General features: G+C 38.6%; 2 protein-coding genes across 2 annotated transcripts; both read left to right on the top strand.

Moving 5' to 3' along the window:
- Positions 1-21,087: 21,087 nt before the first annotated feature.
- On the top strand, positions 21,088-48,578 carry LOC127161159 (uncharacterized). The gene is made up of 33 exons (XM_051103807.1): positions 21,088-21,120; positions 21,168-21,328; positions 21,414-21,529; positions 23,638-23,694; positions 24,488-24,501; positions 25,081-25,219; positions 25,275-25,407; positions 25,516-25,624; positions 26,219-26,310; positions 26,467-26,564; positions 26,747-26,886; positions 28,408-28,479; positions 30,007-30,069; positions 30,379-30,432; positions 30,937-30,999; positions 31,317-31,421; positions 31,622-31,787; positions 32,140-32,198; positions 34,065-34,225; positions 40,320-40,528; positions 40,971-41,024; positions 41,404-41,451; positions 41,580-41,593; positions 43,206-43,328; positions 43,413-43,489; positions 44,203-44,311; positions 44,786-44,877; positions 44,989-45,161; positions 45,333-45,484; positions 46,497-46,577; positions 46,718-46,822; positions 48,010-48,129; positions 48,318-48,578. The coding sequence occupies exons 1-33, from the start codon at positions 21,088-21,090 to the stop codon at positions 48,576-48,578; spliced, it is 3,453 nt and encodes a 1,150-aa protein (XP_050959764.1).
- Positions 48,579-49,665: 1,087 nt separating this feature from the next.
- On the top strand, positions 49,666-51,203 carry LOC127161158 (uncharacterized; the record flags this gene model as incomplete). The annotated part of the gene is made up of 2 exons (XM_051103806.1): positions 49,666-49,839; positions 50,268-51,203. A coding segment is annotated over exon 2 (848 nt), but the record flags the coding sequence as incomplete, so codon positions are not given.
- Between the last annotated feature and the right edge of the window lie 12 nt (positions 51,204-51,215).

The raw sequence follows: 51,215 nt of genomic DNA, 5'->3' as shown, positions 1-51,215 counted from the left end.
TTGATAAATAAAAACATAAAACTAAACAATAATTATTGTTAATGATTATCAATATATTTTACAGAAAACTGCAGCATGACGTGTTAACATACTGGAGGCCTAACTATTTAGAGACTACTATAAAATAATGATTTTGCCTCATTCTGTGATGTGAAACCACATCAGATAAAAAAAGGAAGTTATTTCAAAAACTCGACTGATGTTATTAAATGAATTTGGAGCAAAATCATGTCATTAAAGCTTTTGTAAAGGTTTGTAAACAGATTCAGACTCATGCAAAATCCATGCATGCGTTCTACTGAGGTAAATTTGAACACACAAACTGATTTTTTTATACGTGTTCGACACTTTTGCTGCACTGTACAGCCCTGGTGCACATTAAGTTACCTTAGTTATGTAAGGTGTGTGCGGCTTAAAGGTGGCATCAGGTGGCATTATTTTAACCAATAAAACATCAACATCTGATCCACTGTAATTCTCAGTAATAGCAGATGTTTATCACTAAAGCACAATCATTATTTAATTAGTCACTTAATTAACTCATTAACTTTAACTCTTTAAGAACTTGAAATTTGACTTGAGACATGCTTGTGACTTGAAAGGAACTGCTTGGTACTACCTTCCAAGTTCACAATGGAAAGACAAACACAGATCAGCTGCTCATCTAGACAAGCAGCACCACCTGTTCTTCACACATGTAACAGAAATGGTTTCACACCTTTTTATTAATGCAAACCACAGAATGTTTTTGATTATGTGAGAATTTGCACACCTTTCAGTTTGAACCTGCTCAGCTGTGTATTTCACTGGGGTGTTTGTGTGCTTTATGTTTTTCAAAAAACTGGTCACATTTACTAACAAGACACACCTAAAAAAATAACAACATGCACTGTAAAAAAAATCCGGTAAAAAGACTGGCAGCAGGGATTCCAGAGATATTCCGTTAAATTACAGAAAATCACAATTTCTTAAAATTACAAGCAAAAACTGTAAAAATACAGAACAGACTTTATGGTCAAAACAAATTAAATTACAGTATATTATCGTTGATAATACACAAAAATTATGTTAAATTACATAGAACCAGGTTTCAGGTTAATTGCCATAGATTTAAGGTTTTAAGTAGTTATTTTATAGAACTGATCTGTCCATCTACAGTAATTTACTTTCAAACTACAGTTTTTCCATGTACAATAACTAAGAAATAATGCATAAAAATGCAGTTAGCACATATTTCTTAAAGGATTAATCCTTCTTTTTGCAGAAAAATTAAAAGGTATTTAGAAGTTATTTTATGTCTACCTGGAATCATTTTGTTAAAATACAGATATTATTAACTACAATAATCAAGAAATGTTGCATAAAAATGTTGTAAATTCGTAATACAAAGACGATGTCTGTAGATTTACATTTTAATCATTTATTTTCCAGAAATATTAGAGTTTAAAATGTTTGGACAGTAGAGAAAAGAGCACAGTACTTAGAAATACATAAAAACAACAGCAACATTTTCAGCCAATTTCTGTAAAATTAACAATGCATTCTACAGTCACAGTATTAGTCATTTTACAAAAGCATTGTATGCCAATTTAAATGAATAATAAAAATATAGGACACACGTTTAATACATAATTTAGAACATACAGAAATACCTACATGCAAGAGACAACTGCTGTATATCTGTATACAGTCGTGGCCAAAAGTTTTGAGAATTACATAAATATTGGAAACTGGAAAAGTTGCTGCTTAAGTTTTTGTAATAGCAAATTTGCATATACTCCAGAATGTTATGAAGACTGATCAGATGAATTGCATAGTCCTCCTTTGCCATGAAAATTAACTTAATCCAGAAAAAAAACTTTCCACTTAATTTCATTGCTGTCATTAAAGGACCTGCTGAGATCACTTCAGTAATCGTCTTGTTAACTCAGGAGAAAATGTTGACGAGCACAAGGCTGGAGATCATTATGTCAGGCTGATTGGGTTAGAATGGCAGACTTGACATGTTAAAAGGAGGGTGATGCTTGAAATCATTGTTCTTCCATTGTTAACCATGGTGACCTGCAAAGAAACGCGTGCAGCCATCATTGCGTTGCATAAAAATGGCTTCACAAGCAAGGATATTGTGGCTACTAAGATTGCACCTAAATCAACAATTTATAGGATCATCAAGAACTTCAAGGAAAGAGGTTCAATTCTTGTTAAGAAGGCTTCAGGGTGTCCAAGAAAGTCCAGCAAGCGCCAGGATCGTCTCCTAAAGAGGATTGAGCTGCAGGATCGGAGTGCCACCAGTGCAGAGCTTGCTCAGGAATGGCAGCAGGCAGGTGTGAGCGCATCTGCACGCGCAGTGAGGCGTCAAGAAGGTGTCAAGAAGGGCAGCAAAGAAGCCACTTCTCTCCAAAAAAAACATCAGGGACAGACTGATCTTCTGCAAAAAGTATGGCGAATGGACTGCTGACGACTGGGGCAAAGTCATATTCTTTGATGAAGCCTCTTTCCGATTGTTTGGGGCATCTGGAAAAAGGCTTGTCCGGAGAAGAAAAGGTGAGCGCTACCATCAGTCCTGTGTCATGCCAACAGTAAAGCATCCTGAGACCATTCATGTGTGGGGTTGCTTCTCATCCAAGGGAGTGGGCTCACTCACAATTTTGCCCAAAACACAGCCATGAATAAAGAATGGTACCAAAACACTCTCCAACAGAAACTTCTTCCAACAATCCAACAACAGTTTGGTGAAGAACAATGCATTTTCCAGCACGATGGAGCACCGTGCCATAAGGCAAAAGTGATAACTAAGTGGCTCGGGGACCAAAACGTTGAAATTTTGGGTCCATGGCCTGGAAACTCCCCAGATCTTAATCCCATTGAGAACTTGTGGTCAATCCTCAAGAGGTGGGTGGACAAACAAAAACCCACTAATTCTGACAAACTCCAAGAAGTGATTATGAAAGAATGGGTTGCTATCAGTCAGGATTTGGCCCAGAAGTTGATTGAGAGCATGCCCAGTCGAATTCCAGAGGTCCTGAAAAAGAAGGGCCAACACTGCAAATACTGACTTTTTGCATATATGTCATGTAATTGTCGATAAAAGCCTTTGAAACCTATGAAGTGCTTGTAATTATATTTCAGTACATCACAGAAACAACTGAAACAAAGATCTAAAAGCAGTTTAGCAGCAAACTTTGTGAAAACTAATATTTGTCATTCTCGAAAATTTTGGCCACGACTGTACATTTACAATGACATTTTATCCAAAGCAACATACAAAGTCCCACTTAGTCTAACACAGTAGACAAAGCAGTTTTTTTAATAAACAGAAAGTGTTAGTATTAAAGGGATAGTTTTTTCTGTTTATATGACTCTCTTCGTTCAGACAAACAGTTATATCATTAAACACCCTGGCTCTTCCAGGCTTTATAATGACAGTAAATGGCTGCCATGAGTTTGAAGCTCAAAAGTGCATCCATCTATCAAAAATATACTCTACATAGTTCCAGGGGGTTAATAAAGGCCTTCTGAAGCAAAGCATATTTTAAACTTTTTAAAGTTAAAAAAACAAATAAACAAAACTTGCTTCTGGCAAAATGCTATGACGTGACATGCTAAGCTACAATCCTACATCATGCAAGTTATGTTTATGTTGACTCTGTATGGCTGTTTGACCTGAACATTAGTTATTTTACTTTATAAGGTGTAAAATATACTTTGCTTCAGAAGGCCTTTATTAATCCACCGGAGCCATGTTGAGTGTGTTTATGATGGATGGATGCACTTTGAGCTTAAAACTCATAGCAGACATTCACTGCCAATTTAAAGCCTAAAAGAGTCAGGATTTTTATTGATATTTTTATTTTATTGATGATTGTGTTTGTCTGAAAGAAGAAAGTCATGCAGACATTCAATGGATTGAGGGTGAGTAAATCATAGGCTCATTTTGATTTTTGGGTGGACTATCCCTTTAATTTGTCAAGCGTTCATGAAAAACAAAAAAAAATATATATATTTTTTTAAATAAAAAAAAATAATAAAAAATTTTAGCCATTTCACAAAAGTGACAAACAGTCAAAGTAAAGGTCTGTGAAAGTGAATTTGTACCTCTTTGGGATGTGATGTGAATGGCTACTTGCAACCTGTGCAAAGTGACGATTTGTGTGACATCTTTAATCTCTTGAATTAAAGACTGCACTCAGTGGCTGGATTTGTTGCAGAGTCTTGGTAGGACATGCTGGAAGGTCTGCTAAGAGAGAAGTACAGTAGTCCCATCTAGAGACAATAAGAGCTTGGACAAGGAGTTCTGTCGCATGCCCCATAAGGGCAAATCTGCAGGATCGGGCCACTGCAATGTGGTCAGTGAAGTTCATATGTGTCCAAGGTTGGTCTGGCAGAAAACATGAGCAGTTCTTTGTAAAAAAAAAAAAAAAGATATATATATATATATATATATATATATATATATATATATATATATATATAAAATCTACATAATTAAAATGGAAAGAAAATGTTTTGGCTATAGGTAACATTATCAATTTAAAACATTTTGTCAGTTTTACTCCTTAACTAGTTAGGGTCCTGCAGAAGCTGATTTTACCAAGTACGACATGTTCCTGGATCAACATCTTTGTTGACCCTGGAACAACATTGTGATTAACCAATCAGATTTGAAAAATCAGTTTATAGTTTTTGTGAAGTTTAGGCTTACAATCAGTGTTTGGTGCTTGTACATTAGTGTCATTCATCTATTATGTCCTCTGATTTTAGGGATTACTCATTGGTAAGGTTAGCTTAAGGTGTAGGAATGTGGTCAAGATTAAATTTTTGGATTAAAATGTTGTTCCAGGGTCAACAAAATATGTTGACCCAGGAACACATCTAACTCCGCAAAATCAGGACGTGCTAGGGTCCTTTTGTTTGTTGTTTTGGCCTTTCCCCTCTCCCTTCAAAGTCCAGTTTGCTCGCTATTGTACTTTGTCATTTGTGCTTTTGTTAATAAAATACTTGAATTTGGAACTTAACGTGTCTGTTGTGCGGGGCAGGGGACTGGCATTCACTCACACCAACCAATTTTATTTTACACTTTTCTCTGTTACTGCCTTACCCTAGAACAGGGGTGCCCAACCCGGTTCCTGGAGATCTACCTTCCTGCAGAGTTTAGTTCCAACCCTGATTAAACACACCAGTCTGTAATTATCAAGTGCTCCTTCAGATCCTAATTATTTGATTCAGGTGTGTTTGATCAGCGTTGACAACATTGAGTCCATTGAGGAAACTGCATGCAAAATACTGATATTTAGGTTTAGATAAGGAACAGAGGTGAATATGTGAGGAAACTGCTCCAGGACAAGATTTGAATTTAGGCCCATCTGTTCTGATGTGTGGAAGTTTATTTCCATCTCTCTACTATGTCTTTGTTCTCTCTCTCACTTTCAGTTCTGAACAAAAAGTGGCTGTAATAAGGAATTACTACAAACTGAACCATAAAAGAAACAAAGCCTTGTGTTTAATTTGTCTGAAGTGTATATCTTGAGATGTTCAAAATAAAATATATTAAACATCACAAAACACATCAACACAGCTATTAATCCACATACAGACAGTTCTGATAGCTGCAGTTCATTTTGCTTGTTGCAAACAACTTTTAGTCCAAAACGTCCTCAAGTGTGTGGTGTCACTATGATTATTTTACTGCTCCCAATCACACAATCCCAAATCGTGCATGTCTAAGGCTGTCACGGAGGCTTGACGAGAAATGAAAGGTTCGAGATGTGTCCCCTTGTAGCGTGACGGAAAACTCAAACGCGGAAACACACGAGTGAGCAGGTAAATCACGCAGTTGATCTGAGAACGCTCCGATAAGGAGTAGAGATTTCCACCAAGAAATCCGCGTTCTCACACGCACACAGACAGGCAAAATAAGCGCTCCGAAGAGCAGAGAGTTTACTCACGTGAGTGACGAAGTTGACGGGACCTGACGATGAGGAGAGCATGAGCTCAATGTCTGGTGCCAAACAACACCTGCTTCCTGCTTAAATACCTGCGTGAAGTTACTTCCGGGTCCTCGTGACTTCACGTGATCCGGTGCGTGTGACAGTACCCCCCCCTCCAGGACCGGCGCCTGACGGTCCCGGGGCGGAGGATACCCGACGACGGTAGTCCTGGATGAGGGCTGGATCCAGGATGAACCGCCCGGGAACCCAAGACCGCTCCTCCGGACCGTAGCCCTCCCAATCAACGAGATATTGGGTGCCACGGCCCCGGGTTCGCGAGTCAAGGATCCGCCGGACGGTGTACGCAGGACCACCGTCAATGATCCGGACCGGGGGAGGTGCAGTGACCTGGGGAGACAGAGGGGAGAAGAAGACAGGTTTAAGTTGTGATTGATGAAATACAGGATGGATCCGGAGAGAGGCAGGCAGCTGGAGCCGGAAGGTGACAGGGTTTAGTCGGTGCGTGATCTTGTAGGGTCCGATGAATCGTGGAGTGAGTTTCTTGGTCTCTGTCTTTAGATTGATGTTGCGGGTGGAGAGGTAGACCCTGTCACCTACATGGAACAATCGTCCCGGAGGGTGCCGGCGGCGGTGTTGAATGGTGTACCGACGATTGGTCTTCTGGATGGCAGTCCGAGCGTGGTTCCAGAGCCGCCGGCACCGGCGGACCAACTGTTGGGCGGACGGGACATCAACCTCCGGCTCTTGATGTTCGAACACCGGAGGTTGGTACCCGTAGCATACCTCGAAAGGGCTTAGATTAGTGGCCGAGGAGGTGTGCAGGTTGTTAGATAGTTCAGCCCAGACGAGGTAGCGCGCCCAGGAGCGCTGATGTTCACCCGCAAAACATCGAAGGAAGCGCTCCAGTTGTTGGTTGGCCCGCTCCGTCTGGCCGTTCGTCTGAGGATGGTGACCGGACGATAGGCTGGAGGTGGTACCGACCAGACGGCAGAAGGCCTGCCAGAACTTGGCCGTGAACTGGGGCCCTCTGTCCGAGACGATGTCCTTGGGAAACCCATGCAAGCGGACTACGTGCTCGAGTATAAGTTCCGCGGTGGTTTTGGCAGAGGGGAGTCCGGTGAGAGCCACCAGGTGCACGGCCTTCGAGAACCGATCCACAATGGTCAGGATGGTGTTCTTGCCTTGCGAGTCAGGGAGTCCAGTTACGAAATCGACAGAGATGTGACTCCAGGGGCGTTTGGGGATGGGGAGGGGCTGCAGCTCGCCGGTCGATGGAGAGTTGGAGGTTTTGGAGCGAGCGCAGATGGTACATGCCTGGACGTACTCCTGTACGTCTCTCCTCAACGTCCTCCACCAAAACGCCCGGTCGATGAACGAGATGGTTCTCTGGACTCCCTGATGTCCTGCCAAAGTGGAATCGTGCCCCCACTGGAGAACCTCTCTGCGGAGGTGGTCGGGGACAAAGAGGCGCCCAGCGGGGGTCTCGGGCGGTGGAGCTTCCTGGCCGTGACTCTGGCGGACTCTCTCTTCTAACCCCCACTGGAGGGGAGCCAGGATGATGTGAGGTGGCAGGACAGGCGCGGGATCCGAGGGGGTAGTGTCCTTTTGATGTTGGCGAGAGATGGCATCTGCTTTCATATTCTTCGAGCCGGGCCGGTAGGAGAGATGGAAATTGAAGTGCTCGAAGAATAGAGCCCACCGCGCCTGCCTGGGGTTAAGCTGTTTGGTCTGGCGGATGACGGTGAGGTTCTGGTGATCGGTCCAGACGGTGAATGGGTCGCTGCCGCCCTGGAGCCAGTGACGCCATTCTTCTAGAGCCCACTTGATGGCCAACAGTTCACGGTCCCCTACCCCGTAACGCTGTTGTGTGGGATTGAATTTCCTCGAGAAAAAACTACAGGGATGTAGTTTCTCGTCTGGACCGCGTTGTGAGAGGACCGCCCCTACGCCCACATCGGAAGCGTCCACCTCACAACGAAAGGTTTCGTCGGATCAGGATGGATGAGAACTGGAGCGGTGGTGAATAGGTGACATAGTTTCTTGAAGGCTTGAATGGCTTCGGGTGTGAGTATGAAGTCTCCACGTGATGGTTTGGTGAGAGCAGTCAGAGGTGCCGCAGTTGCGCTGAAGCCCTGGATGAATCGCCGGTAGAAGTTGGCGAACCCCAGAAAACGTTGGAGCTGTTTGAGCGACGTAGGTAGGGGCCACGAGCGCACAGCCTCCAGCTTCTGGGGATCCATGGCCACACCCTGAGAGGATATCACAAAGCCGAGGAATGTGGTGGTGTGCTGGTGAAAGGCACATTTCTCCAACTTACAGTACAACTGGTGGGCCAGCAACCTTCTGAGTACTGCTCGGACATGCTGGGTGTGTTCCTCGAGCGTCTTGGAGTATACGAGGATGTCATCAAGGTAAGCGTAGCACCAACGACCCAGCATGTCCCGGAGAACGTCGTTGATGAACTGTTGAAAGACGGACGGACTGTTGCACAGACCAAACGGCATAACCAGGGTCTCGTAGTGACCAGTGGGGGTTATGAAGGCCGTCTTCCACTCATCACCCTCCCTGATGCGGACCAGGTTGTATGCGCTCCGTAGGTCCAGCTTCGTGAAGAAGCGGGCACCAGAGAGGGCGTCCAGGGCGGTGTTGGTGAGAGGTAGTGGGTGACGGTTCTTGATGGTGAGTTGATTAAGCCCCCGATAGTCAACGCATGGTCGAAGACCCCCGTCCTTCTTCTTCACGAAGAAGAAGCCCGCGGCCGCCGGTGAGCTGGAAGGACGGATAGTGCCGGCCCGGAGTCCTTCAGCCACGTACTCCTCCATCGCCTGATGTTCGGCGGCCGACAGGGAGTACAGATGACCGCGGGGAAGCACCGCGCCCGGCACGAGGTCAATAGCCAGGTCGTAGGGGCGGTGAGGTGGTAGACAAGCAGCGCGACCCTTACTAAAGACCTCGGCCAGGTCGCGGTACGGAGCGGGAATCTCCTCCAGCTTGACATCGGGGACCCCGGACTCCCCGGAACACGTCCCAGCCTCCGCCCGGAGACAGAGCTCCTGACAGGTCGCCCCCCAGTGGACGATGCGGTTGGTGGTCCAGGAAATGAAGGGATCGTGCTTGATGAGCCAGGGGTGCCCCAGGATGATCGGCGGTGACGTGAGGGAGGTGATGTAGAGGTGAATTTTCTCTGAGTGATTGTCGATTTGGAGGTGAAGTTCTTTAGTGCGTTGGGTGACGGGACTGGAGTTGAGGGGGCGACCGTCAAGGGCTGTGATATTGAGAGGCCGGGATAACACCTCAGTCTCAATCCCCAACTGGGCGGCATAAGCCTGATCGATAAAGTTCCCAGCCGCACCTGAGTCAACAAATGCGGTGGTCACGATCCGTTGGTGGCCCATGAGGATTGATACCTGAAGGAGCAACCGGGAAACGGCGGGACAGGATTTGATGGCAGCGGCACCAGATGAAGACCTCCCCCTCTTCACCTGGTCTGGCCGTTTCCCGGACGCAGAGGGCAGATAGCGCGGTGATGGTCTGGGGAGGCGCAATAGGCACAGAGACCTTCGCGGTAGCGTCGAGCCCTTTCTGCGGCCGTCAGGGAGGTGCGCCCTATCTGCATGGGTTCCCCGGCTCCGGATGAGTGGGCCTCTGGAGCGGCCGGTGGAGGTGCAGACGGCGCAGCGACAGCATGGGTGACGGGTGGATCCAGATGACGGTGACGGAGGGTGGAGCCTGTGGAAACATGGAAAGAATGTTTAGTGTGGGTCATGCGCTGATCCACCCGGAGGGCGAGCTGGATCATCCCCTCCAGGGTGGCCGGCAACTCACGCACAGCCAGTTCGTCTTTCAGACGGTTGGATAAGCCTTCGTAGAAGGCTGTGCGGAGTGCCGCGTCGCTCCATTTGGTTTGGACGGCGAGCGTGCGGAAGTCCATGGTGTATTTGCTGACGCTGCGCTCGCCCTGCCTTAGATGATATAGACGAGAATCCACCTCCACCTCGCTCTCAGGATGTTGGAAGGCGGCCTTGAGCTGGGTGGTGAACTCGGGATACGAGTGAGCCGCGATCCCGTCAGCTTTCAAGACCGCCGCAGCCCACTCAGCTGCCTGCCCGGTGAGGAGAGAGACGAGGAGAGCAATCCGGCTGCGATCTGATGGATAGCGTGTTGACTGGAACTCAAACAGAAGAGAGAGGTTAGTTAACAGAACATCGCACCGGGTTCCGGATCCATCCCATTTCTCCGGCAGTGCGATCTTAGGTTGATGGGCGGGGCGGCCTGGATCCGCGGGAGCGATCTGTGCAGCAGCCAGGTCGTCATAGTCCGCCTGCAGGGCGGTGAGGTCGGACTGGAGCGCCCCGCACTGCTGCCGAAAACCCGCGGTTTCGACGCGCAGCGCGTTGACTTCCGCCCGCAGCCCCACCAGCTCCTGCCGCAGACTAATGATTTCCCCCGACTGCTGCTGAATCACACCCCACAATTGTTCCAGGTCCGCCGGGACCATTTCGGGACCAGACATTCTGTCACGGAGGCTTGACGAGAAATGAAAGGTTCGAGATGTGTCCCCTTGTAGCGTGACGGAAAACTCAAACGCGGAAACACACGAGTGAGCAGGTAAATCACGCAGTTGATCTGAGAACGCTCCGATAAGGAGTAGAGATTTCCACCAAGAAATCCGCGTTCTCACACGCACACAGACAGGCAAAATAAGCGCTCCGAAGAGCAGAGAGTTTACTCACGTGAGTGACGAAGTTGACGGGACCTGACGATGAGGAGAGCATGAGCTCAATGTCTGGTGCCAAACAACACCTGCTTCCTGCTTAAATACCTGCGTGAAGTTACTTCCGGGTCCTCGTGACTTCACGTGATCCGGTGCGTGTGACAAAGGCCTGGGACACACTAGATGATTTTCAGATCTCAACAGATTTTAAAACTCACTCTCGAGTGGGTTTCACATCACAGGCAGCCCAATCACAAGTCGTATCAAATGTAATATATTCACAATTTGGGTTTGTGCAGGCTTTGATGTGATTCATGACTCCACAGACTTGAGGATTTTTTGGATATAAAGTTGTTTGCAACAAGACTTGACTATTTGTTAAATATGCTCATCTATCAAAGACACTTGTAACTATACAGAAAATACAGTTTGACTAGCAGCTCCCAAATTTCATAGCCTTTCCAGCAGTACGCCATCATTTCTTATGCAAATTAACACATTTTTATTTATTTATTTATTTATTTTATTTTATTTTATTTTATTTTATGTAATAATCCATACACCTGCGAGGAACAGACCCAAACTCAAGCTTTTATTAAGTGCCCTGGATCTCCATCGTCAGCAGCGACCGTAAGTAGCAAAACCTTAAATTAGCACTTCAACGAAGTTTTCGGCATGTTTTACAGCAGTGAAATCAAACACTCACTTGCTCTTGCCTGCTTTGTCACAGATTACAACATGCTGTGTTTTGAGATGTGTTTGTTGAATTAGAAATGAATGAGAACCTGCACAACTGTATAGTGTAACATTAATAAAGTGAATTGTTACATTTGTTTTAAAAACAAATACATAAATAAGGTACATTACAAAATCACAAGCTTGTTATGTAAGCTGGTTGGACAGAAGAAGGTATTACATTTACATTTACATTTATTAATTTAGCAGACGCTTTTATCCAAAGCGACTTACAGGTGGGTATTATGTTGCTCTATGTGTAAATTTGGCTCCTGATGGCTTACCCTCCCACTCTCTCTGCTTAAGCCACCTTAGTGAAGGGAAATAAGGTGAAAATGAAATGCTCATGCTGCATCAGATTTATTTACTTTTTAATAATTTTTACATTATAACCAGTCATACGATTTTGTTGAGTTTATAAATGCAATGGCCAATCAGAGGCATTCAGATGAAACACCAGAGTTTTGTTGACTGTGGCTTGTGACTTTTGTGACTTCTGAGAGCATATTTACATGCTTACAACTTTCTCATGTTGCTCTAAATCTGTAATACATAATTTCCTCTGAAGAATCCAAGAGAAAGGAATTTGGAGGATGTTTCTATTGTTTCTGTCCATACAATGAAAGTCAAGCAACTCCAGAATAACCCTTGACCCCTTTGACTTTCATTGTATGGACAAAACATGAACATTTATCAATGAACATTTATCAAAATAATAATAATAATAATAATAATAATAATAATAATAATAATAATAATAAAAGATATGATAAAGTGTTTTGTTTGTCTTTGAACATGCTTTGACAGCATTTTTGATACACATTATTATACATATATTGTACATGTACTTATACATATAATTGAACATATGTTCAACAACAGTTTGTTAGTGAAATTGAATATGTAAAGGTTAAGGATCTTAATAAATTAATTAAAGATATATATTCCATATTATCATATGCCAAGATAAACATATTCTTTGAGACTTGTGGTTATGTATTTCAGAATTAGGACATGCCACATATCAAATAATGAATCTTCTGTTCTTCTGTCAGATGACGTTTTTTGAGCAGATCTCGTCCTCCACTGCTGAAAACCTGAAGGAAGCTCGAGGCATCTTGACCAAGATCATCAGAAGAAAATTTCCAAAGTTGGTTGGAGAAGCTTGTCTGACTGAGAAAAATATTTGAAAGGTTTGAAAAGAAGTGGAAAAACCCACTGGTGTAATCTTTTATTAACTGACAAGCCATCTTAATTCTGAAATTTCAGTAGAGCTGAGAGAAATATGGAAGGCAGCAGTACAGAATTACAAACCTGCTACAGAGATTTACTAGTTTATGTAAGTTATATTCCAAATACTTCACATCTGTCTTCATATCTTCACAGACTAACTATTTCATGTCTTAGGTGGTTGATCTGGATCACGACATGAAGGACAAAAACCCCAATGAATGTGTCTATTTGTCAGCAAGTGGAAACCCAGTAAAGCATGATTAGGGATTATCAGGTATCCGTCAAACTCAAAACATTATATTCCAGGGCACTGCAGAATTTTTCCAAATGGGTGCCATTCATTCCTTACCAGTATACTTTTTGAAAACAAATTAGACGGAGACTCAAACTTCCCAATAAAACTTATATTGCTCCATGGTTAAGTATCATTAGAAAATATAGTTATAGGTATAGTTATGGAATAATTTACCATTTGAATTAAAAACAGTACTTGCAAAAACACTTTTCTTCTTCTTCTTCTTCTTCTTCTTCTTCTTATCTCTTTTTTCATTCATTTTCATTTAAAAGTCTAACCAGGCACATCAGCTACAGTTTTAATCAATGGTGATGAACGTCTCGGGTTACTTGACTGTAACCCTGTTCCCTTAAAAAGCGGGAACGAGATGCTGCGTATCAATACGCTAATGGGAACGAGAACATTCTTTGTTCGACCGGTTGTGAAGATTGTGTGTCAAACACGCCAAGAATTGGCTTAAATAACCTCGGTAGGTGACGTAACTGATTACGTGCACCTGCGGGTTATAAATAGATGTGAATCGAACACACCTGCAGGTTATGCCTTTGTCTGAAAGGACGTCCAGGCACGCCTGCAGTGCGGCATTGAGGCGCAGCATCTCGTTCCCGCTTTTTAAGGGAACAGGGTTACAGTCAAGTAACCCGAGACGTTCCCTACCAAAAGCTACACTCGATGCTGCGTATCAATACGCTAATGGGAACGAGAATACCAACGCCGCCGCACTGGAAGTGTCTGGACCCTTCAAGGTTGTGTAGTGTGTGCGCACAAACATAGTAGAGGTCTCAGACATGACTCTGGGATGTTGACTCAAGGACATGAGAGCCCGGAGTAGCATGGACATCCAAACTATAGAATCTGATAAACGTGTGCGGTGAGGACCAGCCTGCCGCATCACACACTTGTTGCAGGGGGGCACCTCTTGCAATAGCCGTGGAGGATGCAACCCCCCTGGTTGAATGAGCCCTAAGCTCTAGAGGCGAAGCTTGGCCGCGCGCCTCATAAGCTAGGGCAATAGCATCCCTCACCCAATGGGACATAATTCGTTTAGTGGCGGCCGCCCCCCGGTTGCGGCCCCCATAGCATATGAAAAGTTGCTCTGACTTACGCCACTGGCTTGTGCGGTGGACATAAATTTGAAGAGCACGTACTGGACACAGAAAGTGTAGCCTTTCCTGCTCCGGTGAAGTGAACGGCGGAGGGGAGAAAGCTTCAAGAACGACCGGATTTATGGTCGAGAATGGAACTTTTGGAAGATAATTAGGGTGAGGGTGCAAAATGGCTTTCACCAGCCCAGGGGCAAAGTCCAAGCAGGATGGAGAGGTTGCCAGAGCCTGCAAATCCCCGATTCTCTTGAGAGAAGTAATAGCCATTAGAAAAAACATCTTTAGAGTCAGAAACCTGACATGTGCTGACTCTAGTGGTTCAAAAGGGGTCCCAGACAGACCCTCGAGCACTATCGCTAAGTCCCATGAAGGGACTGTTGCTCTGGTGGGCGGCCTTAACCGCCTGGCTCCACGAATGAAGCGAGCGACTAGTGGGTGCTTCCCCACCGAGACCCCGTCAATCAGAGTGTGGCAAGCTGAAATGGCGGCCACATAGACTCTGAGAGTACCAGGAGATATTCCTGAGGACAATTTCTCTTGCAGGAATTCCAGCACTGAAACAACTTGGCAGTGAACTGGATCTGCATGGTGTGTCACACACCAACTTTCAAAGACACGCCATTTGAGGGCATAACTTCTTCTAGTGGAGGGAGCCCTAGCACTCAGAATAGTCTCTATAACATCAGCTGGAAGCCCAGCATCTCTTAGTTGGTCCCCCTCAGGGGCCAGACATGAAGGTTCCAGAGCTCGGGCCGGGGATGAAATATTGTCCCCTGCGCCTGAGATAGGAGATCTCTCCTGACCGGAATCGCCCACGGCGAGCCGTCGAGGAGGGATATTAGATCTGAGAACCATACTCTGGTCGGCCAACGGGGCGCTATCAATAAGAGGCGATACCCCTGTTGACGGACCTTGGCTAGGACTCCCGGGAGCAGAGCAAACGGGGGAAATGCCTACAGACGCAGTCTGGGCCACATATGGGCCATCGCGTCCAGACCCAGGGGAGCTGGAGGAGTCAGAGAGAAGTAGAGGGGACATTGTGCTGTCTTCTGTGAAGCAAAGAGGTCCACCTCTGCTTCCTTTCCCAGATTTGATTACAGTTTCCATTCCCCGTGTGTCACAGCTTGTCTGGAAGAAAGTATATTCATATGCCCCGCGCTCTGAGGGACAGGAACTTGTCCTGTGCCCAAAGCAGAATCTGCTGCGCTAACCTGTTCAGGCGGCGCGAACGCAGTCCGCCCTGGCGATTTATGTAAGAGACCACCGCTGTGCTGTCCACCCGCACTAGGACATGGAAGCCTCTTAACTGCTGGAGAAAGTATTTCAGGGCCTGAAATACAGCCATCATTTCGAGGCAATTGATGTGCCAATTGAGATGATGACCTCTCCAGATCCCTTGGGCTGGACGGCCATTCAAGACCGCACCCCAGCCCGTGAGGGAGGCGTCTGTCGTTAGCATCTTGCGACGACAACACGGACCTAGAGTGGGACCCAAGGTCAGAAACTGGGGTCTGAACCACATAGAAAGGGTACGAAGCCCCTGGCGCGTAACCCTTATTTGCCTCTGGGGATTGGCCCTTGGATGAAATCCCCGGGCTCTGAGCCACAACTGGAACGGTCTCATGTGCAGAAGACCCAAAGGTATCACCGTGGATGCAGCTGCCATGAGACCTAAAACCCTTTGAAAGTAATGTAGAGTAACTTTCTGACCTAGCTTGATATTCTTTAGGGTGTTTAGAATAGATTCGACCCGTGCAGGAGACAGTTGTGCCTGCATTGTAATCGAATCCCATACAACCCCCAAATACGTTGTTCTCTGGGCAGGAGAGAGAACGCTTTTCTTGGCGTTGAGTCTCAACCCCAGAGATCTGAGATGAGCTAGGACGACATCCCGATGTCGAAGCGCAAGCTCTTGAGACCGGGCCAGAATGAGCCAGTCGTCTATGTAATTCAAAATGCGGATGCCCTGGAGTCGCAGAGGAGCCAGTGCTGCATCCATGCATTTTGTATACGTGTGGGGTGACAGAGCTAGGCCGAATGGAAGAACCCGATACTGGTAAGCTTCGCCCCCGAAAGCGAACCTCAGGAACCTCCTGTGTTGTGGCAAAATTTCTACATGGAAATATGCATCCTTGAGATCGATTGTCACGAACCAATCCCTTGACTGGATCTGAGAAACAATCATCTTGATTGTTAGCATCTTGAACTTGTAAGTTCTGAGGTAGCGGTTTAACCCGCGAAGATCCAAAATTGGACGCAGCCCCCCATCTTTCTTGGGAACCAGAAAGTATCGGCTGTAATAGCCTGAGTCTCTGTCTGGCAGGGGAACATGTTCTATGGCCCCTTTGTCCAGCAGAGTCTGCAATTCCTGTGTCAACAAATGCACTCGTTCCGGTTTCACGGAAGTGGAGACCACGCCGTTGAAACGCGGAGGACAATATGCAAACTGAATCCTGTAGCCCTTTTCTACAGTCCTTACGACCCAAGGAGAGATATCTGGCAGTAGCTTCCACGCTGCCAGTTTCTCTGATAGGGGCACTAGTTTTGACACTTCGCTTATCTGGGGGGATGTTAGATGTACGGTGTCCTGAAACATGGCAGGAGGCAACCGACCATGTAACACTTCGTCGGAGACCGCTGCCCCCCGAAACACCAGTGGTGGCGGAGGTAATACAGTGGTCTCCTGAGGGTGCCGGGAAGGAGCCCCTATTCTCTGCTGGATTTTACACGCCCCTCCCCGAGGGGACACACCCCCACGGTCCTGGGCGCACCACCCTCAGGACCTTTTTTTAGTGAGGATGCTCCTCAGGTCTGGCCTCTTAGAGGCGGACTGTGGAGTGCGACGAGCCGCTCCCAGTCTTTGCGAGGAGGCGCACGACTCGCCACACTCTCTTTCTGGACATCCCGCCTCAGGGAGACCAGACCTGGTCGGGACTGGGTGGCCGACGGTCCCGACGCTTGAGCACGGCGGGGAAGAAACCTCACAAACGCTTCTTCATGGCGCCTCGCCTCCCGGAACCTGGTGACGACCGAGTTAACGGTGTCACCAAACAGGCCGGAAGGCGAGACTGGGGCATCAAGGAGGAATGATCGGTCCCTCTCCTTGATGCCTGTGAGGTTGAGCCACAGATGTCTCTCCGTGGAGACCATAGCAGCCATAGAGCGGCCAATGGCACGGGCCGTCTGCTTTGTTGCATGGAGAGACAGATCTGTGGCCCGGCGAAGTTCTAAAAACGCCTCTTCATCGATGGTCCCGCCTGTGCTCAAGTCCTTGAGCAGGTCAGCCTGGTACGCCTGCAAGACCGCCATGGTGTGCAGGGAAGCACCAGCCTGACCCGCTGCCTGATATGCTTTCCCCACCAGCGAAGATGTTAGTCTGCAAGGCTTGGTGGGGAGCATGGGTTTTTTTAAGGATGATGAGCTCCCAGAGGAGAGATAGCCCGCGAGCATCTCTTCTACCTGGGGCATCATCATATAGCCCCGTGCCTGTGAGTCCACGATAGTCGAATAAATCGACGTCGAGGGCACAAAGACACGGGACGAATAGGGCTTACTCCATGAACGAGCTAGCTCGTCATGGAGATCGCCAAAGAAGGGGAGAGACCGTCGCTGAGGTCCCTCCCCCCGGCCACCTGACAGAAATCTGTCATCCAGCTTCGAGCGTTTGAGGGTCTCTTGCTCCTGCGGCCAGTCTAGTTTTAGCCGATCAACCGCTCGAGTTACCACCTCGAGTAACTCCTCATACGCTTTGTCGTCGCGAGAGGAGCGCTCAGAGGTGGCGCTCTCGAGGTCAATCTCTGCAGAAGCAAGAGAGGAAGTGTCCTCCGCCCGTTCTGAAGAAGCGCCGGGGCGCGCTTCAGAAACGGACGCAAGGACCTCCTGATCCGGCGAGATCGCGAGAGAAAGAGGCGTGCCCGTCTCACGCGCCTCAGCCAGATCAACACGCGACCCCCAGGACTGCAGCGAGGGAGCGGCGGCTCGCTCTTCTTTGAAAAAAGCGAGCCGCGCACGAAGCACTTTACTTTGTTTTTTTTTTTTATTATAAGACGCTGCAAAACAGCACACACACACACACAAAACGGTCCTTGAAGACAAAGAAAACCTGCAGGTGTGTTCGATTCACATCTATTTATAACCCGCAGGTGCACGTAATCAGTTACGTCACCTACCGAGGTTATTTAAGCCAATTCTTGGCGTGTTTGACACACAATCTTCACAACCGGTCGAACAAAGAATGTTCTCGTTCCCATTAGCATATTGATACGCAGCATCGAGTGTAGCTTTTGGTAGGGAACAGTGTTATGATTTGAAAGTATAGGACTGTTGAGTGTGGAGAAGCATTAAAAACATTTTATTCATTATTGTTACATATTTGCAAAAGGAAGTAGCTAAAAGTTATTTGGTTACAGGAAGTAAAGCCTGGGTTTACATACTTTAGGGATGTCAATTTGTATGTAATGTTCTTGAGTGCCTCGGGATTCAAGAACTCATTTGAATCTGTAATGCAAAGTGCACTCTGACAATAAATGTGCTTTTAAATTTGACATTGAAATAATTGTATATATTCATTATTCTGTGTATTATTCTGTAATTTCTGCATTAATGGAAAACAAACAAACAAAACAACGTGTATACAGTTTTCACTGAGAACAAGTTGAACATGATGAGAACATGTGAAAGCATCTAAACCTTTACCTGCTTTATTACTGTAGAAGTGAAATGTTTTAACAGGTGTAACATATTTGTGAATGTTTGTTATATTTACTAACATTAAGTTTTTAAAACAATTTTTTTTCAAACAGAGAACCCTGTATCTGTATTCCAGCAGTTGAAAAAAAAAAAAAAAAAGCTATTGTGTTTCCATGAAATTAGAAATGAGGACAATTACAGAAAGATGATGAATTGTTGCAGTCAGAAGAGATCAGTTTACAGTCAGTCCATCGGCCTCCTCGTTGTGTAATGTGCTGTAGTCGCTTAGTTTCCAGAAAACCATTTAAAATGACTACGTATTTGCATTGTAAAATGTCACCCCTAAAAAAAAAAAAAAAGTTAAGCAGTTGCGACTTTTTGTCTTACAATTCTGATGATATTTCTCATAATTGCAAGATGATATCTTACAATTCTGACTTTATTTTTCAGAACTGTGAGATAAAGTCATAATTTCACCCTTTTATTTATTTATTGTTTGTATTTTGTAAACATTGATCTATCATGCAAGCTACCTGGCTTCCACTCAGATTTGCTATAGCTTTAATGAAATTATTGATTAATGATTTTATAAAGGTTAAAGGTTCTTTACTAACATGAAAACCCTTTAGCATCCATGGAATCTTTCCTCTGCACAAAAATCACAACATTATTCAATTCACATAATGATCTCAGTTTATTAGGAAAACACCTGTATAATTTTTCAATCAAAGCAAAGATGAGGTGACAGGTGAAAACAGGTGATCAACACACCAGTCTTTTGACACACCCTCATATTTTACTGATAGAAGCTAATAGCGTAATCTAGTGGGTTGAGTCTCTGAATCTATAAAATCTCTAAACAGTTCTACAGATCATTATTACCACCATCGTTTTAAACCACACAAGAAACTACAACAGATCACTGAGGAAAAAGTGAAATGTCTGAATATACAACAGAAGTTGAGGAATATCTTTTTGATATAAAAAGAATTTGCAAGAAAAATGAAGGTAATCTTTTAATTTTATTTATTTATTTATTTTAAATGACATTTTAAAGGACTATTATAAGAAATGTAATCAAGGAATGTCTATTAAATTACAAATGTTTATTGTGTTTTAAAACTCTTATCTTCCATTTTTCTCTTCCAAGTTCAGTGGCTTAGTGTGGCTTAATGGTTGCGTGAGCGCCGTAATTACCGACTGCAGTTTGATTATGTAGTTCAAGACAATGTAAGCTAATGTAGCCTGCTGGTTATGCAACATGAGAAATTCGGGCTTGCTAAAACATTTTAATAATTGTGCCAAAATTTAGATTTACTTGAGAAAAGTACAATTTGTTCCCATGAAGTGACTATAAACAACTTTCTCTGTCAGTTTTTTGTTTTGTTTTGTTTTGTTTTGTTTTGTTTTTTATATATTTCTAACAGACAAAAATGTGTCTCCACAGAGAAAAGGATGATAAAAATCAAGGAGGATTTGGAAAATGTTGTGAAGAAATACTCCCTAGATTTTTCAAAGGATATCATGAAGGCAAGTGAAGCATCATTCTGATAAGGAAGGAAGAAAGGTTCCTGTAAATAGAAAATTTTGCCTGTTGTGAACACAACTCATCTCATTACAGTCAAATGAATACATGATTCAAAATTGTGCTGTTATGCAAAGCGTTAAACAATCTCGCTCCTCAGTAGAGTTGATTACAATCCCGTCAGATTGCTTAGATCACAAACCAGTTATCTACTACAGGTGCACAGAGCCTTTGTAGTAGCTGGTCCCAAGTTAAAGAAAATCCATTTGTACTCTTGTGCTTTCAATGTCTTGGGAATGTCTATTTTCATTTGGATAATGAACTTACACAATTATTGTATAGCACTTTGGTCAAGAAGGTTGACCAAGGTTGTTTTAAAAGTGCTTTATAAACAAATTAAACAAAAACAAAAACGAAACGTTATTTTTTACCAAATTAATTACCTGAGTGAGATTGAGCTGGGCTACCATACTATCTATTGCTTTTAACAGTAGCGTACAATAAGACCTATGAAACATACACTTCGCTTCCTGTTTAATACTGTCCTGCTGCAAAAAATGCAAAAATCATTTTAGATTTTAATTTTTGAGTCAAATTTTGACTTTTTTGAACTGATACAATGCATTTATTATTGAAGTTCATCACTGATGTCATTTCCAAATGCAAATTCTCAATTAAACAAGCATAGTGTTTTAAATTTAAAACCGTTGTATTTTAATTTAGATATTTAGCAGCGATTACAATCAGTCTTTAATTACTTATTAAATAAACCCATAACAAACCTAACACAAGCCCATATAAATGTCACATTTCGCTTTGTTCTTATTTTTGTGAAGTAACTCCAGATGATTGTCTCTGCTTCTGACCATTTTCTTGAGGTCAGTTTTTATAAAAGCTACACTGTTTTTTTTTTTTGATCCTGTAGATCTTTAATGACCCCATTCATGGTCACATTGAGCTGCACCCCCTGCTGGTGAAGATGATTGACACTCCTCAGTTTCAGAGACTCAGATTCATTAAACAGCTGGGAACTAAATATCTGGTGTATCCGGGGGCCACTCACACTCGCTTCGAACACTCACTTGGGTAACTTTCCCCCCCGTTTTTGAGGCTGGATCATAACATTTTTCTTTTTCCTTTAAAATAAACTGATCTTCTTTGTGTGTGTCAGTGTGGCGTATTTAGCAGGATGTCTTCTCAAGACTCTACATGAGAATCAGCCAGAGCTTAACATTACCAAACAGGATTTCCTGTGTGTTCAGGTCGCTGCCCTCTGCCATGACATGGGTGAGTAGAATGAACATTCATGTGCATATTTACATAGGATGAAGTCAGCAAAAGTGGAACATCAGCTAAAATGGGACAAATCTGTGTGTGTGTATGTAGTACTCCTTTAAAGGGTCATCGGATGCTAAGTTCACTTTTTCATTAATGTGTGTTGTCAGTGTATGTACAAATCTACCCTATAATGATAAAAATCCATGCAGGGGTTTTTAATTAATCTGTAAAAATAATATCCCCTTTTTTTAAATCAAGCCATTCTCAGATGCCTGTCATTGTTGTGTCACACTGACAGAGGACACGCCCACAATAGTTGATTGACATGAGCGTCTTACCTCAGATCAGCCATCACAGACCACCCTTTTTGTTTCAGTGCCAGAGCAGGGATGTAAGTTAGACAATAATATCTCTGATTGAGTGATTGAGGTGTTGTGTTGCTGGATGTAATAATGAACATAGTGATCGTCATTTACTCAAAACATCTGAGCCGCTGAAGATGCAGTAGATTACGTCTGTTTGTGAAGGAATGCTCCTCCCGATCTACATATATCCGTCTATGTTCGTGCGAATCATTCATGATCCAGCTTTACTTACAGCATTTTTTTTTTTTTTTAATGAATCTTTGCAATCACCTTTCCTAATAATGTGCTAGTTAGCAAGTTTAGCGGCTAAATGCGCTAAAGTAAATGGGTCTCGTCACTACACAGAAAGAGCCCATTAACATTTAAAGCAACCTCGACCAGAATGAGATGATTTTTGCAGAGCTCATTTTGTCAAGGTAAAAAGGGTGTTGTTTTACAAAACCATTGAGAATTTTTAATCAAAGTATATTAGAGACTTTTCATTAAGACCCTAAAAATAATATCAACTTGTGGAAAATGGGCATCCGATGACCCCTTTAAAATGACAATAGTAATGGGTGGTCTTGAAATGTTGTAGTAACAGTACTTAAATTGAATATTGAATTAAATATTTGATTGGTCAAATATAAATCATATGTGCAGGATTACCACTCTGATAAAGTATGCCAGTACAAAGTTTAGGTCTATTGAAATTGTAAAGGTTTAAATTCTAATACAAAGTGTATTTCAATCTACAATATAAATTTGTATTACATTGTGTTCATATGATCATTCAACCATTTAAATCATTAACATGTTAGATAAATTGTGACAGTAGCACTCAGCTAAACTGGGACATCCTGTAAATTAAAAGATAATGCAATGCATAATGGGAGAAATTGTTCTGTTTTACAGAAAATGTCACAAACTGTAGGCAGAAGGCAGGAAAAGAAAGAGAAAAACATAGAAATGTGTGAATATTCTTTTTGTGTGTGTGTGTGTGTGTGTGTGTGTGTGTGTGTAAAAAAAATGTCTGTAAACAAACACATGCCTGCTCTCACCCACACTTACATACAACATAAAAACACAAATATTAATGCATGTGTTACACACATGACCATTAACAGTACACACACAAGCAGGTATATCATAGATGAAATTTTGGGATTTTTATACTACCCAGTGCATTGTATTTGTGTTGAAGGGATTTGAATCTTTGTTTGTGTCCTTCTGTTGGAGTGTTTTTAATCCTTTACATTTGTACTTCTGTTGGACTGCTTTAATAATTCTTCAAATGTATGCATCTGCTGAAGTTTAATTTAACAAACATTAAGTGTTTGAGTTCACAATCAACAGCACAGTCCACTAGTAAGTTTATTTTTAAATACAGTAATTATATTTTATATTTTAAATATAGTAATTATATATACATATGTATAGGAAATTGTATTATCTAATAATAGTGTCCCACTTTACCAGATGCAGTGTCACAATTTACCTGAGAAAAACAAGACAAAAAGTTAATGTCTATTATTTTTTAAATCTATTATTTCATTCTTCATTTTATTATTTTCTGTTTTGCATTTTTTTTTTTTTTTTGTCTCTCTGAATCTCAGAATAATGTCCTGGTTTCTTTATGCAGCTAAATTTGGAAGGATGAGGTTCATAATTGAACTTATAAAAAGTAATCTATCAGTGAAAAAAGTACATTATTAAAAGTAAATTAAAAATTATATTTATATATAATAAAAGTATGTTACCTTGTCCTTTCAGGTCATGGTCCATTCTCTCATTTGTTTGATGGCATGTTCATCCCTGAAGTCCAGCCTGGTAAGTGTCTGAGTTTTCTCACCTCAGTGATTTCATCCTGGGAAATAAGTAGGCAATAATTATTTAGCTGCTGAATGTTGAAATATATGCATTCAACAGTAAACCACAAGCAGGGCAAATATATCATGTATATAACTAAACACAGATGGAGCTTAAATTACTTTTATTGTACAGATAAAACATACAGCCATCATTAGAGATTCTTCCTTTTTTTTTTTTTTTTTGAGTCCCAGTGAAACATTTTATCCATTATTTAAAAAAGAATTAAAATTAAGTTAACTTCATCCATTTTTAATCACATTTTTTTAAGGAAAATTTTATGGCAAACTAAATATTTTCCCATTGTTTATTAATTGTTGTGATCAATATAACATCAGTGTAGTAGTAGTAGTAGTAGTAGTGTGTGTGTGTGTGTGTGTGCACCTGGTATTCATCACGTTATAGGGACCAAATGTCCCCACAAGGATAGTAATACCAGTAAATGTTGACCTTGTGGGGACATTTGTGAGGTCCCCATGAGGAAACAGGCTTATAAATCATGCAGAATGAGTTTTTTTGAGAAAGTAAAAGTGTGCACAGTCTCCTGTGAGGACTAGGTTTAGGTGTAGGGTGATAGAAAATACGGTTTGTACAGTATAAAAACCATTACACCTATGGAATGAACCCATAAAACATGTAAACCCAACATGTGTGTGTGTGTGTGTGTGTGTGTGTGTGTGATGGAGACAATTGTGTAAATCAGTGCATGCCTATACTTTATTAAAGAGACTTATGTATCTTTTCATTTTTTTAGATAAGCATTGGGAGGTAAGCATCATAACTTTCCTATACAGATTTAATTATATATGCTGATATACATGTATTTCAAAGTCAGTGAGCTACATGGCATGTAGAATATCAAGTCAACATGCAATCAAACCTATTTACTTTCTTAATACTTGTTGCTGGTCTTTTTAAATACTATTGTAAAATATGGGTATAGAAGAAATGACTGTGACTAAATGTAGTACAAGTGTGAACTGGTTGTAGTAAATTGTAGTAATGCAAACTGCACATCTACCTACAACTGAGTTCCATTCACACTGAAAAGAGCAGAAAATAAAACAGATTTTAGCAGAACCTTTAAGCTAATAAACTTTTTGAACAGAGTCTGTTGAAATGTTCTGTTTACTAAACTGTACTAACTACTGTAACACTTCTTTGTGTTCACCCAAAATACAGTCACAATTTCATCATTTACATGCTCTGAACATCCACCTTTAAAGTTGCTTTTTCATAAAATAAGAATAAAAAAACAACATTAGAATATGAACTACTAAGCAACATTATGTAATTAGTCTGTGCAGTTTCATTTTATTGATGTGTGTTTATGTTGATCTTCTGAAGCATGAGAAGGCCTCTGTTGACATGTTTCGCTGCATGAAAAGGAGGAATGGACTGGACAAGGAGATGAAATTATATGGACTGAATCTACCTGAAGACATCATATTTATTGAGGAGTTAATTCTGAAAGGACAAAAGGATGGCAAGGTAAAAATGTGTTTAAGGTGCTGGTTCAGCCAGTGTATATCGGGATACAGTGTTAAAGGTCAAAATATTTTCTGTCTTGCAGTGGGCAATGAAGGGCAGGACTGAGGACAAGTCTTTTCTGTATGAGATTGTGGCAAATAAGGTGAACGGCATTGATGTGGACAAGTGGGACTATTTGGTTCGGTAAGCAGGATACTATTTTAAGGTGGTGTTTAAATGGTTTGAACAGGTGTTGAACAGCTCTAAATCTATTATAGCATTAATGTAATTCCTCTCTTATTTTACATGCAGAGATTGTTATTATCTCGGCATTCCATGTGGTTTTGATCATCAGCGTCTGCTGAAATCTGCTCGAGTGTGTAACGTGAAGGGGAGGAAACACATCTGCTTCAGAGACAAGGTACCTGTTAATTCATTTACACCATCACTATGTGTATGATTTATATAAATAAAATATAAAATAAAGACAGTCATGTCTACAGAGTACTACTGAGAATTACTGTGTAAATTAGGTCACTGATTATATTGGGAGTTTTGGCAAAAATAAAGGATCAAATCACTGCTAGACTCCAGCGAATGTAAAGTGAACAATCTTTGATTGCTTTCTGCATATAAAATAAAAGCTTTTTTTTTTTTTTTCACCTAAAATGTCTTAACCTGATTTTAAATCTGGGCATTTCAGAAGGGTATAAACAATATTTCATAGTTGGTTTTGAGTCATAAAACTTACAGTAACCTTTCATATGTGTAAATATCAAGAACATTTTTATTCTCAATTTCATGGATTTTTTTTTTTTTTATTATATAAAATGTAACAATAATAACTTATTGTCATTATTGTTATATCTTTTCAAATTTGTATCAGCTTTTTATTAAAAGCATTACCACTTTTAAATAAAAACATTGAATACAATATGCATATTTACCACCTGTCACTTTATAAAATATACACAGTTTCTATGTTCTAGTCCGTGTCTCTCTGTTTCTCTCACAGGTGGCAGATAATATTTATGGCATGTTTCACACCAGATACACTCTTCATCGTCAGGCCCTTCAGCACAAGATCGGCTACATCATTGATGTCAAGTGGGTTTTGTGTGAAACAGCATATTTATTATTATTATTATTATTATTATTATTATTATTATGATTATTATGTTGTTCCTTCTACACGCATTATGACATTTTCCCCAGATTTTACTGCTTTTTACAGGTGTACGTGTGTTTCTCTTTGTTCATTAGGATTAAGGATGCTCTTGTAAAAGCTGATGACGGCCTGATTCCAGATCGCAAGATTTCCGATGCCATGGATGACATGCTAGCGTACACCAAACTCACAGGTCAGAGAAAGCACTGGTACAAATCAAGAGGAATGTTTCTTTAAATGATTTTGAGTTTTGTATTAAATGACAGGTTCATTTTTCATGTCAATTTAATTTGGGTCCATATACATGATAAATATGATGCTCTTTGTATGCTAAAATGTAAAATTCAAGGAGCCATCTCCTCTCTCTTTTAACAGATCATGTCTTCGATCAAATCCTTAACCAGTCAGACTTAAATGCAGATCTGGATGAATCCAGAGGAATTCTGCAGGACATTGTCAACAGACGCCTGCCAAAGTTTGTTGGAGAGGCCCGACTGAAGGAGGATGTTTTAAAGGTACCTTACTAGTCCAATAAAACACAAGAAGTCAGTGTGTTACAACTGCCCCCTTGGTGGGGGTGATTGTAACAGTGTTTGGGGGCAAATGTAACAATGCAAAATAAGTCATATTACTCACTGTATCTCAGATAAAAGCTTACCTACCTAAAGTAAACTTTACTGCTGTAGTATATGTAAGTTTTTTTGTTTTTTTTTTGGTGTGTGTGTGTGTGTGTGTGTGTGTGTATGTGTGCACCTGGTATTCATCACGTTATGGGGACCAAATGTCCCCACAAGGATAGTAATACCAGTAAATTTTGACCTTGTGGGGACATTTGTGAGGTCCCCATGAGGAAACAGGCTTATAAATCATGCAGAATGAGTTTTTTTGAGAAAGTAAAAGTGTGCACAGTCTCCTGTGAGGGCTAGGTTTAGGTGTAGGGTGATAGAAAATACGGTTTGTACAGTATAAAAACCATTACGCCTATGGAATGTCCCCATAAAACATGTAAACCCAACATGTGTGTGTGTGTGTGTGTGTGTGTGGTTCAAATTCTTGTAGATGCCAGGCATCATTTCCATTCAAAAAGCAGAAGGTTATTTCTGTTTTTGCAGAAGAGTAGGCAACTATTCCAGTGATAACCAGAATAGATTTGACCATAAAACCAGTCATAAGGGTCACTTGTTCCAAACAGATTTATATACCTGAAAGCTGAATAAATAAGCTTTCCACTGATGTATGGTTTGCTCTGATAGAACAATATTTGGCTGAGATACAGCCATTTAAAAATCTGGAATCTGAGGGTGCAAACAAATCTAAATAATGAGAAAATCACCTTTTACTACTTTACTACTCACCTTTTACTACTACTACTCAAATACAGTTCTTAACATTGCATAATACTAATCAAAAATTATGTTTTGATATATTTACAGTGGGAATTTTACAAAATATCTTCATGGAACATGATCTTTACTTAATACCATAATGATTTTCGGTGTAAAACAAAAAAATCAATAATTGTGACTTATACAGTGTATTTTTGGCTATTGCTACAAATATACCTCAGCAACTTAAGACTGGTTTTGTGGTCCAGGGTCACATGTTATTATATTATATTATATTAATACATTAAATATATATTTTTACTCAAGAACAGTCTTTAAACAAACTTTAATGACATTTTACAAGATAGACATATTACCAGAGTAATGTGTTTAATGTAAAACACTAGTAATTTTAATATGAAAGAAATTATTTGTACTCCCTTTTCACAGGCAGAGAGAGAGAGAGAGATTCTTACTGAGCATGCTAATTAAGTGTCATCACTCTAGCTTGTTTCTGATTGGATGGATTGAGTGCGTTACAATTGCCCCCTCTCCCCTACTTCACCTTGTGTAAAAATGTCTAAATATATCAGATTTACTTCATATTGGTAATTAATATCAAAAATGGGTATTTACAATGAATATTTGTATTTATAATAAATGTCCAAATGTATTTGACTGGGAAACTCTTTTTTCTTCAAAAACTTTTAGGAAATGCTGACAGAACATTGGGAGGGCATGGTCAATAAACGTAATCTGGATCCTGAGGTCTTCCGATTTTGTGTAAGGAACTGAATTTAAACAGATTTGTGTAGTTAAGTCAGATTAATGTGCCTTTTTTGCAAATCGTTCGTAAAGCCATTCTGACGTAAACTTTCGAATTCGAGAAAATTTTAAAAATGTTAGTTGATACGAAAGAAATGTACACCTGCTCCCTACCACGTGTAAATGGTGCGTAAAACATTCTGTGTTCTTTTTGACAAACTGATGACACTGAATTTTGATGCACTGCGGTAATAATTACAAGTTCATTTGCCCTTGCCCTCTTTTTGGATGTTTTGTAGCTGAGCTGATAACAACAACACAAGAAGTAAATATTAATGGTTACTGCTTTTTATATTAAGTAAAAATCCTTAAAAATAGATATTAGCGATACGTTTCCGCCGTGGATAGCCTATTCCAAATCATAACAACTAAAGCGTCACAGCTGGATTTCTAGCGCCACCAGCTGGTCGTTTTAAGAGGAGGGCCTGACATTTTTTTTCAACTGGCTAAAAACTCCTTGGTGGACATACATTATTTAAAATTTATTGTTAGGTATATGGCCTATTCGTCTTTTTTTTGCATTTATGCAATATACTGGAGTCAAACCTGAGAAAGTAGACCAGAATATTCCACTGCGTACCTGGACACGCAATTTGTAGCTGTAATTGGTAGGCGGGGATTATGCTAATTGTGAATAAGCGTGCACGAGCGCCCTATTTACCAATGATTGAAATGCATTAACGTACACGTTTAACTATAAAATTGGACGTTTACGAAGCGTTTGTCAATCCGGAGGAGAGTTTTCGGGAGGGTCTACTTGTAGTTTGAATTTTTAGTCTACAGGGTTATGATCGTCTCATCTCTTCAAGCCTAACTCACTGCTTCAACATCAACTGCCCCTGTTTCATGGAGATCTACAGGCCTTTTCAGTCTAAAACTTTAAAAGTTTTTAAAATTTGACCGTCTCCAAGCACAGACTTTTTAATTGCATTTAATTATGAGGTACTAATGAAGCATCTCATTCCCTCCTATCTGGAACTAAGGTTATTTTAAGTACATTTTTTGTTTTATATGGTTCTGCATAATTTTACACACTCATGCATACACTCTCAGAAAAAAAAAAAGGTATAGTTCTGTCTCTGGGGCGGTACCCTAAGGTACAAAAGTGAAAAGGTACTTCTTTGTACCTTTGTACCTTACCTACCCCTAAACAGCACATATAAGTACTTTAAAAGTACATATTTGTACCTTTTCACAACTTAGGGTACCGCCCCAGTGACAGAACTGTACCTTTTTTGCTGACAGTGTATAATGTTAGTTTTTGCATCATAAAATCAATATTTAGTTAAAATTTTGTAGTTAAAGCACCCTGAATGATGTGTCACTGAGGATTACTTAAATACTTAAAGATCATTAAGTATAATTTACCTAATTTACCTTAAGTGTCTGTTTGACTTTTTATTTTATTATTTATTTATTTATTTATTTTATTTACTGTAGTATTTTCATGTATGATTGATTAGCTAATCCTCTAATTCTTGTTAGGAAAAAATGCTGAACTGCTTGAAAGTCCATCCTGAGGAAGCCTTCAAGAATGCAGTGTATCAGGTGCTCTGTTAGTATGATTTAAATGACCTTAAAGTTTACATTATGTTTATATGTGTAATTCATTATGTTTTTAATTAATATGTATGTTTTTATGCCATGTCCACACAGAATGTGTCAGTTTAGGCAGATTTTCTCTTTTTTTTTTTTTTTTGGATGTTTGTTTGTTTGTCATCAAAGTTGTTTAATATAGTATTATTGAATAGATATAAGAAGAAGAAGATTATGATGTTTAAAAAACATCAAATATCCTATGATTAATGTATATTAATTAAGTGTGCTTGCATAAGTGACTGTTTTTAAACAATTTAGAAAAGACTGCTGCTCAGTTTGGGAGATCAGCCTGATGAAGCCTTCGAGATGGAGGTAGTCATTCAATTTTTCACTTGTCTCAGACATTTATGGTTCAAGTAGTCATGTCATAATTATACATTTCAAGAAATTATTGATTATTCAGTTATCTACTATCACTACATAAATAAACAAATGACATTTACTTTAACCTTTAAATGTTTTTGTTGGCAGAGACGTTATTAAGGCACGATTCAACTATACCTGTTTTGATATAGATTCCTGAGTTTTGATATACAGTTTTATACTGATCAAAGTATTTATTTATTTATTTAAATTTTATTTTATTTTATTTTATTTTATTTTATTTTATTTTATTTTATTTTATTTTATTTTATTTTATTTTATTTTATTTTATTTTATGTATAGCTGTAAATGTTTATTTTATGTATTATTATTAAGATGTGTCTTTTAATGTGATATTCACATGATGTGGCAGTTTTATCAGATTCATATTTTATTTTCTTGCTCATTTCATATTTATTGTGGTATTTGCATATGACTGATTCTTTTCTTTAGGAAATACAGAAGGCCAGCTTGAAAGCCCAGCCTATTAAAGCCTTCAAGATTCAAGTGTATAAGGTACTTATACCTATACTTAAACCAAACTTTGAACGAGAGTGTACATTTTCCACCTAAATAATTATTTGTTTATTTTATTTATTTATTTTTTTTTTTTGTTCACTTTTTATATATTGTGATAGAAATTACTGACACATCCCTGGAAGAATATGCTATCGTTAAAACACCTGAAGACTACGGACTTTAAAATTTATGTATGTTTAATCTGTAATTAATTAATTCATTCATTCATTCATTCATTAAAATGTCAGTTTTGTAGCTTTCATCTTGTTTCCTTGTTTATTTTTTTGTCCTGTCTGAAAACGCTTGTCATTTAGGTCCTTGAGATGGGTTTTGGTGAAGTGGGCAAAGAGCCCATTAATAATGTTTATTTCTACAGCAAGAATGATCTGAATACAGCTTTCAAGATGGAGAAGTACCAGGTAAGAAATCTGCCTTACCCCAAACATTTATCATACTGAAGTATTATTCATGATTATGATTCACTTACGAATTACATTGTCTGTTTAATGAAGTTGTTCCTAAAATAAAATAAACAAATAAATAAATAAACAGACAGACAGACAGAGACAGACAAATCGAGAGACTTAGATTAGATGTTTGGTTTATCTTGTCCCTGTAGGTGTCCAGTCTCAAGCCAGAGAAGTTTCACGAATTTCTTGTGAGGGTCTATTATGATCCAGAGAATCAGGAGTATCAGAGGGAGGTCCAGCAGAAAGCTGAAGAGTGCTTTCATGAGTGGTGCAAAATCAATAAATACACATTTATTGATTTTGGGCCTGATTCAGGTAATTTAGGAAATTGTGCTACTATATCTGCATTTTTAGTATCTTTATTAATGTTAGTGTATAAGGTGTGTTGTATACATTTTTACTTTCTGCTTTTTATTTATTTATATATGTTAGCAGATGCTTTTATTCAGAGTAATTTATACTTAACCAGGTATAATGTGATAAAGAGTCATGCATCTCTTAATTTTTCTTATATATATATAATTAATGCATGTACATTTTGTACATTTTATTCTCAACATCAGCATGTACATGAACTATGTTTCACTCAAAAATCTGAAACACAGTTTTCAGTTTTTTGCTACAGTTAATATACAGTTAATGACTATTCACATATGCCTTTTCATAGGTGAAGAAGATGATACTGATGAAGAAGGGGAGGAGAACGAGGAAACTTCTTTACGCAAGGTAAAAAATAAAAATAGAACTGAGCTGACTGTTAAGGGAGGAAGGGAGGAAGGAAGGGAGGAAGGGAGGGAGGGGGGTTTGAAGTTTAGCTGATGGTAGTGATGATTTTTCAGTCAAGAGTTATGGTTTTCACGTAATTTCCTTTCTCACTTTAAAGCAGAAAGTTTAAAGTGTTTATAAAGCATTTAAATGTCTGACCTGAAACAGCATTTGTGGATTGTGATAAACAACTGTGATACAGCTGTTTTTTCAGAAACTAAAGAAGACCCTGCAGCCTTGATGAAATTATTTTTCCTATGTAAAAACATGTTAATACAGTTCAGATTAATATTTATTCTCCTTATCAGTTCATGACTTTGATTAACTTTTTTCAATGGACCTAATATTCCAGGAATATTATTAAATATACATTATAAACTTTATAAAATAATGTTTTTTACAGTTTTTTCAGCTGTCGTAAATTAATTACCCTTTAAACCCCACAGCAAAAACCTCCATTTTAAATGAGCATTCATAATGTATGCACACTACAGAGTGTTTGAGTATCACTGAAGCAGTGCTGAAGTTAATGAGATAATTAAGTCATTAATTAAGTGCTGATTGAGCATTAGTGATGAACACCTGCTGTTAACAAACTGAATGAAATTCAGTGAATGAAAGAAAAACACAAGAACTGACTTCAGCCACAGCCTTGAATGAAATAAACATGTATCTGATAAAACAACTCCTGAAACAGCATTAGCAGCTTCACAAATTAATAACTACAGTGATGCGAATTTTGTCAGAAATCTACAAAAGATCTTATTGAGAATTAACAGAAGTTTAAATGTGTGTGTGTGTGTGTTTTTTTTTTCTTTCTTTTTCTCCCCACATACTCATGATCAGTGTTTGTTTTGGCTGGGCACTTGAACCTTGCCTTTTCATCATTTTCACAAACTTTATTCATTGGTGGTGGGTTTTTTTTATTTATTTTTTATTTTTTCTTACCAAAACAGTTTAATAATTAGTACAACAAGCTATTAAACAAACACATCAAGAATAAGTGTATAATTCTTAACAATGGTGACAATCAACTAAATAAATCAACAGATCATCACAAAAATGTTACTAAAACTCAACAAAAAATGAAAGCACATGGTAAGAGTTAAAGAAATAAGTGAACAATTGAGTGGCATATTTTTTTCATGCTGCAATGCGTGCTGGGAGTCATTGGTGAGTTTTGTCCTGTGCTGGTACCCAGCATGCATTGCACCATGAAGATTTTTGATTGTCACCATTATTGTGATCATATGCTGATTTTTGATGTCTGTGTGTCTGTACGGGTCTAAGAGTGGACTCGAAGCGCTGTTAATTCACAGTACTGCAGAAAGCTAATTTCTTGAAAACAACAGCTATTACCCAGAATGCATGGTTTTCTACAGGGCTTTACAGTTTGCTGTGTTTTTCCAGTACTTTTGTAAATTTGCAGTCTTACTGGCAACCGAAATTGCCAGTAAGTTACTGTAAATTTTACAGTGAGGGTTTCTGGAAGCTTTAGAGAGAAGATGAAAATGCTGTAATACTAAAAGTATTGTACTTGTACTTTATGTCATTATATCATAAATAGAGCAAGGCATCAGTTTACTGTCTAAAATTTGAGACTTGGGAGACTTGCTTGTGACTTGAAAGTCCCACCTCTGGAAAATACAATAGTAGGATTTATTTTTGGCCTTTTAAATCACAAACTCTGGAAAGCTAACGGTGGTGAAAGTGTTTTTATTAATCAGTTCTATTTCTACTGTAGGCCTTGATTCAAATATGTTAGGGCAATAAACTCTAGGGCAATTCTTTTTATGAACTAATATTTGCCCCTTTTCTATCCTGCAGATCTTCAACGACCCCATTTATGGTCAATTTGAGCTGCACCCCCTGCTGGTGAAGATCATTGACACTCCTTTGTTTCAGAGACTCCGTCACATTAAACAACTGGGAGGAGCATATCTGGTGTATCCGGGTGCCACCCACACTCGCTTTGAACACTCACTTGGGTAAAGTAAAAAAACAAACATAATAAAAAGACCTATATTAAACTCACATTAATGATTTCAATAATATATTATATTGTTCTCCAAAATAATTTGCATTTTAATTCAATTTCTAAAACACATTGCTCATAAATTGTTTCATATCACTGAATGCTTACACACACAGAGACATTAAGAATCAGTGTATGAATCTCAACAATGGTGACATGCTTCATGCCGCAATGCATTCTGGGAGCCATGGATAAGTTTTGTATGATGCACCCAGAATATTGTTGAGATTCATACACTGATTTTTTTTATGTTTGTGTGTGTCGAAGTGTAATTTAAAATCATCTGTTTGTTCTGCTGGATATCAATCTGTAGAACCATTATAATGTTGTAGTAAATAATGTGCATCTAAAACCACAGATTAGATTTTCACATTGAATGAAATCTGATTATTACAGGACAACTTTATCTAATGATTTTTTTTTTCTTTTGCTGTTTTTGCCATGACAAATGTTTAGAAGTCAAGAGTCAAATTACCCAACTAAAGCAAACATTTATCACCATAACTGTGACATCAACATCTAAACCTCTGTTTATCTCAATAAGACATAAAACTGTTTATAAATTTATGACAGAAATAAAGTCAATCTGGTTTATAATAGATAAAGCTGATAATGTTGTTTTGGAGTTATTTAATGAAGTTGGAGCTTCATAAAACAAAGGTTGTGTTTTTACTTTGACATTGACGTTGAAATTGACATCTGAGCAACATTAGAGTCCACATCCAGTGTCCGATGAGAAGCTTCCCAATTAAATCTTTATTAGAATGTTTGAGGATAATTCTCTAACATTATTATCCATAAACAATTGGAAAATGTTTTTAGAGAATGTTGTGCTGAAAACATTGTACCAGAACAGGGTTCCTCAAATCTTACCCTGGAGGTCCAATGCGCTGCAGAGTTTAGCTCCAACCCTGATCAAACTCCCCTACCTGTGATTTTCTAATGATCCTGAACAGAGGTGTATAGTCCAGGGGTCAGAAAGTAGAAGTCCTGCCATATATTTGTTCCACCCATGAACTGATGAAATGATTTCACCAGAGGTGGAACCAAGTCCTTCAGTTCAAGTCACAAGCAAGTCTCAAGTCAAATACCAAGTCCTCAAAGAGTTAAAGGTAATGAGATAATTAAATGACTAATTAAATGATGATTGTGCATTAGTGATGAACACCTGCTGTTATTGAGAATTACAGAGGATCAGATGTTGATGTTTTATTGGTTAAGATGATGCTACCATCATGGAGATCAGTGTTTGCTTTAGTTGGGCTCCTGACCCTTTTTTATAATTGAAAGTCTTTCAGTTTTAAACAATTGCAATGTTGTTTCATGACAAGTGTTTACACATTGCTGAATCAAAAGCTTGTGATAACAAATTAGGTAACATGTTTTTTGCATGTAATAGTTAATTTTTGGTTTTTAGACCAACATTGAATTTTCACAGAACTGAAGAAAAGTGGTATTTAACAAATGCCACTATAAAGCTGAAATATTGGGGAGAGAACTTGCAGCAGCTCAAGCTTTTAGACATGAACACTTATCATATGATCCTCAACAGTGGTGACAATAATTCTTCGTACTGCAGTGCATGATGGCCATTTTTTACAATGGTGTTACCCAGCATGCATTGCAGCATTACAGATTTTGTTGATTGTCACCATTGTTGAGATTCATATGCTGGTTCTTGATGTCTGCGTGTGTCTAAATATAACAAGTAGTGATGGGAGGTTCGGATCCTTTGAGTCTCGTTCAGCAAAATGAATGAATCTTTTTTCGAGTAATTTTGTTCATTATAGCAAAATATAATTAAAATGTTAAATTTTACTTCTCTAACACATCTACTGCTTACACAAACGTTGATCACACTACAAACAAAACAAAACTATAATGCTATAAGAAACAGAAAATATTAATTCATTGTTTACCTGGGTCTTTAGTCTATGATTCGCTCACCTCACCTCTTATCTGACAAGTTTTCGGGTTCGAGTCGTTCGTTCATCACGTGACAGCCCTGTAACGTTAACCTATGCAGCCTGAGCCGGAAAGAGAATTGATTAGTTCATTTCTCGAGTCCTCGGGTTTGAGTCGTTCGTTCATCACGTGACAGCCCCATAAGGTGAACGAACGACTCTAAAACAGTTGAACTAATTCCAGTACAGGACCTAATAGGATGTTGCGCATGCGCGACTGAACGAATCACTCCCCGAGACGACTCGTTCGTCCCGAGTCACATTAAAGATTTGTTCAAAATGAACGAATCGTTCAAGAACGAACCATCACTAATAACAAGAGCTAAAATACCTTGTGCCTTACATACAGCAGAATTTGTATTAACTTTAAACTACTTCAACGCTGAGCCTCACAGGACTGATTGTTCAAAATCTACACAACCTTACATTATGATCAGTCATATGACTTAAAAGCAAAACATGATGACTAATCTACTACCAAAAGCTTCTGATTCAGCAATGTGCAAACACTTGCTGTGAAACAATAGTGCAATTGCTTAGAAGCAAATTACTTTGCATTATCAAAAAGGGTCAGGAACCCAACTAAAGCAAACACTGATCTCCAATAAAACATCAACATCTGATCCTCTGTAATTCTCAATAACAGCAGGTGTTCATCACTAATGCACAATCATCATTTAATTAGTCACTTAATTATCTCATTACCTTTAACTCTTCGAGGACTTGGTATTTGACTTGAGACTCGCTTGTGACTTAAACTGAAGGACTTGGTTCCACCTCTGGTGAAATCATTTCATCAGTTCATGGGTGGAACAAATATATGGCAGGACTTCTACTTTCTGACCCCTGGACTATACACCGCTGATCCTGAAGACACTGATTAGCATGTTCAGGTGTGTTTGATTGGGGTTAGAGCTAAACTCTGCAGGAAAGTGGATCTCCTGGTCCAGATTTGGGGATCCTTGTACCAGAACATACACAGTAAAGTCCAGAGGTGGGCCTTTTTAAGTCACAAGCAAGTTTCCCAAGTCTCAAATCCCAAGCCCTCAAAGAGTTAAATTTAATGAGATAATCAACCAATTAAATGTTAATTGTGCGTTAGTGATGAACACCTGCTGTTATTGAGAATTACAGAGGATCAGATGTTGATGTTTTAGTGGTTAAATGATGTCCCCATCATGGAGTTCAGTGTTTGCTTTAGTTGGGCTCTTCACTCTTGAGTTACAGTGTTAGATCTCGTTCTATTACCATACATGTGGTGTTGTAAAGCAGTGAGGTCACCTACACTGAAAAGATGTTAGCTGTTTTTATAAGATAAGATAATTATCATGATCTGACTGTATTACAATAAAAAAATAATAATAATAAAAAATAAATAAGTATGTTTTTTTTTTCTCTTTTTCTTTTAAATCAATCCTGTGAATCTACATCACGCACGCAGTGATGCTTTAATAGTTATAGTGGATGAATTCTTAATTTATGCTATGAATAATAAAAAAAATAAATAAATTTACCACTGTTTGACACACACAGGCATCAAGAACCACCATATGATTCTCAACAATGGTGACAATCACTGCAGTTCTTTTCAATACTGAAGCATTATGGTGGCATTTGTTTAGTAGGACTTTTATTTTTTAAGTAGTTCAGTAACAGCTGAATGCCTGCCAAAAAAAAAAAAGGCAAACAGTGAGACCCTTTCATGATGATCATTCATCATGAATTATAAGCAGTATGCGTAAGTTAATTGGCTACTTCATTGTTTGATTCAGCAATGCACAAATGCTTGCTGCAAAATAATATTGCAATTGCTTAAAAGCAAGCTACTTTGAATTAGTTAAAAAAAAAAAAAAAAAACATAAAGAGACCAACTAAAGCAAACCTTGACCATAATTATGGTGGCACTGTGTGTGTGTGTGTGTGTGTGTGTGTGTGTGTGTGTGTTTGTTTATTTATTTATTTATTTTTTCAGTTGATTCCATCCAAGGCTGTGGCTGAAGTTGTAGTTCTTGTGTTTCTCTTTTCTTCAGTGATTTTGATTGTTAACAGCAGGTGTTCATCACTAATGCCCAATCATCATTTAATTAGTCCATTATCTCTTAGTCAATAACTCTCTGAGGACTTGAAAGACCCATCTCTGGTCATCACCATGAGCAACAGAAACATATGCTAACGTCTTGAAAAACATTTTCATGCGCTAAAGACTGTAATGCTGTGGAATAACACACAGACAGATGGTGTGCTTGATTTAACCTAATGAGCCTCTTCTAACTGTGGCACAATTAAAAGTTATTCTCTTCAACCCTTTGACAGTAATTATTGTCAGGTAACACGTTTGCAGTTGTTATGCTGTGTTCACGCCATATCGTAATTACTAGTGTTGTGTCCGAGTCCAGTCCGAGTCCAGTGTTGAGTCCTATTTTTTAATCAATTAAGCAGAGGTGGGACTTTCAAAGAGTTAAAGTTAATAAGATAATTAAATGTCTAATTAAATGATGAGTGTGCATTAGTGATGAACACCTGCTGTTATTGAGAATTACATTGGGTCAGATGTTGATGTTTTATTGGTTAAAATGATGCCACCATCAGGGAGATCTGTGTTCGCTTTAGACTCTTGACATCCTATGTCAGATCTCGCTCTCATAATGTGTGTGGTTTTATGAAACCGAGTCATCAGTGTCTTTCAATGAGCAGTTATATATTTTCATACTATGAAAATATGTAACTGCTCTTTGAAAAGCACTGAATGACATAGAGTGAGCTGGCAAGATTGCAGTTGGTTTTTCTTTTAAGGTTATACATGACCAAATCTATGAAGTTACAATATGCAAACAAAGTGTTGTTCTAATAGTTACAATATATTTTAGATATATACAATGCAAAATAACTCCAGTCATATTTCGAGACACACAGACATCAATAACCAGCATATGAATCTCAAGAATGGTGACAATCAACAAAATACTTTGTGCTACAATGCATGCTGGGTAGGTAAAACCATAATAAAAACTCCAATCAATGCATGGTATTAAATATATATAGTCACCACTGTTGAGGATCATGTGGTATGTGTTTATGTCTAAAAGCCTGAACAGGTGTAAGTTTCTTTCTTTTTTTTTTTAAATGTACGTTAAAACGTTAAAAAACTGAAAGCCATGTTCTTAAACGAAAGACAAACCACTTCACAATGATCATTCTTGCTTTGCTACAAACAAAAAGCATAAACTCATCTGCTAGTTCAGAATGCACAACCAGCAGTTATTTGTTTTTGCTATAACAACAACGCAAAAACATTGCAATTGCTCAAAAGCAAAAAAGCACTTTGATTAAAGAAAAAGGGGTTCAAGAGCCCAACTAATCCAAATACTGATCTCTCTGATGGTGGCATCATTTTAACCAATAAACATCAACATCTGATCCTCTGTAATTCTCAATAACAGCAGCTGTTCATCATTAATGCACAATCATCATTTACTTAGATACTTAATTATCTTATTAATTTATCTCTTTGAAAGCCCCACCTCTGCCCAATTGATTATAAACTAGGACTTGACATTGGACTCGACACTGGACTCGGACACAACACTAGTAATTACCGTAATTTCGAGATAACAACACGTGACGTTCTACTCTGAACTGTTCACATCCTCAGACTCTGAATTATGCTTTTCATGGCAACACTATCAACGCCTAAACAGAGCCTACGTTGGTCCGGTGGTACAGCGGTCGTGGTACAAGTCATAGCTCTCAGAAGACTCCCAGTTCACAAATTGTAATTACAAAGTCTATGAGGACGTGAACGCTTTTTACAAGTTGGAATCTCGTAATTACGGGAATTCCAATATGGTGTGAACGCACCTTTACAGGGCTCTTTCCTGTGACCTTTAAAAATAACTTATTTTTATTGCATGAGGTTGATTCAAATGTTTTAAACATGATTAGAATAATCTCTAATCTGTAATTTTGGTGTTAACACAAAACTCAATCTACCTTACCATCTTCTGAATCAGTGAGTCAGTTTGTCATGAAGTAAACACTGCATTTATTCTGTTTTGTTTATAATTATGTGTTTTCTGTGTGAAGCATGGCACATTTAGCAGGATCTCTGCTCAAAGTTCTGAGAGAGAAACAAGACAAGTACATCAAAATGATAGAGAAGGATATTAAAAAGCTTGGAAAGAAACAGGAGGAGCTCAAAAAGAAACAGGAGGAGCTCAAAGAGAAGGAGGAAGAGCTCATTACTGAAAAAGACATGCTGTGTGTCCAAATTGCTGCTCTGTGCTATAATTTAGGTGAGTGATAGCAACATACATATGCACTGAGCAGCATTAAAACAATGTACAATAAATGTGTGCACATAAATGATTTAATTTATGCATTTGTCGTTTATGTGAAAACAAGAGGAAAGTTGAAATTCTGCATGTTTTTTTAGACATAAAGATAAAAATCACTTTACACAAAAAAATCAATTGTGTTTTAAAACTAAGTCAGCCAAAATTTATTTATAAATTTATTTATTTATAGTATATCTTTTGTGCTTGGGTGATTTGAATGATTTAGCAATAAGATGATGAGATGAGATATTGTTCGCAGAAACCTAAATATGAATCTCTTTTACGAATTTAATGTCAGACATAAGATGTGATTCATGTATTTATTTGAATAAAGACAGTATTTAATATGTCCTCAAGCAACCTATAAACCAGGAGTTGAGCAGAGTATTTTATCTTTAAGGTCACGGTCCATTCTCTCATCTGTTTGAGAGATTCATCCATAGAGCCTGGCCTGGTAAGAGCTTTAGCCTCTCTCTTGACTGATGCCAATGTTTGTGTTCAGCTTTGTGTTCAATAACCATTCATTATTTAAAAGTGCTTTTGGAAGCTAATACTTCTATAAATGTTATTAACTTTTTTCTCTAGTACCATATACAATACATTATTTATATTTATCTGAATATTTACCTTTACATGAGGAATCTAAAATGAATTATCACATTGTGTTCTTGACACTGAAGACTTTTATTGTCATCGGAGAAGGCTGAAATCAAACAGTCACTAATAGCTTTTGTTGTTTACATTTACTGCATACTTACATCATTATTATGTTTAATATTTAGAAGCATTTAGAAGTAATTGGAAAGAATTTTTGTTTCTTTGATGTTTTTCAGCCGGTGCAGGTGGCAGTGGTGACGACCAACAATCAGGTCCATCATCAGGTGTATAGAAAAGACTCATTCACTAATTAAATAGCTGTCACTTTAGTTTCAGTTCATAAATAAGTGAGATTCAGTGAGATCAACATGTCATGTAATAACCCCTGTTTGTTCTCTTTTTTTTTTTTTAGTTGAAAATTGGAAGGTACACTCAAAAAAATGGTTTTGTGCCACTGTTCGTTTTACCCAGGTATTTATTGTTAAAACAACACAAGTATGTTTCTTTTTCCGCCAAACACTATTGTATTGTGCTCTATTAATTTAAACTGTTTAAGTTTCCATTTTACTTAATTATCAATCGTTAAACTAACGTAAATGGTTTAATTTCGGCGTTCAAAAAAATTAGATAATTAAGTGATCAATTAAAAGGTGATTGAGCTTTAGTGATGAACACCAAGCAGAATCACTGAAGAAAAGAGAAACACAAAAACCACAACTGATTTCAGCCACAGATTAAATCAACTGAAATAAAAGACATTAAATCTCTCAAAATCTGATTAAACAACTCCACAAACAGCATCACCAGCTTCACTCATTACTAAGCAGACTGGCTTAATTGTAATAATAATAATTTAAAAAAAAAAACATAATGCCACCATAATTTTGTTCAAGGTTTGCTTTAGTTTGTCTCTTGACCCGTTTAATAACTTACAATAATTTTGCTTCTAAACAATTGTAATTTTGTTTCACAACAAACATTTGTGTATTGCTGAATCAAATGTTTGAAGCAACAGATTATTTTACCCTTTCTGCTTATAGCTCATTTGTGCAAACATTGAAGTGATCTTTCTCTTTGGTTTATTGATGGGCATATTGCTGAAAAAAGGTCCTATTAAACAATCACCACCATAAAGCTTCAATTTTGAAAAAGAGAGGTGCATTTGCTCAGGATTTTAGACATGAACACTTATCATATGATCCTCAACAGTGGTGACAACAATTATTCATACTGCAGTGTATGATGGAAGTTTTTACTATGTTGTTACCCAGCATGCATTGCAGCATGAAGCATTTTGTTGATTGTCACCATTATTGAGATTCATATGCTGGTACTTGATGTCTGTGTGTCTCTGAGTAATAGTGGTGTTTATTTATGCTTGATATGAACCTGAAATAATTCTTTACTATAATATCGTAGTTTTTTTTTTTTTTTTTTTTTTTTTTTTTTTTTTTTTTTTTTGACTGCTGAAGTTTCACAGGGTTGGTTATGATTATCTAAATGCATAAATTGTCCATAATTTAAATGAGTTGTCTGAAACAAACCTCCTTATGTTGATAAAGTGAAACACATTTGGCCAGTTTTTAATAAACCAAAACATGTTCACTGAACTTAATCGGTTTAAGTTACAAGGAAGTGAGTAAATTGAGTTGGTTGGACATTACTATTTCACATAAATTCTTCCTCATTCAGCTGTGTTGTCACAACACAGAGAGTTTGCATAGATTCAAAAAATTCCATTCATGTTCATCAAAAACAATTTGGTTGTGTGGAACCACTGTCCATAACTGAATTAAGTAGGTTTAAAGAATCATTTTTTTGAGTGATAAGCATCATGACTCTCCTGTACAAATATACATGTATTACAAGTAGTGTTTTAAACTCAGTGTATTGTATTATGCTTAAATGAATGTACTATTTACTTGGTCTTATTGCAATGCATTCAGTCATCTTGATCAAATACATTTGTTACATTACACCACTGGTGTTTATACAGTTTAATTTATCTCCAATATTTTTGTTATCTCTCTCTCTCTAGGTGGCCTCATTCTGGATATTTCTGGAAATAGTAAGGAATAAACAACTAACCACAGAGCTGACAAAGGAGGATCTCACTTTTATTCAGAAGTTAATTGTGGGGGATAATACTGCAGCTCCAGAGGTAAAATCCTATCAACTGCAGTGTCAAAGAAGTTATGCAGTGTTTAAGTTGAGTATTAAAAGTATTTTAATTATTCTTTATTAGAGCAAGTCTTTCCTGTATGAGATTGTGGCAAATAATTGGAATGGCATTGATGTGCGAAAATGGGACTATTTTGCACGGTAAATAAACAGCTTTTACAGACATATAATTACTTTCTTTTTTTTTTTTTTTTTTTTTTTTTTGTTAGTGTACAATTGATGTTGAAAAGACATCAAACTGACATCAAAACTGATGTCAAACAATAGGTCAAATGTGCCAATCAAACCAATGTCAAAAACTTGACATGATATTGATTTGATATAAAGTGAAAATCAAACATATTGGCCTACATACATTAAACCGATTTCAATGTGGGATTAACTTCCTATTTTACCACTGGAAGAAGTTGCTGTTCAAACTGACCTTGAAATGATGTTACAGCACCGTAATCAGGTCTTGATATTATTATAGGTATAAACAGTTATACTAACTATATTCATATATTCTTTATATACTGAATATAATCTATGGATCTGTTAAGCATTATATTATTTTTTGTTAATGATTTAAGGAAATGTATTATAAAGAGTTACCTTTAATGTAGTGCACTTTGAAAGAAGTAAATAATACAGAATTTATTTAATCTTTTTTGCCATTTTTTGCTTTTCAATATTAGTATACAAATACTATTTCCCTACTATCAAAAATTTAGTTAAAATCATTGGTGTAATTAAAGCTAATTTATTCTACATGGATTACATCACCTCCTGGTGGCAGCCATGATCAGATCACATGAACAGAGCTCAGTCATATCAGTCAACAGTACTGAGCACTGTCATGTTCTCTCTTTCAGAGACTGTCATTATCTCGGCATTCCTAACAGCTTTGACCATCAGTGCATGCTGAAATCTGCTCGAGTCTGTAAAGTCAAGGGGACAAATCACATCTGCTTCAGAGACAAGGTGCCTGATACAGAAGGTTCCTTATCACTTACCAGTGCTTATTTGATGGTTGATTATTTTCAGTCTGTTTGATAACACTGCAAGTGTCACATCTATATATAACAACAAAACGTTGACTTTAGTTGCACTGTGCACTATGACAGTCAACCAATCATTGCTCATCTTACACTTTTTCACTTCTGACACATTTAAGAAAGATATTTATGGATGAAAATCAAAAACCTTTATATTTCAATATTTGCAACTTAATTAAAGTCATACTTGTGTAAAACCAGTTAATGTGTACCAGTTAATGCAGTGTTTCTGGTCTTGGGGATTTTGTGTCTACCTGATTCTACTCATGAGCTCATTAGAAGAAACTCCAGGACCTGAAATGTCAGATCAGGGAAACACGTTGAGAAACACTGAGTTAATGTATCCTATTGAATGATTAATATTTGACTGTTTGTGTGTCATTCTTTGTTTCTCTCACAGGTGGCTAATGATATTTATGACATGTTTCACACCCGCTACACTCTGTATCACCAGGCCTACAAACACAAGATTGTCACCATCATTGAAGACAAGTTAATATTTATTTTTTATTTATCAGTTTTTTTTTTTTTTTAAGTTTTTTTGTTCATTGTTTCTTGAGTAATTTACTGTTTTATTCTTTTTTTGTTGTTGTTGTTCATTAGAATCATAAAAGCCCTCTTAGAAGCTAAAGACACGCTTGAGATCTCACCGATTTCAAGGTCCCTTTCATCAAATGATATCAGTAAAAAGATTGAAAATATTACAAGTAGTTCAAGAAAGCGCAAGATCCCATCATCTGAAGATGAAAATACTGCAAAGTTTATTAAATTGACAGGTAAATTGAAATTATAATTTTATATTATTATTATTTTTTTAAGTAAATAAATAAGTGGAAGAATATTTAATATTCAGTGCATCTTTTTCGTAAATAATATATTTATTCTTAAGACTTCTACTTGTCATATGACCAGAAAGATCTTTGTCAAAATCATGCTCATTTTATCAGATCACATCTTTGAGAAGATCTTGTACTCCACTGATGACGAGCTGAAAGGTGCCCGAAAAGAGCTTGAGGATGTTGTGATGCGACGCCTGCCGAAATGTGTAGGAGAGACTCGACTAAACGAAACTGAAGAGAAAGACAAAAAGGCCTTTCAGGTAGAAGAAAAATGAGAGAAAAAAAAAAAAAAATTTAATTGCCATCTTGAAATTAGATTTGGAGATTGTAATTTTGTATTGCAAATGCAATTTGTCTTATTATCACTCCATATTCCAGATTGTAATAAATGCTGTTAGATGGTTGGCAAACTGGGGTAGTGTCAAGATCATATAACAGAAAGGAATTCATATACAAATATTTTAAGGAAAATCGAACTGAATATTGTGTTGTCCGAATCATATTGTGTTATCACATTTTGTTTCTTTTTAACCTTAAGATAAGATACATTTAAGGTACATTTTAAAATGAATGTTGAAATGTATGTTAATTAATACGTGATGTTTTATTAACAAATTTCGGGAGGAGCACGCACAGATAATTAACTCGGCCAGTTCACCATCAGCAATCACATTGTCCATCCCGCCGGCCCGGGAGGACGCCCATAAATAATCTAAACAGCCTTACCTTCCTCATCTCTAGCCGTCAGCATCCCTCCTCCACCCCGACTCCTCGCCATTAACCCTCCCGGGGTGTAAGCGCGGGGGTCCGGGCTAAGGGGCCGAGCTCGGACCCCTCTCCCCGGACGGGGGGAGTACCCCGGGCTCGGGAGGAATTACCGAGCTCGGAGCCCTCTCCCCGGACAGCACGCCAAATATGCATACTTTTATTCCTCACTATTGTCTGTAGGGCGAACTCGTGAATAATAATATGCTTAATTAATATGCTTTAGAAGTATCTTTTGTTGTTAGTTCACGTTAACTAATGCAGTTAACTAATTTTAACAAATGTACCTTATTGTAAAGTGACAATCTTACAGTTTCATATCACTTCATCATCTCCACCGACAAATCATCCCTTTCATTTGCTCTGCCATTTCATCATTTCAAACTACATAGAAATGTGTCGTTAAAAAAAACAATAAGAATTAATATGTTTTGTTGACTGAGGATCATGGATAATAACACACTCTCGTATAGATCATTTGTTGTATTTTAATCCCCAATGCTATAGATTAAGTGGAATGAAGCACTGGATGAGTGGAACAAACTTCACCCAAATCTGTTCTTGTATAAGGAGGATTTCAGCACTGAAGTACGTTGTGGTCAAAACACAAGTCTTGACCATTTTTATTTTTTATTATTTTTTATTATTATTTATTATTTATTTTATTTTATTTTTTTATCAACAATGTATATTACAGTAACTATAACATTGTAAATCTCCTTTAACAGGTGATTCAGCTGGATTACAATAAGGAGGCTGAAAACCCTATCAACCGTGTCTATTTCTACAGGAAGAGGAAGCACACTAAAGGCTGCAAGATTAAGAAATATGAGGTACTTATAACACTGTGCTGCTCAAATAACTTGCCATTTCAAAAACTGTCAAGAAATTAGAAAAACTTATTCTAGAATAACTAATTCTGTCAGGAGCACTATCATCAAAGATTATTGACAGTTAGCACACGGTGTAGATTGGTGATATGGTAATGGTTCTGCTTTGTTTAGCATGAATAAGAGCATGGAGACTAGCAATAGCCCCCCTTTGAGTAAACAGAGCAGAACTAACAAATGTACCGTTAATGTTGTTACCGTTAATGTTTCTGATACCGTTTATGTTGTTATTACCAATAATTTTAATATAACAACATAATTCTTGGGATGCCCATATGGCAAAAAAAATATTTTGTTTGTGGCCAAAATATATTTGAAATATATGCTAAATATATGTTGCAAACAGTGAAGCTCAATGAAATATATTTTTGAAATGGTAAATATATTTCACATCAACCATCGTATACTAAAATATATTTCTAAATGTATTTCTGTGGCAAGAAAATGCATTTTGTGGACTGAAATATACAGAGATCAAAATATATTTTTTAAATACCTTTTTTTAAAAATACATTTATATCTGGCCAAAAATATAGTAGTAGAATGTATTTTCGTAAATATATTTTAGCAAATATATTTTTTGGCCATTTTTTGTATATTTTTAAAAATACATTTTAAATTAAGAAATATATTTTCAAAAATATACAAAAATGCATCAGTAGAAAATATATTTATGTAAATATATATCAAAATATATTTTTTTGCTGTATGGGTGGAGGGGGGGTAATTAGCTCCTGAGCAAAGCAATACATCTCCTGAATAATACTGAATGAACCTTATATAAGCACGTCAAGGCGTATACTAGGTGCTTGTGGATCAGTTGAGTCAGCTAATACAAGCTTGACTGACGTGATCTGCCAAAACTAACAGTATGCTTGATTTCTTAATATACTTAATCAAGTGATTGCCCAAGCAATAAATAGAACAACAAGAGGGTGCGTAATTAATGACAGACTTTTCATTTTTGGGTGAATTAACCCTTTAGGTGAGGTGTACTCGGATGGTCATATAACAGCTTTTATTTCAATGTTACATAAAGAGTCACTCGCAAAAAAGACAACACAGGGTTAGTCCGAGCAAGTTTCTATTGACTGATTGAAAAGTTATGTTTGATTTCACTTGTATCGCAGGAGTCCAGTCTGCAGCCAAAGAAGTTTAGTGAACATGTTGGTCGAGTTTATTACACAAAAAACTCTGATGAGGAGGAGAAGGATGCTAAGGAGTGCTTTAGATGGTGGCGCCTTGGCATGGTGAGTGTTTATGGTTTGTTTTTCATTCCTGCAGAACTGACACAGTCCATAAGTCACACAAAAAAACACAGTAAAGCACATAGTCAAGGTTTTTTGATGATGTCTCAAAGACTGCACAATTACTTGATTCAAAGAAAAAAAAAAAAAACGATCTTACCCTCTCTCTTTTCTCTCTCTCTTTCTTCAAGTGTGCAATTGAGCTGTATGATCAGCCAGAGTTTAAAGGTACCAAGTGTGTGATCACAGGGGACCGTCTGTCACTGGACTGCTGCAGTATAACAGAGGTTCGCTCCTGTAAGGTGCTAAGTGGTGTCTGGGATCTCTATGAGGGTTCTGACTATGCTGAACCCAGTTACCAACTGTCGGAGGGGCTGTATCCTGATCCTGGGTCGTGGTGTGCCAGTGACCCCACCGCTCCTGGTCTGTCTGTTAAACGTGTAACAGAGTAAATTTTCTTCCATCTGTCACCCTCATTCATCTTCAGAGTAGGGCAGAAAATTTTAATTTACATTTAATCATAGCTCGGATTGAGTTGGGCAGGTCATTCCACCAGGGGGGGAACAGTTTAATGTAAAAGTATGTGAAAGTGATTTTGTGCCTTTTTGGGATGGCACAATAATGCGCAGTTCACTTGCAGAACGCAAGCTTCTAGAGGGCACATAAGTCTGAAGTAATGAATTTAGGTAAAGGGGTGCAGAGCCATGAGTGGTAGTTTTGTAGGCAAACATTAATGCCTTAATTTTTTTTTGCAAGCATCTGTTGGTAGCTAGAGCAAATTGATAAACAGAGGTGTGATGCGTAAGATTAAATGTAATGTGTAATTAGAATTTCTAAGCAAAAATATTCTAGTCATTTACAGTGCTGTCACAATCATGCAAAGTCTTTTACTTTTTTTATTGTAATGGTTTTCTCTTTGAATGGAAATATATACAGTGAATTGGGATTAACTTGATTAATTACTTAGCAAATCATACAATTAATTTGATTTAGCAGATGCTTTTATCCAAAACAATAAGAAAATAAGGAACATTAGGATTAAATGATTACAACTGATTGACAGCTATTGAAGTCAAAGGTGCCTAAATGGGATTATTTTGTAAATAAAACATGCGGCAGATGCTGCTGACAAAGAGCAATGTAATGAAAAATCAGTGATGAGAAAGTAAAATCCTAACAGTATGTGACGGAGTGGCACAATTATGAAAACCAACCTTTTACCAGTAAGAAAATCCGACTACGCCACCCTAGAAATTAGCTCTAGGGAACAATACTCAAAACCCAAGAATGAAGTAATTAAGCACACAGGTTCGGTTCCCTCATGCAAGTGAACAAGAGACGTGGGTATAATATAAAAATACAAATGTTTATTAATACAAGAATGTGTTAAAATGGACACTAAAATGTCAAAGAAGCAACAGGAGATCCCACTTTAAATGGAAGAAAATGAATTTACACAAAGAATGAATGTAGATAATAACACAAAATCAACTTTAAATATGAAAGCAAAATAAATACCAGCAGGGCTGAGGCTCCCACGGGTGAACGGATCCTCCTCTTTGTGGTGGTGGTTCTTCTTTATTGCGTGCTGTGTACCACTTTGAGTGTGTGGTAGTGTGATCTGAGTGCACCTTGGTGTGTGTGCGTGAAAGTGTGCCCTTGTAAAACCAGACTCCATTTTGTTTCCTGCCGTTGGGAGCCTCAGCCCTGCTGGTATTTATTTTGCTTTCATATTTAAAGTTGATTTTGTGTTATTATCTACATTCATTCTTTGTGTAAATTCATTTTCTTCCATTTAAAGTGGGATCTCCTGTTGCTTCTTTGACATTTTAGTGTCCATTTTAACACATTCTTGTATTAATAAACATTTGTATTTTTATATTATACCCACGTCTCTTGTTCACTTGCATGAGGGAACCGAACCTGTGTGCTTAATTACTTCATTCTTGGGTTTTGAGTATTGTTCCCTAGAGCTAATTTCTAGGGTGGCGTAGTCGGATTTTCTTACTGGTAAAAGGTTGGTTTTCATAATTGTGCCACTCCGTCACATTCTGGCGTAGTCGGCAGGATTCCCTCTTTAGTACAGAGACGTGGGTTTGTTTGAGTATTTGTTCTGTTCTTTTTGTTTTTCTTTTTGTTAGGAACCAGACAGAGGCAGTCCCTTTCGGTGGTCCGGCACAAGTTAAATTCAGTTACGTATTAGTGGTAAGTGCTGGTGCATTTGCAATTATGGAGGATGAAATGCGTGAGTTAAGAGATTTGGTAGCCCAATTAAAATCGGATAATGAACGATTGAGACAAGAACAAGTGTCTGTTGCACAGCCAGGCCCATCTAATGTTTCTATTCCTGCAGTTGCAGATCCCCCACTCGTTGGTGCTGATGCATCGGCAATGGAACGGTTTGTTTTTGTTCCTCGAGATCGTAAGTGCCCAAAGTTTAGTGGTCGGTCGGGCATTGGCATCGACGAGTGGGTGGAGGAGGCTCAGGCTTGTATGCGGCTTCGCCGTCTGTCTACAGTTGATCAGGCATTTTTCTTGGTTGATCATCTGGAGGGAGAGGCGAGGGAAGAAATTCGTTATCGGTCAGTGAACGAGAGGGAGGATCCAAAACAAATTATTCGAGTATTGCGCGAATTGTATGGTTGCACAAAGTCTTACGTAGCACTTCAAGAGTCGTTTTTTTCCAGAAGACAACAGGAAGGGGAAACTTTGGTAGAGTTTTCTTTGGCCTTGATGAGTCTTCTGGAAAAAGTTAAAAATCAGTCCCCTCATGGCATCCCTAATGGTGAAATTTTGCTGAGGGATCAGTTTGTTGAGTATGTTAATGATTGTGCTCTTCGACGTGAACTGAAGCAGTTAGTGCGTCGTCAACCCACTGTCACATTATTTGATGTTCGCAGCGAAGCCCTTCGTTGGGAAAGAGAGGGTATGCCTGGGGGGGTGCGTGGTCGAAGTCAGTCCGTTCCATCCGCTTATGGCATTCAATATGGGGTACAGGGACGGCAGCACCTTAATAGTAGTGATGGTTCAGCAGTGTCAGAAATGAGTGAACTGCGGGACATGCTGCGGAAGCAGCAGCAACAATTAAA

The sequence above is a fragment of the Labeo rohita genome, unplaced genomic scaffold, assembly GCF_022985175.1.
Source record: "Labeo rohita strain BAU-BD-2019 unplaced genomic scaffold, IGBB_LRoh.1.0 scaffold_567, whole genome shotgun sequence".
Classification (NCBI taxonomy): domain Eukaryota; kingdom Metazoa; phylum Chordata; class Actinopteri; order Cypriniformes; family Cyprinidae; genus Labeo; species Labeo rohita.
Note: the sequence above shows the minus strand (reverse complement) of the source record. Positions and strands in the feature narration are given on the sequence as shown.

Excerpts from the sequence above, each read along its gene's own strand:
- LOC127161159 (XM_051103807.1), top strand. The coding sequence starts at position 21,088 with ATGATTGTCTCTGCTTCTGACCATTTTCTTGAG. Across the intron at positions 25,220-25,274 it reads TCTGAAAGGACAAAAGGATG|TGTTAAAGGTCAAAATATTT; the intron begins GCAAGGTAAAAA and ends ATCGGGATACAG. Across the intron at positions 46,578-46,717 it reads AGGAGGATTTCAGCACTGAA|GTGATTCAGCTGGATTACAA; the intron begins GTACGTTGTGGT and ends CTCCTTTAACAG.